This window comes from Hevea brasiliensis, chromosome 15 (assembly GCF_030052815.1).
Source record: "Hevea brasiliensis isolate MT/VB/25A 57/8 chromosome 15, ASM3005281v1, whole genome shotgun sequence".
Classification (NCBI taxonomy): Eukaryota; Viridiplantae; Streptophyta; class Magnoliopsida; order Malpighiales; family Euphorbiaceae; genus Hevea; species Hevea brasiliensis.
Window position 1 is genome coordinate 76,125,962 of NC_079507.1, and position 71,626 is coordinate 76,197,587.

Consider the following 71,626-nt stretch of genomic DNA (forward strand, 5'->3'; position numbering starts at 1 on the left):
ATTCCATCTTGATCAACACCTACCTCCATATATAACTAGTAGGAGCCAACACATGCCCATATACCCATACACAGTACAAGTGTGAAAGCAGTATCAAACTCAAACTACCTATATATAAGATAACTGTATACCTCGTGTCTAAAGATTATATGCATCGATATGATTTATGACAAAACATTGACAAGAGTAAACTCCATGTGTTTGTCATAAGTGTCACCTGTTCGCCTACTTATCATTTATAAGTGCCTATCATGTTTGTTATATGGCATGAGACTCACCATTCCATCTTATTTATATCTCATATAAATAACTTGGGAACAAACATGAATACAATCTTTCTGGATAAGTCATGTCCTTATTATGAAGTATCCTCGATTGTGAACCTATTTATGATACTTCGTGCTAGAAATATTGTCACTCATATTCTTAACAACTTAAGAATAATATTTCTAACAAAATATCAATGGACCTTTTCTATTATATATAAATATATTATGTAAACGGAAAAGTGAAAATGCCTTTTATTAATAAAAATATGTACAAGATACATACTAAATGATATGCTCTAGGGCATACTACTAATAGAACTCTCTCCCGATCTCTTGATGTATTTTTCTTAAGACTTTTAACTGGGAGATTTCGGATAAGAACTCTCCTCCGATCTCCACATATTTTATTAAGATTTTGGCTGAGAATCGAGTAAGAACTCTCCCCCGATCTCTTAAAGTATTCTGTTTAAAGTTTAAGTGAAGGATCTCGGATAAGAAGTCTCCTCTGATCTCCACGTATTTTTAAATTTTGACTGAGAATCGGATAAGAACTCTCTCCCGATCTCTTAAAATATTCTGTTAAAAATTTAAGTGAAGGATTTCGGATAAAAACTCTCCTCCGATTTCCACATATTTTTAAATTTTGGCTGAGAATCGGGTAAGAAGTCTCCTCCGATCTCTTAAAGTATTATGTTAAAAATTTAAGTGAAGGATCTCGGATAAGAACTCTCCTCCGATCTCCACATATTTTAAATTTTGGCTGAGAATTGGGTAAGAACTCTCCCCCGATCTCTTAAAGTATTCTGTTAAAAATTTAAGTGAAGGATCTCGGATAAGAACTCTCTTCCAATCTCCACATATTTTATTAAGGTTTTGGCCGAGAATACAGATAAGAACTCTCCTCCGATCTCTTTGATATGTTGCGTTTAAGAATCAAGCTGAGCTCGGGTAAGAACTATCCCCCCGATCTCTTAGTGTTGAAAATTTTAATTCAGAACTCGGGTAAAGACGCTCCCCCAGTCTCTTTATGTGTTGCGTTAAAAATTAGTTTGAGTCCGGGTAAGAACTCTCCCCCCAAACTCTTAATGTGTTTATTAGAATGGTATTCGTAGGAGCTTTGTAATTAAGGATTCAGATAAAAGGTCTCCTTTTGGAGTATTGAATATGAAGGAAACCCGTGCAAAGCTTTTCCTAGCCTACAGGACCTTATAACTAAGAGGAGGACGAAAGACCGAACTCCTTTCCGATCTTCTGCGTGATCGCTTTATCTGAACTCTTTTGTCCGATCTCTTTTAGTTGCTCGCTCGGGATCCAAGCTTATTTTGATTCCGATCTATTTCCTCATCCCCTGGGCTCGTTCCGTGGCCCGACCTCATGATTTATTTATTCAACATAATCCTATTCCCCATCCTATTCAACCTTTTTGCTATACCCCTTCTTATTCAGTCCCAAAAACTCTTGTTAAGATACTCTTACCTATACTCTTTAGAGTATTTATGAGCCGTTGAGGACTCGAACATCTTCTCTTGAAGGGATTGAAAATTAAATGGCGATAAATGGAATGAATGAAATAAAAGAAGATACTGGGAATAACTATTGACCTAAGTAATCTATTTTGAGATGTAGTGCGACTGAATATCAAAGAAATTTTAAAGGGAAATTGAAAAAAACAAAACGAAGATATTCGACAAAATAACGGTTTAGATGCTTACCTGTAGGAAGTTGAGGAGATAAATGAGTTAACTTTGGTGTCCACAAGTCATGCAGAGGTGAAAGTTGATGGCAGAAGGACTCGAACTTGCTTGATGTAATGGGAATAGATCGGAACCAAGTTGAGCTTAGAGAGTAATGTGCTGATAATAGAGCGGTGAAAATGAAACTGAACGAAAATGTCTTCACAGAGTAATGAACAAGCACTGAAAATGAAAATCTCAGGGTTCAAAGCTCCTTTTTGTGAAAATACTTAAGAAAACTGGTTTCTAAAGTTTTTCAACACTATGAAAGCTCAAAATGGTAAGTAGCAAGACTGAATCAAATTTCAGAGTCTTTCCACTATAATCACTACCTTCTCTTTTTTTTTTTTTTTTTTTTTTTTGTCCGTCCCTCTACAGTATTGCAAGCAGGTATTTATAGGGAACGGGTGCCTATAATGAAGGGTCAGGATCTCGCCAGGGGAGACGGAGGGTTCATATTCAAAAGGACATAATCTGATGTCTGGGAATTAAAGAGAATCAAGATGGAGGGCTGGGATCCCGTTCATAATATCCGTTCTTTATTCTTTTAATCCAACGGCTCAGGGTCCTGCCTTACAAGATGGATCCGAGGGCTGAGAATAAAAAGTGCCAAACCTGTCGTCTGCTTTTTGATCCAAGGGCTCTGGATCCATCCTTACGATTATGATCAATGGTGGAGATCAAGATGTACAGGACTTCCATAATTGTTTTGGCGTCTGTTAGCTAGGTGGGTGTTTTCTGCAGTTGAGGCGTGTGGTGAGGATCTGATCACGCCTGCAACGCTTTAACTAACTCGACTCTGATGATGAAGAGAGTTGATTGAAAGTTATTTAATCTTTCTATGCTTTCCAATCTCTATTTTCTTTTGATCTTCCTATTATGACCCTCTCCTTTTCTAATCTCTCTCTTGTATCGGGTCCCCTCTCATTTCCCGATCTCTCTCATTCTAGATCTTTCCTCTTTATCTGACTTGCCTCGATCAAAGTAATTAATTCTTCAGTTACCGATGCATCCGCTTTGGTTTCTGTATGCAATAAATGCCCAGGCCCTATATATATGCACCAACGAGAAATCCCCTTCACACTTCACTTTTCCTCTTTCAGTTTGTTTTCAATGCTCCATTTCTCCAATTTTAGCTTCTCCGGTGATAATTCTGATTATGGTGGCCATTTTTTATCTTTTTCCATCTGTTTTCTTCGCCCTTCACCTGAAAATTTATGACCCTGGTGATGAGAGAACTATGGGACATCATCTAATGACAGTGAGGGAACCGGACTAATTTACCGATCAAGATCGAAAGTGACGATCGTGCCGATCTCGAATCGGTCTACCGGTATAATCAGTAGACCTATCTCGGGCAAGAGGACTGCTAATTTCAATCTTAATGTCGGTGACCGCCTCTTGAAGTTCATTTGGCTTCCGACCACATCAGGCGTCCCGATTGTAGCTCGGTTCTGGTTGATGATGTCGGCGATGACTCCGCTCAATATCATGAGAGTCATAGTCACCCCATCTGAGCTGCACATCTATCCAATACTTGTGGCTAGCTTTCTGATCAAACACATCTTTTGATTCAGCCACAAGACTAGGCTTTGACATAGGCCAGCATTTGGAGTAGCTTTAAGCTAGGTAGAATGTAGTGCTGATCTTCAGAGATCGCCCAAATGATGTAATCTGATCTTTAAAGATTGCCCTAATGATGTAATCCGATCTTTTGAGATCACCCAAATGATGTAATCCGATCTTTTGAAAATGAAATGAAATTTTTATTTAAATGTTTTTGTTTTATTATTGTATTAGTTATTTTCTAATCTCTTATATGTGTATCCGATCTGATCCCTAAGCGAATCACCATTAGTCGATCTGTGGTTTTGGAAGTTTGTTTAATCCGAAGACCTCGGCTAATCGATCTCATTTATTCGATTTTTTATTATGTTTCTGGAACCTTTTTGCTATGTGTCAAGGAAGCGGGCGGTTCCGCTAATCGATGTGTCTCTTAGAACTTTGCGAGCATTTAATGCTCAAACGGGTATAAATAGGGGAGATGTGAGTCAGTTGTTTCCTTATGTCATTTTCAGAACTTCCCTAGCAATCTCAGCATTTTCTCTCATTTTCTCAAGTTTTCAGGCATTGATCATACTTCGGTAAGGGTTTTGATTTCCTTTCTTAGTTAATTTCTTTTTGTTTTTTCAAAAATGAGTGGTGCCGAGAGTCAGAGAGCTGCGAGCCCACCTTCCGTCCATATTTCATGGACCTCGGAAGAAGGCGATGCGACTGGGGCAAGCGGACGCCCGAGCATGGCCATTATTCCGATTACTGGTCCGGCTGCGAGACCGAAGCGAGGGACCTCTTCGAGAAGGGAAAACCTACTAATTGATGAGTTACTGTCTGTCCTGAGAGAAACCAATCTACAATCCATAAGTCAAGAGTACAATCTGCGGATCGACTCCTTTGAACTGATCAAATGCCACGGCGACCATCGGGCTGATCACTTCTTTGATGAAGGCGATCTCATCATGGTATATGAAGAGCAGCTGAAGGCCGGGCTTCGTTTTCCTTTGGACGAATTTTACAAGGCCGTTCTAAAGTTCCACCATGTCTCGGTAGCTCAAGTGCATCAGAACTCTTGGCGGACTTTAGTAGCCTTTCGGGGCCTTTGCCTAGCTAAGAGACTGGAGCCCACGGCTAAAGTCTTTGCCAAGCTGCATAGGCTTGCCCGAAGGAAGGATGACGAATTTTGGTTCTTTCAGGAAAAGCCGAACTGTGGGCTCTTCACCGATCTCCCCTCTTCGCTGAAAAACTAGAAGAACCAGTTTTTTAAATTGAGGAGCAAGATTCCGAACGGCTTTAAGGGTATCCCACAGAGTTGGCAACACCTGGTCGCTTTGATTTCGAAGAAGATCACCTTAAATAAAAATGAAGACGCCATGGTGAAAGAGTTAAAGTTTCAGGCGTCCACCCAAAAATTCTCGTGCTTAAACGCGGTTATGGCCAAACTGAAGTATTAGATGATGCAGCTGATCACCGATGAAGACTACGAGCTTCAGCTCTCTGACCTCGGTCCTGGTATAATCCATATCTCTAGCCTCTGAATCTTAGCGAACTCACTAACTTCTTTTCTGTGCAGGTATGGCGGGTGGCGACACTTCTAAGGAGAGCCGCAAGCGAAAGAGGGAGGTCTCCCGGAAGGAGAGTCGCAATGAAGGAGGCCACTGTTACCGCTGCTTAGACTCCTCGGCGAGAATTGGTAGAAGTACCGAGCTCCCCTCCTCGACCTCAGGAGCAGCCGATCCCAGAAGTAGAGGTTGTCGCTCCTCCTCCTCCTCAGCAGATTGAACTTCTACCTCCCCCGCCTCCTCCGATATCTTCCAATGTGAAAGGGGAGTCTTCTGGTCCTACAGTTAGGATGCTTTCCCGGGGCGCTCAACTCCTGATCCAATCGCTAGAAAGGAATTGCTCCACTTGAGGGAATCCTGGCCTAGCTAAAGTCATGGGTGCCTCCATCTGCTTCCAAGAAGATCGGAACACGTTGGTAGAGGAGAGCATCGATGATATCTTAACTCAGACAATGAGCTTGGGCTTGGAGGCCATTGCAAATCAGCATGTAATCAGAGAGAAAGCCCACGCCTTAAGGAGGGAGATTCTTAAAGCGATCCAGGATGCCTTAGCTGCACAGGCTCAACTCTCCTCTGCCAATGACTATATCGCCAGACTGGAAGATCGGATGAAGCATTATGAAGAGAAAATAGCCGAGGTGGAGCGGGAACTTGAAGTCACCCGAGTTGGTGGATCTGCAGATCTCGCTCGTTTCACTGAGGAACTTCGGGCGAAGGAGGATGAGCTCCGAGCTAAGGATGAGGAGCTCCGAGCCAAGGATGAGGAGCTCTAGGCCAAAGAAGAGGAAAGCACAACGAAAGAGGCTGGGGCATACGTGAATGCCCATAATGATCTCCTGGCTGAGCTGAGGAAGCGTTATCCTGAGGAGGACTTCTCCTGGATGAATCAGCTCATTCCAGAGGCCAAAGAAGAGAGTAACGAGGAACCCAAGAGAGAGGGGAGGGGATCATAGTGTCACGACCCAACCTATGAGCCAGACCGGCACTAGGACCTGGGCCAGCCTAAAGCCCCCGAGGCCCGTAGTAAGCCTAACTGTTCATTAACCCAACTCTAAGGCCCATTTGGGTCCAAATTCAAGAAAACAAACGGACAGAGTCCGGCCATAAAATGGACTTCCCAACGGGGAGTTTTCGACTCACCCGACCTGTAAACATAATAATACTCAATTGGGGAGCTCAGCTCACCCTCCACATACTCATAGCATCATAAAAGAAATGGGAGCTCAGCTCCCTCATCCAATCCATCAAACAGACATAGAATATTAAGTTTACAGGTCCAACATGATAATAATATTACAGACCAAATTCAAATAATTACTGCTAACACATGCGGAAATTCTAGGAGTAAATAAAATTACACAAATATTGATAAACAAGTCATAAGTAGAAAAGCGAGTTAACCTGAATAAAATATCCTCCTGTGGCTGTAAAAATTTTTGAACAGGAGTGAGCGTTCGACTCAGAGAGTAAAATATCAATTTTAACCATAATCTCTATAACTATCTAAAACTAATGCAACCTGTGGAATGAAATGCAACATCAGCAATAAATTCACATCGTAGCATCAAAAAGGTAATTTGGAGCACTCACACACCCTGTAGTATCAATCATAACATATGGGAGCTGATCCTATACGACTCTCTTAAATCCAACTCGTGCCAAGAAGAACTCATTTCGGACTTCCACTTAAATACCAAATCGGGTCCCAGCGAAGAACTCAAGCCGTGTCTACCCCGAAGGACCGGGTCCCAGCGAAGAACTCAAGCCGTGTCTACCCGTCCTATCCATAGTCCACACCACATCACACGCACGCCAACGCACGCACACTGCTCCAAATTACCACAACAACATACATGGCACTTTCACAGTTATGAATGCAACATAAATCGTGCCTAAGGTTTAACTACATAAATATATGCATATAAGTGATGCATGGGCATGCTTAAACATATAATAATAGTGAAATTATAATTAAAATTAATATTTTACTCACAGACTTGACGACAATCACTGTGGTGGCTGGGCGGAGGAAGAAGGCTGTCCCGGCTCACCTGACAATTTTATTACAATCATTTAATAAATTTAACTCAATACAAACAAAGAAAAAGACCAATACGTCCTAAGTCGTGCCGAAAATCCGGCAGAGTCTCCCCTATACCTAGGACCTACCCAACCTGCAAAAGGGCTCAAAACACACTTCTATATTCACAATCCACATGTCCACAACTCAATCACATCACACAGCCCCTCCTGGGCCCATCAAATCAATCATCCATCACAATATGTAAAATTTCAATTTAGTCCTTATAATTGATCATTTTTGCAAAAACTGCTCAAATAAGCTCTAAAAATTATAAAACTCTGCCCCGCGGTCCTTAGAAATATTACTAAGCTATTGCAAAAAGAATCGTAATTTTCTAAGCTACCACGAATATTTTATGGATTTAAGCACTAGAAAATTACGAAAAAGCAAGGTTCGGGTTTACCTTTGCCGATTTCGACTTCGGGAACGCGCTCGGGATGCATGACAATGGTAGGGTAGCCAAAACCTCGATCCAATTCGGAGACTTTTCCGGTAGCTGGTCTGTATGACCGGAAATTCACAGATCCGGACAACTGTCGAATTTCCGCGAATTGAGGATACCTACACGAAGCCCAATAATAATATATAAAAAAATCAGGGGTGTTACATTCTTCCCCCCTTACAGAAAATTCGTCCTCGAATTTTACACAAGGCAGAATAAAGTACATTATTACACATTGAACAGATAAGGGTACTTGCTACGCATGTCCCGTTCTGACTCCCAGGTGCACTCTTTTACTGACTGGCTCCTCCACAAAACCTTAACAACAGGGATCTGTTTTGATCTTAGCTGTCTCACTTGGTAGTCCACTATGGCTACAGGTTGCTCCTCAAATGTCAAGTTCTCCTTTAGTTCTATTACATCCGACTGTAGTACATGAGAAGGATCGGGAATGTATTTCCTGAGCATAGAGATGTGAAACACGGGATGAACGTGAGAAAGGTTGGGTGGTAGCTCCAACCGGTAGGCAACTGCTCCAACTCTATCAGTAACCTCAAAAGGTCCAATATACCGAGGTGCCAACTTGCCCTTCTTTCCAAATCTCATGACTCCCTTCATTGGAGAAATCTTCAGGAATACATAGTCGCCCACTGCAAACTCCACATCCCTCCGTCAGTGCGTGCATAACTCTTACGCCATCGAAAAGTTTTGATCGTTCCCTGATTAAAGGAACTATCTCTGAAGTGTACTGCACTAGGTCTACATCATGCACATTCGCTTCCCCCATTTCCGTCCAACACAGAGGAGACCTATACTTTCTTCCATATAGTGCCTCATAGGGTGGCATCCCTATGCTGGAGTGATAACTGTTGTTGTAGGCAAACTCCACCAAAGCTAGCTGCTCATCCTATTGACCTCCAAAATCCAAAACACTCATGCGAAGCATGTCTTCCAGTGTTTGGATTGTCCTTTCATTTGTCCGTCATGCGAGGGTGGAAAGCCGTACTGAAGTTCAACTGTGTGCCAAGTGCCTCCTGCAACTTTCTCCAAAACCGAGAAGTGAATTGGGGCCCTCTGTCAGATATTATGGAAGCCGGAACTCCATGCAATCTGACTATTTCTCGAATGTAGAGCCGAGCCTACTGTGCCATAGAATATGTAGTCTTCACAGGCAAGAAGTGAGCTGAATTGGTTAGGCGGTCCACAATTACCCATATCGAATCATATCCTCGCGTGGTACGAGGCAACCCAGTCACAAAATCCATAGAAATCATTTTCCACTTCCATTCTGGGATAGGGAGCTCTTGCAACTTCCCTGACGGTCTCTGGTGTTCAAACTTCACCTTCTGACAAGTCAAGCACTTGGACACAAAGTCTGCTATGCCTCTCTTCATGCCATTCCACCAATAGCTATCTCTCACATCATGGTACATCTTGGTGGAACCTGGGTGGACACTGTACAGTGTATAGTGTGCCTCTCATATGATTTCATTCCTGAGGTTGTCCACATTGGACACACATATCCTAGAACCTTGCACTAGGGCGCCATCATTGGCAAATCCAAACTCACCACCTTCACCCTGCTGTACTCTTTCTATGATCTTCATTAATTGTTGGTCTCTGTGTTGGGAAACTCTAACTCTATCTCGCAAGTCTGGCCTCACTGAAAAATGAGCCAACAAGACCCCCTCATCTGAAAGATCTAGGATTAAACCTTGATCCATCAACTCATGTACTTTCTGAATCAACGGTCTCTTTTCTGCTGAAATGTGCGCCAAATCGCGTAAGATTTTCTGCTTAAAGCATCTGCTACTACATTGGCCTTCCCAGGGTGGTACTGAATGGTGCAATCATAGTCTTCCAGAAGCTCCATCCATCTCCTCTGTCTCAAGTTTAAATCCCTCTGTTGGAAGATGTACTTCAAACTCTTATAGTCGGTGTATATCTCGCACACTTCACCATACAGGTAGTGTCTCCAGCTTTTTTAGTGCAAAGACTACAGCCGCCATTTCTAAATCATGGGTGGGATAGTTACGCTCATGCCTCTTGATTGCCTTGAAGCATAAGCCACTACTTTTCCATTCCGCATCAAAACACACCCTAGGCCAACTCAAGGCGTCCACAAGACACGGTGTATCCTTCACCGCTCATAGGTAGTGTTAACACAGGGGTTAGACACTCCTTATCCTCATCATTATAACTGACTCTATCGAGCTCTCTTCCTGTCCTTTGGATCTTATCCACTTCCCTTTTCCTATTTTTGGTATTGTTGGTATCTTTTCAACCTGCTGTTCTTATTCCTTAATTTTAGTCCTATCTCATCCTTACACCTTTTCCTTCAAAGATGTCTATCCCATCATCAACTTTAACTTTCTTTTTATTTCTTAGTCTTATCTTGATTACTAGTTTCATTACTTCGAGAATTCTAACCCTATGATTTACTCCTACCAGCACATTCTTCACCTTATGTAACACTTATAATTACCCATAGAGAATTTTTTTTTGTACCCCCTTTTTTCCAACTTAACTATTAGAACATTATCATTCCCTACCAGCCTTAGTAGGAAATTGCTTATCCTGGATGAATATGAGCCCCATAAATTATAAGTTTCATCTGAACTAACACGGCTGTAGGAAATATGTGTCATGCCTTAATTCCAAACAAGATACTTCACGTGTTCATTCTCCTTAATATAATCATATATACTGCCCATAGCTTTCTAAACTTCAACCTCAAATTACCCATCAGCAACAATTTCATCTATTGAAACTCATCCATAAATAGTACTTCATCTAGCTCATAGTTTAAAACAGTAGCAAGCCTTAGTAGCTAACTCAATTTAACTCCTGTCATTACTCTGATCGTCCTTTCATACTTAACACTAGGTATGCACTTACTGTCATTCTCATATCAGGAAATTGTATATGAATTGGTGCCTATCAAAATCTCAAATAACTAGGTCTCCTTGCCTCAGTCTCTGCTCCTTATATAACGCTCTGGAATAAAAAACACGAGCTAAACTTGAAAAGAAAGAAAAATATCCTCTATATTCAACTACGCCCGATTGTCCATATAATAATGTTTAACCTATGTTTCTTAGTTTTTCTCTTCAAATTTCATCATCTCCTAGCACAATTGTGCTCTACCTATAAGGTATCATCTGCATGAACCCTTTACTATACCATCGTCCTTCCTGACATAATATTTTATAATTTATTAACTTTACTTATACTCGACCTATGATTCATATCTATCATCGTTTATATTGTGCCCTTAACCCTTGTTGAATCCTGAAAGATTTCTCTCGCTAATAGATTCTTCAAACACTAATTCCACCCTTATCTATGGTCATTAATTTGATCCTTAAACTTTCTAGTGATTTATTACCATCCATACTTGTCACTTTTTATTCTACCCCTACTGTTGCTCTATCGTTATTGCGTCACTGCAAAGTGATTATGTTGATCACACTAAAAATGTTTGCCTGACATTCATAACGAACCTCTAACTACCTTCTCACTATCTCAAAAGTCTAACCTAAAACCTATGTGTCATTATCTATCATTCTTTTCCTCTCATCAAACCTATTTGATCCCTTAGACTGACTTTTATTCAACTTACTGCTTACTAACTTCTCTTTCTCTACCTATTTAGGTAGTCCGCAATACCATCGCACACCTTCTAACATTTACTCATTATTATTGTATTCCATACCTCCATCACTTTTCTCACTAATGTGGTCCCATTTTGGGTTTTCCATCCTTGTCATTCTCCTTGCCAAGAATAACACTTAGCCTATCCTATATCTTAACTTTGTTCCTTTTATTATGCGCTCTTTAGGTTGTCCTTTCATTTATTTCCTTTGTCTTACCCAAAATAGAACTTGACTATTCTATCCCTGGTTCCATTCTTCTTCCTAACATAACAGCTGTACTTGCTAACTATATCTTTCAGAGTCTCTATCGCGTTATCATATGTCTGTGCTACTCAGATTTGGTCCTTTGACCACTCTAGCTAGTACTCCCACTGGCACTTAGATTATATTGCATCTGTAATCAATTATCCCAATTTTCATTCTACACTTTCTCTATCTACTGGCCTTCTGTGATTTATCTTCGCTAATTTATTACTCTTAACACTATTATAATTAGATTATATTACTGTTTGAACAATATGAAGTCAGAAAGGAACTCAGGAAATTGCAGTCATACCTTTATCGTATGATTTCTATTCTTATCCTTTAGCTTACATAATACCCTTACCACCTCGAGAACTGATTCTGTAGTAATTTTATTTATTTGTTATTATTATTATTATTATCCATGTTTACTCAATTAGCCAAAACTTAAGGTTCCGGGCACCCAAACCCGTCATCCAATTCAAAGGATTTACATCCATCGTGATCTGATTATATATGATTCCTATAATAGAACTTGCATCCTCCGTAGGATACCTGAGCCAACTTCTCTCTACCACACTCTACAGTCCCATCTGGGGCACTATTTTAGTTGGTCACCATTATTAGTAATAACTTTCGATCCCTTCTGAAAAGATAGGAATATACCCTAACTTGCTGCAACAAAGATACTACATTTACCACCTTGCCCAAAACCATGTCAAATTAATGACTCTCCTATCATATTATAGCTCTGTGAATCATCAATTCATAGTTCCGACTTTCCCTAGGTAGTTGAGTTGTACTTTATTTCATATTGATACACACAAGGTATACTATTCTCACTAAGTTCTAACCAAATGTTTGTCATACTGCAAAAACCATCCAAAATTCCATACTGAATACTAGATAATCTCACTCTATAGGTGTCACCTTTACTTTACAACTCTTACTGTAACTCTAGCTCATGCTAGGGTAACTGGGTCACTGACTCTAGTTATCACCCCACTGTGACCTCTCAATATTCTAACTCTAGACCCCTAACTAGGAGTTCCCAACTCCTCTGCAGATATAGAACTCTGTTATGGTATTACTGTACCAAAACAGAGACTGCCTGCAACATCCTCATCATAAGCACTCTGAGGAAGTCGCAGCTCTACACAATAATCTCATGTCTGCATCAGTCTGCAGCTTACAGAGCAGACATCGAGAACATTGTATAGTTACTACGATACGTCCTGACCAACTAGGTCTCCTAATTTCTTATCTCTCTTGAATCTTCTATTATCATAAACTTATTCTGACTGGGTCACCCACTGATGACTGCCAGCAGTGGTATCCTCATCTTTATCTAGGGCAACTGTACTTTCAAGACTCACCTTTATGTACTCGTGCCTTGCACGAAATGGGCACACCATTTAAACCCATACAGACAGAAACATAGCATTTCTTGGAGTACGTATCCTCATGATAGACCTCAACATGTCTGCTAACTCTATTTCACATTTCTATGTACTCCACGAAAATCAAGACACTAACTGAGGTACTTTTATATTTCCCGAGGTATAACGCAGAATCTAGAAACAAAGAATTACAGAAAAGACAAAACAGAATCCTATGCTCCGCATGTAACATCCTAACAAGACTCTTTTTACACTCCCAAGTACATTCTTTCCCATGAATCTAGAGCCTATGCTCTGATACCAACTTTGTCACGACCCAACCTATGGGCCGGACCGGCACTAGGACCTGGGCCAGCCTAAAGCCCCCGAGGCCCGTAGTAAGCCTAACTGTTCATTAACCCAACTCTAAGGCCCATTTGGGTCCAAATTCAAGAAAACAAACGGACAGAGTCCGGCCATAAAATGGACTTCCCAACGGGGAGTTTTCGACTCACCCGACCTGTAAACATAATAATACTCAATTGGGGAGCTCAGCTCACCCTCCACATACTCATAGCATCATAAAAGAAATGGGAGCTCAGCTCCCTCATCCAATCCATCAAACAGACATAGAATATTAAGTTTACAGGTCCAACATGATAATAATATTACAGACCAAATTCAAATAATTACTGCTAACACATGCGGAAATTCTAGGAGTAAATAAAATTACACAAATATTGATAAACAAGCTGCGAAGTAGAAAAGCAGGTTAACCCAGAATAAAATATCCTCCTGTGGCCTGTAAAAATTTTTGAACAGGAGTGAGCGTTCGACTCAGAGAGTAAAATATCAATTTTAACCATAATCTCTATAACTATCTAAAACTAATGCAACCTGTGGAATGAAATGCAACATCAGCAATAAATTCACATCGTAGCATCAAAAAGGTAATTTGGAGCACTCACACACCCTGTAGTATCAATCATAACATATGGGAGCTGATCCCCTATACAGCTCTCTTAAATCCAACCTGGTGCCAGCGAAGAACTCAGCTCGGACTTCCACTTAAATACCAAATCGGGGTCCCAGCGAAGAACTCAAGCCGTGTCTACCCCGAAGGACCGGGTCCCAGCGAAGAACTCAAGCCGTGTCTACCCGTCCTATCCATAGTCCACACCACATCACACGCACGCCAACGCACGTACACTGCTCCAAATTACCACAACAACATACATGGCACTTTCACAGTTATGAATGCAACATAAATCGTGCCTAAGGTTTAACTACATAAATATATGCATATAAGTGATGCATGGGCATGCTTAAACATATAATAATAGTGAAATTATAATTAAAATTAATATTTTACTCACAGACTTGACGACAATCACTGTGGTGGCTGGGCGGAGGAAGAAGGCTGTCCCGGCTCACCTGACAATTTTATTACAATCATTTAATAAATTTAACTCAATACAAACAAAGAAAAAAGACCAATACGTCCTAAGTCGTGCCGAAAATCCGGCAGAGTCTCCCCTATACCTAGGACCTACCCAACCTGCAAAAGGGCTCAAAACACACTTCTATATTCACAATCCACATGTCCACAACTCAATCACATCACACAGCCCCTCCTGGGCCCATCAAATCAATCATCCATCACAATATGTAAAATTTCAATTTAGTCCTTATAATTGATCATTTTTGCAAAAACTACTCAAATAAGCTCTAAAAATTATAAAACTCTGCCCCGCGGTCCTTAGAAATATTACTAAGCTATTGCAAAAAGAATCGTAATTTTCTAAGCTACCACGAATATTTTATGGATTTAAGCACTAGAAAATTACGAAAAAGCAAGGTTCGGGTTTACCTTTGCCGATTCCGACTTCGGGAACGCGCTCGGGATGCATGACAATGGTAGGGTAGCCAAAACCTCGATCCAATTCGGAGACTTTTCCGGTAGCTGGTCTGTCTGGCCGGAAATTCACAGATCCGGACAACTGTCGAATTTCCGCGAATAGAGGATACCTACATGAAACCCAATAATAATATATAAAAAAATCAGGGGTGTTACACATAGAGTTGATAATGTACCTGGGGAGCAGGCTGGGGGAGATCCACCTACTGAATGACTTGTATATATTTTTTATTTTGAAATGAATAGAAATCCTTTTTTTGTTCAATTCCTTGATGAGATCGGAAAGCATCCAAATTGTCTGAGTACTTAATTGATTGAACTTATTTGAACATTAAACTTGAAAGTGATTATTAATCAGAGTATAAGAGATCGGAAAAATATTACACGTAAGCATGAAAAACACAAAAAAGGTCAAATTAATGCAAATGCTGAAAATTTCTTCATTTAACACAATTATTCCAACAACTATCTAAAAATATGCCTAATTGATAATTATACTTTAATTATCTGAATTAGGCATAAAAATACACTAGAAGCACTAAATGTGATGAGAGTAAAATTAATAAATTATGCACTTATCAAATTCCCCCACACTTATTCCATGCTTGTTCTTAAGCATGACTTAAACTCTCAATCAACTCCACTTAGAAGTTCACTTAGCTTTACCCTATCACAATATTCTCTAACAAAAGATTGAAAGTTTGAAAGAAGAGGCAAGTAAGGTAATAAACATCACAATAAATTCTATCAACACCATACCAATATATATATAATTCTCCAACATAAAACAAAAGGCTTGAAATCAATTAAGCTCACAAAATTAAAGTTTCATAAAATTTTAAATCAATACAAACCAAAACACAAGGCTAATTTTTCAAGGCACAATAATTATAGCTCTTTGTAAATCTTAGGGGAGATAGAAATAACCTTTTTTTTATTTGAAATTGGTACTTCTCTCTCGTCACAGTTACTTTTTTTTTTTATTTTAACCGTCACATTCAGAAAAGTACCTTACTCATATCCTAACTAGCTTTTGGCCTAAGAATCGACATGGGGTTCATGAAGACCCCTGGTTATTTTGCTTAACTAAAATAGCAGAGCAATTTTCAAGTTCAACCTTTTATTTCCCTAAATTTATGCATCTACATATTATAAAGTGCCCTGATAGATTAAACAAAGTTCTGAAATATGTATGACACTAGTTTAAAGCATACATAACTAATCATTTTACCATTAAATCAAGCCTAAATAATTTATGTAGGAAAAAAAATTGCTCTATGGTATGGAAAAGAGGAAAAATCCATCATTAAAGTTACTATTACTTTGCCTAAAATCTCAAAAATTCAACCTAAAATAGAAAAGTCATTTCAAGGACAAAGCACTTCTCTCCGAGAGTTAATATAGAATCATGAATCAAGCTTATGAGAATATTTTTTTTTATTAAAAAAAATTACAGGAATAAATTTCTCGTCCTCCACACTTAAAACTTACATTGTCCCCAATGTAAAGCACAAATGCAAAAGAAAAGAAAAGAAAAAATGCTAGAAAATAAAATAAAATAAGATAAGTGAAAGAAAACAAATCTGATTGTGGCTAACAAGCCACCCATGGGTTGTCTCCCAAGAAGCGCTTTTGTTTATCGTCGTTAGCTCGACATGGTAACGCTCTTTAATCCACATAAATTGGGTTACTCAATTTGAGCTCCTCCACTAAATGCTCCTGAAACCCCTCATAAAATAGCTTGAGTCTATGACCGATGACCTTGAACACTTTGTTAGTTCCTAAACTTTGAATTTCAACTGCACCATAAGGAAACACATTAGTAACAACAAAGGGTCCAATCCAACGAGAACGCAACTTACCAGGCATCAACTTCAATATGGAATTATACAATAAAACTTTTTGCCGAACCACAAACTGCTTCCTTAGAATTAGTTTGTCATGGAATGCCTTGGTCTTTTCTTTATAGATCTTAGAATTCTCATAAGTGTCAAGTCGAATTTCCTCTAATTCCTACAATTGTAATTTTCTTTCCACACCAGCAGTATCCAAATCCAAATTACAATGTCTAACAACCCAATAAGCCTTATGTTCTAACTCAACAGGAAGGTGACACAACTTACCAAATACCAATCTGTAGGAGAACATACATATGGGTGTCTTATAAGCAGTCCTGTAAGCCCACAAAGTATCATCAAGTCTAAGGCTCCAATCTTTTCTATTTGGCTTCACTAGTTTTTCCAAAATAGACTTGATCTCTTGGTTAGACACCTCTGTTTACCCACTTGTTTGAGGATGATAAGCTATAGATACTCTATGGAAAACACCACATCTCCTCAACAATGCGTCAACAGTTCTATTACAAAAATGCATGCCCCGGTCACTAATCAAAGCTCTAAGAACTCCAAACCTGCTAAAAATGTTTGACTTGATAAAACCTACAACAGCTTTAGAATCATTAGTCCTGGTGGCTTTGGCTTCCACCCATTTCGAAACATAATCAATACAAGTAATATATAAACAAAGCCAAAAGGAGAAGGAAATGGACCAAAAAAATCAATACCCCACACATAAAAAATCTGACAAACAAGTATTGGATTCTGAATCATCTCATTCCTACAGGTTAAACTTCATGTTCTTTGACATTGTTCACAATTTTTGCAAATCAAATATGAATCACAAAATATAGTGGGCCAGTAAAAACTACAGTCTAATATTTTTCTACCTATTCTCTTGGGTTCAAAATGACCTCCACATGCATAGGCATGACAAAAAGCAAGAACAGATTGAATCTCATTATCAGGAACACATCTCCTAATAATTTAATCTGAACAAAATTTCCACAAATACGGGTCATCTCACACATAGTACTTAGCCTCACTTTTCAATTTCTCTTTCTTAGCTCTACTCAAATCAAAAGGCACAATCTTAGTAACCAAATAATTCACCAAATCAGCATACCAAAAGATCATACCTTGCAATTTAAATAACTGCTCATCAGGAAAAAGCTCATGCAAAGGAACTGGCTCTTCTTGTGTCACTAACCTGCTCAAATGATCTGCTACCAAGTTCTCAGCTCCTTTCTTATCTTTGATTTGAAGATCAAATTCTTGCAGCAGAAGGATCTATCTAATCAACCTTGGTTTTGCTTTCTTCTTTGCCAAGAGATACTTCAATGCTGCATGATCGGAAAAGACAATTATTTTAGAACCAAGCAAATATGACCGAAATTTATCTAAATCAAAAACTATAGCTAAAAACTCTTTTTTGGTCGTAGAATAATTGCACTGAGCTGAATTGAGTGTTCTGGATGCATAATAAATCACATGAAAGAGCCTCCCAACACACTGCCCTAAAACTACTCCCAATGCATAATTACTCGCATCACACATAATTTCAAATTGTATAGTCCAATTAGGAGCCTGGATAATAGGGGGTGATATCAATGCAGACTTCAACTTATCAAAAGCCTCCTTGCACTCTTCACTAAACTCAAAATAAACATCTTTTTGCAAGAGTCTAGACAAAGGCAATGCTATCTTAGAAAAGTCCTTAATGAACCTACGATAGAAACCTGCATGACCAAGAAAAGAGCGTACTTCCCTCATAGTTGTGGGGTAGGGTAAATTCACAATTAAATCAATTTTAGACTTTTCCACCTCAATACCCCTATTAAAGACAACATGACCCAAAACCATAAAATGACACTTCTCATAATTCAAAATGAGATTTTTCTCAATGCATCTCTCAAGAACAGAAGTCAAATGATGTAAACATGCATCAAATGAATCAACATACACAGTAAAATCATCCATGAACACCTCAATGCAATTATTAATATAATCTGAAAATATGCTCATCATGCATCTCTGAGACGTGGCAGGTGCATTACAAAGCTCGAAGGGTATCCTTCTAAAACCAAAAGTTCCAAAAGGGCAAGTGAAGGTAGTCTTCTCTTGATCCTCTGGTGCAATTACAATTTGATTATATCTAGAAAAGCCATCAAGAAAGCAGAAATAAGACTTACCTGCTAACCGTTCAACCATCTGATCAATGAATGGTAGTGGGAAGTGGTCCTTTCTTATTGTTGAATTCAGCTTGTGGTAGTCTATGCACATTCGCCATCCACTCTGAATCCTTGTTGGAACAAGCTCATTATCTTGATTTGCTACCACAGTGACTCCTGATCTTTTTGGCATTACTTGGACTGGACTTATCCATTTACTGTCTGAAATTGGGTAAATAACTCCTGCATCCAGTAGCTTTAAAATCTCCTTCTTAACAACCTCCATCATTTGTGGGTTCAACCTCCTTTGAGCTTCTCTACTTGGTTTAGCATTATCTTCCAGTAAAATCCTATGCATGCACACTGATGGACATATACCTTTTGTAACACCCCTATTGGTATAGCCTGGTATATTTCATTGTTCCGGTGACCGGTGTCGGTCCGGACAATTAAGGGGATTAGAACCATACTTAAGACAACTTGAGAAGCCATAAACACAAATAATTAGTAATGTTTAATTAGTTAACTATAAAAAAGAAAAACAGAACATAAGAAGTTAAACGAGCCGAGAGTCACAGCGATGAGTGACCTCCTCGGGAACGACTGCGAAGTCGTTTTAAACTCAAATTTCGAACCGTAAAAAGTGACGTTGCGGTCCTTAGGACCCTTATAAACACAGTGAAAAAGAGAAAATCACGAAAAAGAACTATTAAGCCAGTCAAATAATTAGGTCAGGGAGCCGAAAGAAATATTGGATTATTTGCAAACCGGGTTAAACCGGCGAAGGGCAATTTGGTCAATTGACCCTGAGAGCTGACTCCTGACCTAACTGTCAAATAAAATCAGAGAAAAAAAAATTTCGGAATCGAGAATTAAATTAAAGAACTAATAGAAAAAAATAAATAGAAAAAAAAAGAAAAGAAAGAAGTTAGAAAAGTCAAAGGTGATGACATCATGAATGATGTCATAAAAGATTAATTAAATTATTTTATTAATTTGGGAATTTTGGTCTTCAAAAAGGGATAAAAACATAAAAGAAAAGAAAAAAAAATCATTCTTCTTCTTCAAAAACGTGTATCTCTCCTCTCTCTCTCTTTTCTCCTTAGTTTTCTCCATAACCATGAAATTCAAGCTTTCAAAGCTTGAATCAACCCCATAAATTCCCCAAAAATTCTACTAAATTATGATTAAGCTTTGGTTAGGCTACTAGAAAAGGAGATTGAAGAAGCAAAAAAGAAGAAAAAAGAGAAGAAAATTAGTGATTGAAAAATCAAACAAAGGTTAGTATATAAATTTGAATTCTTTTACTAAATTTCTATGTTCTTAGTTTAATTAACTTAGAAAGTAACTTAAAATGAAACAAAAATAATTGTGAGGGATCAAAGCTGAATTTAGGCTAGCTAGGGTTTGATGTGTGTGCATGAATTTGATGGACTTTAAGGTGTATATGAGCTTGATAGAGTTAAAGAAGCATGTATATAGGCATTGAATTGGTTAAATGAAACAATTAAGTGAGATTAGGGTTAGGAGGCTAGGGTTTGTGAATCAAATTTTGGAGAAATGCTTAAATGATGACTTTGGTCTATTATGAGATGAAAAATGGTCAATAATGACCAAAAGAGATGTGTGGGAATTGTTGGAATGAAAACCAAATTCGTAGGTCAAATGGTCATCTTCTTTGTGAGATGACCAAACCTATTTTGAAGGACCAAAACGGGAATTTTACAAGCCCAATTGATATGCCACCAATTGGGGATGAAATAGACATAAAAGGGAACAATTTTCATTAAGGAATCATGCCCAAAAACTGACCAAAACTGGGTGAACCAATTGACCAAAGTGAAATGAGAGCAGGCTGCGACTGCACCAAACTGACCACATGAATAGTAACTGTTCATTTGGTCATAACTCGAGTTAGGAAGGTCAAAATGACCTGAAATTTTACCAGCAATTAGATATGATATAGATCTAAAACTTTCGTGAAGAACACCAACCCAAATTATGACATTAATCCATTCAAATCATTGAACAAAGTTGAGTTACTGTACCTGTGATTCTGCAGAATTGCCATTGAGCAGTAATGTTTGAAGGGCTATAACTCTCTCTAGGAAACTCGGATTTAGGTGATTCTTAAACCGATGGAAACCTAAGACATAGTAGAACATTTCATATGGAGAAAGTTAGACCAAATTATGAACTTAACTTGATCAAATTACTGAACAAACTTGGACCAAAAATCTGCCAGAATCAAAATACCAGTATGAACAGTGCACGTGAACAGTAAATGTATTTTGGCTATAACTTGAGTTACAAAACTCCGATTGGGGTGATCAAAAAATGAGAATACTCTTAAGACAATAAGGAACATTTCCTATGAAGGAAGTTTTGCCAAATTCTAACAGTAGATTGACCAATGGAATAGTGCAACTTCGGAGCACCAAAATTGAAAATTGGCAATTTTGCCTAAATGACCTAAGCTTTGGGAAAATGACCAAAACCAACAAGTTTGGTGACCAAAATGTGGTATGTGGGTGAAGTTGGAGTTCCCATACCTATTAAGCCTTAGAAAGTCAACAATTTGACTTAAATAGTACAGTGAATAGTAACCCGAAACACAAAATTTAAAGAACGTCGAATTTAGCACGTTAGAGCTAGGTAATTGTGAAGCTAAATTTATTTTGGATTTATGTTAAGTTCTAGTACTGAAACATTGTAAAATTGTGTGTTTCAGTTAAAAAGAATATCGGGAAGGAACCCGAGGAACCGAGTCGAGGCTAAGGGACGACTCGTTTGAGGTTTGTGCACAACTAACTCTTTTGTTGTTTTTCAATTCCAAATTGATTTGAAATAAATTATTATATGATTCATGATTTTTGTTGTGTTGAGAATTTTAACTTATTGAATGAAATTGTATAATTTGAATATAAATTTTCTTATGCATTTAAGGATTTATTGCATTGCTTTGATGATTGTAAATATTAAGTTTGATGTGTTGCCAACCTTGAACATGAATTTATGATGATTAAATATGCTGATGATTTGTAAACACTTTGTAAATAAAAATTGTTTTGAATATGATTTGAAACCACAGTTGACATGACAAAATATGTTGTGAATTCTCATTAGCTTGTCTAGTGAGATAACTCCTCCACTTGATGGGGCGAGTTTCTTCCTCTCTGGCTTACCAGTAGGGGAATGATGTGAATGAGTACTCATATATACTTGCTAGTCTTTGTTTCTCCCTTTTAGCCTCGGTTATTGGGAGTATGTGAAATGTCGTGGTGTACAACACGGCATCTATTCGAATTTTGGGTCATGGGTTCGACTGTGTGTATTGTTGGCAACGCCCTTTAAATTATGCATGATTTGATAAATTGTGATTGAAATAAATAATATGTCAATGATTCAAAAATTTTTGCATTGTCTCGAAATTTAAAAGAAATGTAAATAAATAGTTACTATTTGATCAAAATGTTATTCGAATGAATAATTTGCATGAATGAAAATGTTGATTTCTGAAGGTCATGGATTTTGAAGAATTTAGAAATTTTAAAATTCTATTTGTTATGAATTGTCAAGCATAAATTGTATTAAGTTTTAAATTGTTAGTTTGTGTACCACTGAGTTCACTACTCAGCGATAGCTTGTTATCTTTATGTCATGAGATATAGAGACTAGAGGAGCGTGATTGAGTCATTGAGGACAAGGAAGCTACCTGCTAGAAGTTATTGGGTATAATTTTATACCCTGACTGTAAATATTCATTTTGATGTATGTATTGCACGTAATTGTATGGACATATAAAATCGGTCTTGAGCAGCTTGTATAAAGTTATAATAAATTTTAGTTTGGATTTTCTTAATGTAAATTTCTTGTAATGATGTATCTAAATTGTTTTGTTTCTAAGGAAATATGAATGATATTGATTGACAGTATTTTGAGAATTATTGAACTTGTGAATTTGAGAAATTGGTTGAGATTGAGTATGAATTTGAAGCAGTGGTTAGAAAATTATTGGAAGTGCTTTTATTTCAGGTATTTGAAGAACTGGTTTCTCAAAATACAGAGGGAACTCTGTCAAAATTTTTATAAAATTTGCGTAAAAACAAAATGGACCAAAAATATTAACTAGATTTACTTTTAATCATATGTTTTAAATACCTATTGGAAAATACTCACCACTTATAAAAAATAAGAAAATTGTTTTAAAATCCCTTGTAGGGTACTTAATGAGTTATCGGTAGGTGAAGTTCGGTAGTTCATTAGGTATTCTACGGGATCATGTTATACCTTACAGAGGGGTAAGGTGTAACACCTTTGATGTCAACTATTGTCCATCCAATTGCTTCCTTGTGTACCCTCAGAACCCTAGTCAATCTTTCTTTTTGAATATTTGTCAAATTGCTTGAGATGATAACTAGAAGTGTCTCATTGTCTCCTAAATAAACATACTTCAAATGCTCAGGTAAAGGCTTGAGTTCAAGAACTGGTGCCTGCACCACAGAAGGTAATAATTTTGTGTGAGATATAAGTAAGTCAATCTTTGATACTCCATACCTTTTTGGAACAAGAGGTAATGACTGCAATGCCATTACTGCATCTTGAACCTGTACACTTAATGGCTGATTGGTATTGACTTCTTGAATTCCTTGACTAATCACCACTTCTAACTCATCCTCCATACTTAATTCAAAAGCATCCTGCATAAATGTATCAACAACATCAATAGAAAAAATAGAATGGTCATCAACAGGATACTTCATGGCATCAAAGATATTAAATTTGACAGTCTCTCCATCAAACTTCATAGTTAAGGTACCTTCATTTACATCAATTTTTGTCTTGACAGTTTTTAGGAAAGGTCTTCCAAACAAAATCAAAGCTGACTTTAATGTGGGAGCATTATCCTCCATATCCAGAATGTAAAAATCTGCAAGAAAAATTAATTCTCTAACCTGCACCAACACATCCTCAACTACTTCCAATGAGTAAGCATTAGAATGATTAGCTAACTGAATAATGACACTGGTTACTTTCAAAGGAACCAAATTCAAAGTTTGGAAAACTAAATTTGACATAACATTAATAGATGCTTCTAAATCTTCCATTGCACGTTCAAATTTAGAATCACCTATTTTGCAAAGAATAGAAAACAAACCTGGATCCTTACACTTAGGGGGTAATTTTTGCTGAATTAATGCCGACACATTTTCCCCTACACTGATCTTCTCATTGTTCCTCAACTTGCGCCTTGTAATGTATAATTCCTTAAAGAATTTAGCATACCTAGGAACTTGTTTGATTGCATCAAGTAAAGGTATATTAACCTCTACCTTCCTGAAAGTCTCCAAAATTTCTTTGTCTTGTTCTTCTTTCTTAATCTTAGCCAACCTGCAGGGGAATGGAGCAAGAGCAGAATTATTGACCTTATTCAGTTTAGGTTCAGTATTTACCTCAACTTCAGGAACTTCAGACTCTTTTGCTCCTTGCTTCTTCTTTTTCATTGACTCATGTGGAGTCTAGTTATCAACTTCTTTCCCACTCCGCAACACTATAGCACACGCACTTACTCACAGATGAAGCCAATTGACCAATTTGCCTCTCTGTGTTTTGAATGCTATTTCTGGTCTCCTGTTGAAACTGTTGTGTATTATTAGCCAAAGCCTTAACAATTTCATCAAGTGACATACCTTGATTTGAGGGAAGTGGGGGTGGTTGATTCACTTGTGGTCTCTGCTGCTGGTATCAGTTTTGCATCGGTTGATTCCCATAACTCAGATTGGGATGATCTCGCTATCTTGGATTATAAGTATTAGAAAAGGGATCATATATGCGTTGTGGCTGTCCATAATTTCCTACTGCATTAACATGTTGCATTGATTCATCCTCTTGTAATACAAGACACATGTTAGTAGCATGACCCAAACTCGAACAAATTTCACATACCTTAACAGTTTGCATATTCCCTACAGCCAATTGCCTTACCAAAGAAGTTAAATCAGAAATCTGTTTCTCAAGGTTAGATGTACTTACCTCATTAACCTTCATAGGTGTGTGATCCATTCTCATTCAAAATAGCTGAGAGTTTGCTGCCATGTTAGCAATCAGCCTCCTTGCCTCTTCTGGTGTCTTGTCAACCAAAGCTCCTCCACTAGTAGCATCTATCATACTGCGGTCCATTGGTAGAAGTTCCTCATAGAAATACTAAATCAGAAGCTGCTCACTTATTTGATGATGGGGATATCTTGCACACAGCTTCTTAAATCGCTCCCAATACTCATACAAACTCTCTCCATTGTACTGCCGGATGCCACAAATTTCTTTCTTATGTTAGCAGCACGGGAAGCAAGAAAATACTTCTCCAAAAATATCCGTTTCATCTCATTCCATGAGTTGATAGATCCAGAAGGAAGGTAATACAACCAATCCTTAGCTGTGCCTTCCAGTGAGAAAGGAAAAGCCCGAAGCTTGATCTGGCTCTCTGAAACTCCTTGAGGTTTCATGCTGGAACACACAATATGAAATTCCTTTAAATGCTTATGTGGATCCTCGCCTGCAAGACCATGAAACTTAGGCAACAAATGGATTAGTCCAGATTTTAACTCAAAAGCAACATTTAAAGCGGGGTATTGAATACACAAAGGTTGTTGGTTTAGATCAGGAGCGGCCAACTCTTTCAAAGTTCTAGTAGCCATGGTTTCATTTTCAGAATCTGAATGCGAATCTGAATTTAATTCCCTTGGAGATTGGACTCCTTCATATGTACTCGGAATCTGCCTAGCTTACTTAGCCAATTTTCTCAACTGTTTAGCTATTTTTTCTACTTTTGGATCAAAGATCAACTCACCAGATTGAAAAGTTCTTGTCATAAACAAAAAGAAATCAAAGTAAAAATAGAAAAATGCCTCAAAACCCTAGCAAACGATGGAATTTGGCCTCAAGAGGGTGGGGCTAATGAATCTTGATCAGAACATCATTTCCTTCAAAAAAAGTATGGAGCGCCCTTTTAATTCAACCAAAAATCTATTGATGAATAGTAACCGTAATTTTTGCCGAAAACTTGAAAACAACAACACTTCACAAACAGAGTTAATAACAGAATGTCCTAACACTAAAAATACGAAATCCAATAAACTTCAGTCCCCAGCAACGGCACCAAAATTTCTTGATGGTTGTCGAATCCATCAAAAATTAAATTAACTGAAATTACCAGTAATAAAATATTTTTTACAGTAAGTGGTAATCCAGGTCGAACCCTAGATACTGTGTTACTAAATTTTGTACACTTGTGTAAGAGGAAAAGAAAAGGTGGGGGGGGGGGGGGTTGTAACACTAAATCAGAAGAAAGAAATCACGTTCAGAAATTAAAGAACTAAATTTAAATATAAAACTCTCAATATAAACAAATTTCAGTCCAAGGTAATTCACATTCCAATACATGACTTGATCATAAACAAAAGAAATACAATTATCTCTTATTGAATATTTAACATAGATTTATCAAATAGCGAGGTAAAACCCTTAACTTCCCTATACTCAACAATTCGAGCCCAACACTCTTGTTGACTCTAATTATTAACTGAATTGGTATTAAACAATCCTCATTAAATTAATAACTGCTTTAAGAACAAGAAGTAGTTAAGCTGAACAACGATTTATAAAGCATAAATCATTTAATTCACCATATTATTTCCTTAGGTTATTATCGAAAATTTGAATCATAATCAATAAAACATAATTGCTACTCACATTTAATCTTATATAACAATTACGGATTAAAATATAAAATGAAAGCTGAGTAGCGTCCAGCTTAGTTTTAATTTTTTAATTATTTTATTTTATATTTTAAATAAAATATAAATATTATTTTAATAAAAATATTATAATAATTACTATAGTATATTATAATATTTTTATTATAAAAATTATTTTTTAATTTAAAATTAAATTAAATTTTAATTGAATGAAAAAATTAAAATATAAAATGAAAGTTATAAAATGTTATAACATTTTATATTTTAATTTTTTATTTAATTTTAAATTAAAAAATAATTTCTTATAATAAAAATATTATAATATATAATATTAATTATTATAATATTATTTATTAAAATAATATTTATATTTTATTTAAAATATAAAATAAAATAATTAAAAATATTTTATAATAAAAATATTATAATGTATAATATTGTTTATTATAATATTATTTATTATTTATTAAAATAATATTTATATTTTATTTAAAATATAAAAATAAAATAATTAAAAATTAAAATGAAAGCTGAACTGTATTATAAGCGTCCAGCTTTCCTTTTAATTTTTAAAATTTAAATCCTATTTATAATAGGGTTCGAACCCTTAGCGTTCTGTCTTCATATTTTTTCACTTGAACATAATTTATTCCCTTTGAGTAATTAAATTTAAATTCACCCCTTTTATTTATTTTTTTTTTTTTTTATTTCACCCCTTTAGTAAAAAACCCCAAAAGTTGTGATAAGGACAATTTCTTCATAATCAGCTGCAATAAATAAGGGAATCAAGGATTTTGTCCGGATTTGAGAAACAGATTATGACAACTTCTAAGTAACTAACAGCACAGAGTTTTTGGTCAAATGGTAATTGGGAATTGGTATACAGCCAATTTGGAAGAAAAATTAAAATGTGAAAAGAGATAATCTAATTGGACTAAGCATAACTCTCCAGGATCTTAGGCATCAAACCTGAGAAAGAAAATTAAAGAATTCCCGACATTTCCAAAAACAAGACCACGAAATTCTGAAGTACTCTTCCTCACGCTTCCTTTTGAAGTGAACCATTAGTCCCATTAATGTAGGCTATCCAAGGAGATGATATTAATGTGCTGTGAAGAGTTTACAACAAATACTTGAGGATTGGGTCTCTGGTGCTTTGATGCTGCTGATTAAGCAGCTATACATTATCAATTTGTACAAGCAAACACCTAAGTTCCTTGAGGTAGAAGTCTCTGAGTCTCCCGTACTCTTAAAGGCTAATAACTCACTAAGCTACTATACTCTCTAGACATCTAGCTTACAAGTAAAACTTTGGTTTCTTAATTTTGAAGTATTCTTAGGACGGAGTGTCCACTATTCTCAGGCCCTACAAAGTTATATGAATAAAGGTGTGGGAATGAGAATGGAAAGTCATTCTCATTTCTAAAATTTAATACCTGACATGGCCTCAACTGTTTTTAATCCCTGGCCACCATGGGAATGAAACCAGATAATAGAGGCCTTTTCGTTCTTATTTTCTCATGGCCATAACCTAACACTCGTGGATGGGAGTAAAGGCTTGATTCTCATTTCTGGTTTCCCATTTCCAGTAACCTCTTGGGACCTAAAGCTGCAGCTGGCAAAGCTGTTATATTTTCTAGAGAGCTTCAAAACTGCATATTAAGTCCTTGTATCTAACAAAAGAATAGCTACCATTTGCTTTGACCTTTCTTTTTCTTTTTTTTTTTCTTCTAGTACGACTAAACTTTGTCCTAATTATTTTACTTTTCCTTAATTCATTGAGGTTCATTTAGTTCTATATCAATCACACTGATGTTCTCCATATAAATGTATTCACTGTTCACATGTTCTTCATATAACATGTAATTCTTGTATTTGTTGTAAGTAATGTAACTTGAAAAATTGAAAGGCTCATGCTATAGTTGCTAAAAGAAATTTGATGGATTCATTATCTATGGTGCCAATATGAACATTGTCACTAATTGTGTACCACCAATCTAACAACATTGGTGGGATGAGCTTTGATATAAGACAGCAAAAAAAAAAAAAAAAGTTTGAAATTGATGGCTTATTGATCTTTGATAGCTTATTTTATCACTGAAATTTAAAAAATGCAGGTGAAGAAGATAAGAATGTAGAGATAAAAATGAGGACATTTGGCACTGAACATCAAAAGAAGGCTGTTTTTCTGGTGGTGAATGCTTGTTCTAGCAAAGATTACATGAACAATATAGTTGGAGTGTGCTTTGTCGGTCAGGATATTACTGGTCAAAAAGTGGTAATGGACAAATTCATCCATATCCAAAGTGATTATAGGGCTATTGTTCATAGTCCAAATCCTTTGATCCCTCCAATATTTGCTTCAGATGAAAACGCATGCTGCTTGGAGTGGAACACTGCAATGGAAAAGCTCACAGGGTGGAACCGAGGGGAAGTTATTGAGAAGATGTTGGTTGGGGAGGTTTTTGACAGTTGCTGTCAGCTCGAGGGTCCAGATGCATTGACAAAATTCATGATTGTCCTGCACAATGCAATTGGAGGACAGTACACAGACAAGTTTCCATTTTCCTTCTTTGACCGGAATGGAAAATTTGTGCAAGCTCTTTTGACAGCAAACAAAAGGATAAATATGGGTGGCCAGATTATTGGAGACTTCTGCTTCTTGCAGATTGTGAGTCCTGAGTTGCAGCAAGCTTTAAATTTCCAGAGGCAACAGGAAAAGAAATGCTTTGCAAGGATGAAAGAGCTGGCTTACATTTACCAGGAAATAAAGAATCCTCTTAGTGGTATACGGTTTACAAACTTGCTGTTGGAGGCTACAGACTTGACCGAAGATCAAAAGCAGTTTCTTGAAACAAATGCTGCTTGTGAGAAGCAGATGATGAAGATCATTCGAGATGTTGATCTGGAAAGTATTGAAGATGGGTAAGTTTTTCCCTCAACAAGTTATTGCAATTTGTGGATTGCCAAAAGAAATATGATGCAAGCAATATTTCTGTCCAGCTGCCACTTCAGTTCTAGAAATATATATTCATCAAGAAAAATTTTACATTAGAATTATGTACATACTCATTTTGGCACTGAGCAAATGTCAATGTGATAGTGTTTGCACCTCTTAGGTTTCTTTTAAAGTGTTTCCTGATGATAAATTCTATAGTCTTGAAATCTGGCTCTCAACTATTGTGAGTCAGGAAGCAAAATATTAATATAGCAGCTCAAATCGAAATAAGGTGAAAAAAAAATATATGTTTTATAGATGAATACAACCCTTGGATTGATGTCTGACTATAGTACTCAAAAGCTGTAGTAATACTATGCTGTTTAATTCATCAGGCATATTTGGTTTTGAGAATAGATGCAAGTTCTCTGAACTTCGGGTTCAGTGCATTCCTTTTATTTATTTTTGCGTCTGAGCCTCCAGTGTAGATATTACTAATCAGAGGAAATTTTCCATTTGCTTTTGAACTAGTTCACTGGAGCTTGAGAAGGCTGAATTCTTACTTGGGAGTGTCAAAGATGCTGTAGTTAGCCAAGTATTGTTATTGCTGAGGGAAAGAAATCTACAATTGATTCGTGATATTCCAGAGGAAATAAAATCTCTGGCTGTATATGGCGATCAGGTAAGAATTCAACAGGTGGTGGCTGATTTCTTGTTGAATATGGTACTTTGTGCACCATCTTCAGAAGGCTGGGTAGAGATTCATGTTTATCCAACACTGAAGCAAATCTCTAACGGACTTACTGTTGTGCATACAGAATTCAGGTATGTCATCCTTTTAGCATATTATTTTAATGATATTTTATATTGATAAGTAATAGAGCCCAAAAAATTTGATGGATGGCTATTCTCTCTACCTCTCCCTTTCTCTGTTTTCATTTTAAATCCCTTTCCACATTATTGTCATAGTCCAAGTAAGTTTTACTTGAAATACATTTATTACAAGTCCAAGCTTTATTCAATTAATTTATGTTGTGAAACTGTGGTGACTTGCCATAAACTTTCTTAAACTGGCCACTCTTTTATAAAACCTTTTATTCTTGACCACTCCTAATGATTAGTAATGGAGTCTAATCGATCTCCAAGTTGTGAACTTTGACACTAAAGTAGGTTTGGGTTAATCAATGGAAATAAAACTAGAGTCCATTACCAAAAAAAAAAAAAATCCTCCCTAGGTTTTGACACAATACACGCTTCGGTTCACATTATACTCTTTTACAGTTTATTTTTAGTCAATAAAGTACTGATGTGCCGAATTCTAGAAAGGAGTGGATCAAAGTGTGTGATAGGACCAAAGAGTGGACCGAATTTGGATTTGACCAGACCTGTCTGAGTTTCAAGCCTAAGATACGGTCATAAGAGAAACTATGGAAATCATTTGGTGAAGATCTGTAGTGTCAATTGTGTACTTGGGCTTTTTCATTAACTTATATGGGTGCTCAACGATGCTGTAGCTGAGTTATCTATACTTACCATTTGCTGTCTTCTTGAAAATTTGTGTTTTACTTATATGTACTTTCAGTTGGATGCTTCAAGCTTTTTCTACACCGTACACCAACACAAAAAAATATTTGATCACTTGCAAACAGCAATATAGCATGTACTTGTTTTCTTTGTGTTGTTAGTCTTTGGTATTAAATTGACTATTGGGATGTTTTTATAAAGGATGGTTTGCGCTGGTGAAGGTCTTGCTCCAGAATTAGTTCAAGACATGTTCCACAACAGTCACTGGACAACTGAAGAAGGCCTAGGGCTCAGCATGTGCAGGATGATTTTGAAGCTTGTGCAAGGTGAAGTCCAATACATCAGGGAGTCAGAAAGATGCTATTTCTTAGTTATCCTTGATCTTCCCTTGCCTCGGAGAGGTGCGAAAAGTGTTCACTAGCATGTGTAGCCCTGAAGGTTTGCTGAAGAGCTTTCACAATTTTGACTCTGATATTGGTGATGCAAGTCATGAGGACCATTTTCAAATCCTAGTTACGAGGTTTAAGTTTGTACCATGGCGCCTATTTTGGCTAATCTTTAGGTAATACAACTGTTTCATTCCATCTCTTTCAAGCATGCTTGATACTTTGTTCATTGACACTAGCCTGTGCTGGGTAGCTGATAAATGTTGCCTTGGAGTGCAATGATCTCATTGATATGGTTATCCAATGTCTAAATGGGGTAGTGGTCTGTCATGTAATTAGGAAATAATGCATGGACCTCAGTACGATTTTTGTGGAGGCTTGCATGATAAAGAGTCAAGCACATGGACTAATTTGCTGCTCTCTCCTGCTGCTAAGTAAATATTTATATTATATTTTCTCAAGTTCCCAAGGTTAAAAAAACAAATAGTCAGGCTACCTCTACTCTTCCTCCAGGTTTAGTGTTCTAATATTTTTCATTTTCTTCTGTGTAATTAATAAAGTGAAATCTGCAGCTCTGGTATTTTAAATAAGAATTCTGACTACATTTTGTGTATGTGCTTTTCCCCGTCATCGGTAATGTAATTTTTATGTTGCTGGTGTATTTTAGCTGGCAGGTTATATTGGATTTATGGTTAATATTTGATTAATTTCTTTATTTAATTTATTCATTTATATGTGTGCATACGTTAAATGATAAAGCTACAAGATTTTGGAAATTTAATATGTAAATGCTTAATCCACATAACAGCTCTAGTGAGAGAGGCTTCAAGGTCAACATTTTAAAAATGGTCGCAAGCACATGGACGTGGTTGGGTATAAGGAGCGACCCATCTTCAAGCTTTTGCAACTTTTCTATTTTATGGTAATTTTTATTTGCTGCAATTAATCAATTTGAACTATCACTTGCTTCCCTTATTATTATTATCTTTTTTTTTTTTTTTAATTGAAGTGCTTTATTATCCCTCAGTTAGGAAGAGAAGAAGAAGATTTGGATGTTGCCTCTTGTCTCTATCACTCGTCCACTGTGTGCGTGCACGCTTTTAATCATGCTGTGCACTCAAACAAAAGTTGTTGGGGTGAAAAACAAGGCTCTATCAAGAGAGAGACCAACTTGCCTCTAACTTCCAAAACTGGAACTACCCTCCAAGAAAAATTAATAATAAGAACATAGCAAAATACGCATAGAAATGCATGTGCATCATTGGCATATGCCTCAAAAGAGAGAAACAACCCCAAGACTTAAAAATAGAGCTACAGCCATTTGCTTCCTCATGCATTAATCCATCCATGAAGATCAAACTAAACACCCCGTTCAGACCGGAAATAAAGCTATAATGAATGATTTGCAATAAACATTTTATAATCTTTGTACAGATTCTGGCAGGTCAATCCCTAAAAGCTTGATGATCCAGACAGGCTTACTTTTGACAAGAAGTTTGCATTTTATCAAATCTAATTTCTATTGGGTTTTTGTTTTTTTCACTCCTCAACAAACTTTCACAAATAGAGCAATGCCAATTTTTGTACTCTCAAAATTATATTGTGGATTTTTTTAAAAAATTGTTTATTTTTTATTAAGATATAAAATATTGAAAATTTAATTTAATATGTTTTAATAATAAAAATTTCAAATAATTTGTTTAAAATTATTTTTTTGATATTTAAAATAATATATATTTATATATATTTAAAAAATACTCTTTTAGATTGATCAATGCTTAAACATCAAGCAGGCGACGATAAGTAAAGAGAATAAGGAAATAATGATAAACCATTCCCTAAGTTTGTCCAATGAAAAGCTGACATTTGCAAATGAAGTAATACAAATCCTCAAGTTAAACTTAACTCTGTTAAATTTTAAATGAGTTTCAAGGCCAGAGGCAAGAAGGGGCTTTGTTTTTCTAGCCACCAATTTTGGACATGGAAGGAACTTTAGAGGATATGGAGTGGAAGGATGAGAAAGTGGAGTGGAAGTGAACTCCCGATCTATTGGGTCCTTTTAGCGGAAAAGGAACAGAGAGAACTCAAAAGAAACCATTGTCACTCTGCGTGTACAAAACGTGCGTTCAAAATTGGATAGGTATGTTAAAAATTAGACCAGAACAATCCACGGACTCACATAGCGCCTGAAAAAAAAAATAAAACCGCTTTTCTTTTTGTATGAATAATGTCTGGTCTAAATGGTTGGATTCAGATGATAATGATGCGATGGAAAGCGAAAACCACCATAAACTAGCAGGCAACCGCCTAAGACAAAAGAGTTTTTAGAGAGAGTGAGAACGAAAGAGAGAGAAAATCAAAGGTTGTTTTCTCTTTTTTTTATAATTTTATAATAGCAGCCTAATTAAAAGAGAAGAGAAAAGAAGCTGATGATGATAGAATAAATTTTAGAGAACAAAAAGTTTCCATCTCTGTATAATTCTTCAAAAGAAATGATGAAAGAGAAGAAAGATCAAGTCAGAGAAAGAAGAGAAGAGAGTACTTCTGGTGTGTGTGAATTGTGATATCAATTTCAAATCCATATTTAGCTCTTTCTTTTTCTTTGCTTGACATTAATAAGACTAGACTGAATCTCTATATCCTTATCCATTTCAACTTCAAAAACCATTATCATATCAGCTATATAGAGAGAGGTAGTGGGTTTGTGTTTGATTTTGGATTCTGGAAATGGAGACTCCGCCAGCGGAGGAGCTGCTGAGGAAGATCCAGAAGCTGGAAGCAGAGCAAGCACGCCTAAAGCAGGAGATGTCTAAGCTTAAGCTCACTAGCGATTCAAAATCGGAGCAGTACTTGCCGCACCGGCAGCAGCAGTCGCACCAGCGCTCCCATTCCATATCGCCGCAGAGGACGGGACCTAGGAGAAGGTGCGGCGTCGGGGCGGGGTCGGGTTTCGAGACGGTTGCATCTTGGAAGAAGGGTTCGACGTCTTTTAGGCATTCGTCGCCGTTGCGGAGAGAAAGCCGGAGTACGAGTAGTACTGATAGTACTAATGCCGCTAAAGGAGCAAACTGCGGGCCATCGGCTGTCAAGTTTACTGATAAGCAATATTTGAATATGTTGCAGTCTATGGGGCAGTCTATTCATATTTTTGATCTTAGTGGTCGTATCATTTATTGGTGAGTTTCTGATTTATATGATTTTTTTTTCTTGTTTTGCAGGTTTTGTTGGTATTAATCATTTTTCAATTTTTGTTTGATTGGTTGGGAAAGGGAGATGTTATTATGGAATGTTTGGATGGGTATTTGTTATTAATGTTGGATGAAACTGTAGATTGCTGGTGGTTGACTGCTAGGGTACTGGGATTATAAATTTTCTTGGTATAAATGAGAAAGACAAAAGCTTTGACTTGGAGTTTTATTGTCAATTTAGTGTTGACTGAATGGTTTTTGGCTTTAATTATGTGTAGAGGTTGGTTTCAATATCATTGATGTGTCGAATTTGGTGTATTAGTTGTTATCTGATACTGCAGGAACCGAACGGCTGAAATCCTTTATGGCTATTCTGCGGCAGAGGCTCTTGGACAGGATGCCATTGAGCTACTTGTAGATCCTCAGGAATTTCCGGTGGCAAATAATATAGTGCATCGTGTCACCATGGGGGAGAGGTGGACAGGGCAGTTTCCAGTCAAGAACAAGATGGGAGAGAGATTTGCAGCTGTTGCCACCAATACTCCATTCTTTGATGATGATGGTACTGTGGTCGGGATTATCTGTGTGTCAAATGATTCAAGGCCGTTTCAAGAAATGAGGGTTGCAATGGCAGATTCAAAGAATTCAGAAGCAGATTCAAGCTTTAGTCGGCCTAGAAGTATGGTCACAACAAAACTTGGTCTTGATTCTCAACAGCCTCTTCAAGCAGCAATTGCATCTAAGATATCAAATTTGGTTAGTCTGTTTGGTTCTTATGTTAAAGTGAACTTAATCAAGTAGTGCGGCATGTCTTGATTTTTGGAATCACTGAAATAGGCATCCAAGGTGAGCAACAAGGTGAAGTCGAAAATGCGGACGGGAGATAATAGCCTGGATCGTGAAGGTGAGAGTGGCGATAGTCATCAATCTGACCGTGGCTTCTCAGATGCAGCTTTCTCTGACCTTAGGGAGGATGCTAACTCAAGTGGAGCTAGCACACCCAGAGGAGATCTGCATCTGTCTCATTTTGGTACATTTTCTCATGTTGAGGACAGGTCCCCAACAAAACTCTCTAGAGATTCTGGTGATGATAGCGAAGGAAAATCTGCAGTTCACAAGATTATATCCTCAAAAGCTGAGGCTTGGATAGGCAAGAAAGGATTGTCATGGCCCTGGAGAGGAAATGAAAGCGAAGGCTCAGATACAAGGAGCACCCGCGTTATGTGGCCCTGGTTGCAAAATGATCAAGAGAGTGAAACAGTTCATCTGAGGAGCCCTGCTTCAGGTGCAAAACCTGAAAGCCAGGCAAATGAAAGTAATCGGCCTACCAATAATGAGGCCTCTGGGTCCTGGTCCTCAGTTAATGTTAACAGCACAAGCAGTGCAAGCAGCTGTGGAAGTACCAGCAGTAGTGCTATTAATAAGATAGACATTGACTCTGACTGCTTGGATTATGAAATTTTGTGGGAAGACTTGAAAATTGGAGAACAAATTGGGCAAGGTAATAATATTTGGTTAAAAATTGTGCTTTTGGAGCATAAACTTTACTTTTTTTCAAGTTATTAACTTAAAGGTGCCCTTAATTGAAGCTATTTACCTGCATTTGATCTTTCCTGAACTTTAAGTTTTTCACCTGCCCTGAAAATTTCAATCTTAATGGACTTTTAAGAATTACAAGTGAACATCTAATGGTGATTTCAATTTTTTGTCATCAAGGTTCCTCATTTCTGAATTCAGGTTGTGGTATTTTGCTTGGTCGTTCACCATTCTGATTTTCTTTTGCTGTTTATACCCTCTATTTATGCAGGTTCTTGTGGGACTGTATATCATGCCCTGTGGTATGGATCAGTATGTGTGCTCTTCCTTTTAACAACTTTATTCCTAAGAGAATGCTTAGACATTGTGTATGTGAGACCAGATTAAGTAGTTTGAGATCAAATGGTTTTTCATCTGTAGATTATGGATATTATGAACTGAATGAAAATTGAATTGCACCCTGCTTATGTTCTAATACTAAGTTGCCAAATCAACTTTCCTGGCATGCTCACAACATCTAGACTGCTTTTGCATGTGAATGGTACATGTGGACTCTGTTTTATTATTTTTTTTTTTTAAATATGATATAGCATTACTGGCTTGGATTGTAATCAGCCTGTAATTGTCTTTTGTATTAGATGGTAAGGGAAAGAATCACAAAAATATTGTGATGATGATAATCAGTTGCATTGGTTGAGTGATATCCATTTTATTTTCAGGATGTTGCTGTCAAGGTATTCTCCAAGCAAGAATATTCAGAAGATTTTGTTCTATCTTTTAGACAAGAGGTGCATATCATTGTTAACTTAGTGTCCTTAAGTTTCTTGCTGTTTGGGTACACTTTATTTGGATAGTGTCTAGCATCATTCAAGTATCTTTGATGCGCACTATATCTTAGCTAATTTCCCTGCTTATCCAATCAAATCTAATACTTGGGTACGCAAAAACACAAATATAGTAATTGATGCTGTAAAATCTTAAATACAACTATTTCATTTTTATTGGATGATGAAACTAGTAATTGTTTATATTTAGATTTGAAAAAAAAAAAAAAAGAAGCGCTATTTCTTCTCTTCTACTAGTTAGCAATTACCTGACATTACTGTTTTATTTCTGAAGGTGTCTCTTATGAAAAGACTTCGACATCCAAATGTATTGCTTTTCATGGGAGCTGTCACTTCATCTCAACGTCTCTGCATTGTTACAGAGTTCCTTCCACGGTATTCCAAACTGTATTTTCAAATATTGCAATAGCCAGCAATCTTTTTTTATCTTTTCTTTTTCTCACCTATAAAAAAATATGATTATCGGCCATTATATCACTGAATTAGTGTGGTTGATTGTAATGCAGTGGAAGTTTGTTTCGCTTACTCCAGAGGAACACAACCAAACTGGATTGGAGGCGGCGTGTCCATATGGCATTGGATATAGTGAGTGTTAACTAACTTTATTGGAGAAATTATTTATTTTATTTAAGAGGATTATTGTGGGTTTGGTGTCGTTGCACCTTATGTAGGTTTGCATAATTATTGCCTCACTGCTTCCACTTTCTGTAATTTCTTCTTGAGGTGCTCTGGCTAATGTATTGTAACCCACACATTATTTTATTATTTAACCTGCTACAGACACGGGGTATGAATTATCTTCATCATTGCAATCCACCTATCATTCATCGTGATTTGAAGTCTTCAAACCTTCTGGTTGATAAGAACTGGAGTGTAAAGGTCTGTCATTAATTATGAGTAAAGTTTTTCCTCTTTTTTTTTTCTTCGATTTTAACTTCTTTGCTTTGGAAATTTCCGTTGAGATAAAATAATTATAATTGTCCAAATATTGTTTCACAGGTTGGTGATTTTGGTCTATCACGTCTAAAGCATGAAACTTACCTGACAACTAAGACTGGGAAGGGAACGGTATTTTAACTAGCAATGATACCTTCTTTTTCAGTTCTATCAATCTTGTTGGTCTAAATAATTTCTGTTGTTCCTGTATAAAAATTTAATGTCAAATCTTTGGCCAACCAAATTCTTGTCTTGCAGCCTCAATGGATGGCACCAGAAGTTCTACGTAATGAACCCTCAGATGAAAAGTTTGTACTCTTTGGACTATAAAAATGTTAAAATTTAGGAATTCCCTAACAAAAGCGTCTTTCTAGGCCCCCAATTTAAAACGTAATGCGCCTTTCCTGCTGTCTGGTTGATTTAGGTCCGATGTATACAGCTTTGGAGTGATACTGTGGGAAATTGCAACTGAGAAGATCCCTTGGGATAATCTCAACTCAATGCAGGTATACTTTTCATTTGAACAGTTTAGGATGATATTTGTTTAGGAAAGTAAAAAAACCAAACTGTTGTGATCAGACATAATCTTTCAATATTTTGAGAGTATTTTGGTTTTGTGGCAAAAACTGGAGTGGATACTACAAATGCATTTCCTGTTTGCCAATTCCTTTAAACAATAGGTGATATCGCTTGTCACACACCGCACTACACTTATGAACAATAGTTTGTTTAATACTTACAGGTGATTGGAGCTGTAGGGTTCATGAACCAAAGGTTAGAGATCCCCAAAGATGTGGATCCACAATGGGCTTCTATAATTGAGAGTTGCTGGCACAGGTGCTTACTCTCCTCACAATGGTTGCTTTTTTTTTTTTTTTTGGCATTTTCTATAGTAACAGACTGACTTAAAGTATTGATGACACCTAGTTATTATAAAAAAAAAAAAAATAGTGCTTAATGGTTGGTCAGGTTGCTTATTAGGCATCCATTACATTAAATTACTCAAGGTACATATGCACAACATTTTCTGGGCTATAGGGGTGTTGTTTTTATATTGTTTGATAGTTCTAATTCCTTCTCTCTCTCTCTCTCTCTCTGTTCCTTTTAGTTTTATTCCTTCCTGACATTGGTATTTGAAGATTTTTCTAAATCACCATAAATGGGTAAGCCTAAATGTGAGTAGTGGCTCTAAGCCTTAAAATGGAAGATTCATCTAACCCATACTAAGTAGCTCAATTGGATGGGTTGAGTTGTAAATTTTGTTTATGGCTTGCATAACATTATAAATTTGAAGATGTAGACCAATTGCACAAGTTGACTTTGGCCATGGAGATAATTTCTTTATATTGAGTGGTGTCTGAGGTTGATTTGTGAAATTTATTTTATTGGTAATGCATAGGTTAGGTCAGTGTAGGTATTGATTGAGACATAATTATATTCAAAGGTGAAATTAGTTGTTTTATCTGTCTATTTCTTTTATAGTTCTAACAGTGAATCTGTATATTTTTTGAAACCAGTGATCCTCAGTGCCGTCCAACATTCCAGGAACTACTGGAAAAGCTTAAAGATATGCAAAGACAATGCAACATTCAAATCCAGGCAGCCCGTTCTGCAGCTGGAGATAACACACAAAAGGAATTATAGACCAAAATTCTTTTCCTTCAGATTTAGTTTCATTGACATGGCCACAGAAAGCAGCAGCATTTTCTTTTACGGCTATCAATCCCTGGTTACAACAATTGCCCACAGATTGCCTCTCAAGGTTCGTGGTATTGGCCCATAAGCGGGCAGAAAAGGAAAGGAAGAAAGAAAATGAGGTAGTAGTTGGCATACATGTGAGCTGTCAAATTTTAATGGTGACTGGATGATTTTGATGTTTGTTTATTTGCTGACATCATTAAAATCTTCAAAATCCATTATCAGTGCAGCAGTGCAGTGTCATTGGAGTTATGCTGGTTGGCTTCATGTAACCATTGGTAATTTTGCGAGAGATGCTTAGGACCACTTGGAGAAGTTGTTCAGAAAACACAATTTTCAATTTGATAAAATAGAGTGGGATAAATATCTTGATTTATTGATATGTTCCATTGTCGTACTCGTTGGGTATGCATGTTTACTTATCATGCCTGTCATAATCTGATTAAAAAACATGGGAAATAATAAGTTGACTATTTGGCCATTGACCATGAGAGGAAGGTGATTGATTATCAATAGTTTAAAACCCGTTACAGAAACTTAAAATGTTTGGCCTATTCGATCATAATTTCAATAGCTACAATAAAATTCATTAAAACTTTACAAGGAGTATGATCATGAGGCTGTCGGTACATAAATAGATCTGGATATCACCCTTGCAGAGGCACAAACCACTGGCCATTCAATTGGGGGACCTAAGGCTTAGATTGCAAGTCCGCAACCATGCAACATAAACATATTGATGTTATTAAGTGCCCCAGGTACCCTTGTTAACAAGCATTTTATGTCTAATTTGATATATTTAGTAATACGAAGATTGCTAAATTTATATGATATAGTTTAGATGAAGTATTAATTATGTCGACTTAATTTTTAAAAAATAGCAAGCCCAACTTTAACAGAAAAAATCTATTCATATTAATTTCAAAATTATGAGAAATATATATATATATATATAAAGTTTAGTTGGGTAGATTCCAATAGTTTTCTCAGGAAAATAATCTAACTTTCTTGTTCACATTCCAAAAGTGTCCTGATCATTCTCAACAAAATTTGAAACACAATGTTTTGATTCATCACCATGGTTTTCTAGCGAAGAAGATGTTGAATAGCAGCAACGGCATCACCTTTATGCTCCCTTAGGGTTCTCTCTGCTACCTTCTTGTCCAACTATTTTGCACCTCAAAGAAAGAAAACTGTTAGCAGCCACAGGATGCAAACTGACACAAGCTCCTAAGCATTGAAAAGTTATAGAAAAGTAACCTCTAGTTCATTGGCAATTATGTCAACATCAGCAGCATTGATTTTAACAGCAGCCAATTCTTTCTCCCTGTGAAGAACAGCATTTGCATGAAAAATATGTATACACATAGGTAACTATCAAAAAATAATGAGATAAACCAAACTATGGGAATGGATTTCAGCGAAAATGTTCAAGCTGCAGTCCCTCTCTGACATATAGTCCCATAATTAAACTCACCATAATTAAACTTGACAAAGTTATATATATATATATACACATCATTGAAATTCACATCAATGCCAGAAAATTCTGTGCTACTTAAAGAGATCTTCAATGACAAAGCAAAGAGTGAACAAAAGCAATGGAAGTCTATTTCTAGAAAAATGTACAAAATAAAAGAGTATTTATTCACAGGCTATATCAAAAAAGTGTTGCAAAGCAGAGTTGAACATTAAACATAAAATATGTTTCTGGATTTTATCTGGCATTGTCAAGTTATGACTTATAACAAGCTTATCAAAAGGCCAGTTGCGTTCACCCACTTCAACGACCTATATGTCACTATCTATTGAAAATTGCCAGAATTATAAGTTTTGATCCATCTCTTCTGTTTCATTTAAAACTGTTCTTTGAAACATGAATTATTATCAAATTCAACAGAATATGCCAACTGCAAAGAACAAGAATGCCCTGACCCAAATAAAATTCTATGTTAGTATTCATTAGGCATTTAATAAATCAGGCCATGTTACCTAGTTAAAACATATTGAATTATGCAAGCCTTAGAGAATGAGTAATTTAACAAATCTGTGATGTTTGAGGAATAACCAAGGACCCAAAATTCTTTAGGCAGAAACTAGGACACCTTCATATCTGATGATAATTATATAGAACAAGTCCAAAACAGATGCACCAATTAAAAATCGATTTTCTCACCACAATTATATAAAGGGGAAAAAAAGAGGCAATTAGTACCTCATTCTCATAGCATTCCAATCGGCTTCTGCAGATGCAGCAATCGATGCCATAGCCTATTCAAATCAAGCAAAAGGCTACAAAAAAAAATCCTAATTCTCATAAAATGAACTGTGTTTCGATCAAATGAATATGGAATTTCAATTTCATTAGGAAAATCCATTCATGTTTCGCATCTTTCTTTATTAAACATAAAATTTATTTAAATTTGTTGGATTGTTGGTTTAAAATTCATTTGCAAATTCTAAAATTTCTGTAGCAATTCTATATAACTAAAAATATATAATTCCAAATGAATTATTATTGGCATGAAAAATGTTAATCCAAATTCCTTTGTTTCCCAACATACATTGCCTATTATACCTTAGAAATCTAAAACTTAGCAAATGAGAATGAGAAAAAGGAGAAAATAAAAGAGAAACCTCTTGAACCCGAGTGGAATCGAGCTGGCGATCTTCGACACGATCAGTGAGCTTATCAAGGGCTTTGCTTTGTTGCTGTAAGTCCTTAGAGTCAACAACTCTTTCTATCCCTCCTTCATCTGCACCCTCCATTTTCTCGCTTGAATTATGCTTTGCTTCTAAACCCAAAACCCTAACTTATATTTCCTCGCTGGTCGCTGCACCTTCTTTACTTCAACAGTAGATAAGCGGCTATTTTTGGACCGTCATGAAAATTACTTTTTTTAATATATTAATTTGAGGGTTTTAAAAAATAATTTAAAATTAAATTTAATAAAATTTAATTATAAAAGTATTAAAATAATAATAATATTATTAAAATAATAATATATTAAAATTTTTATTAAATTATTTTTTTAATAATATTTAAAATTATATTTTTATTTAAAAAAATAATTTAAATTCTTTAAATTTAATGTCAAATAAATACTTACTTAGCCACCTTCCTTCTGTACCCGAATCCCAAACCGGTGGTGGTGAGGAGTTTGATTTGACTATTTCTTTTTAATTTTTAATCTAAAATATGCTTTTTAATTTATAAATTAAAAATAATTAATTAATTATTTAATAAATTTATTTTAAAATAATTTTTAAATATTTAAATATTTAAAAGTAATTCAATTAATTAAAATTATCTAAAATGATATATAATTAAATATTATAGTTGTTGAAATTAGAATAATATTGATATTTTTAAAATTTATGAGAATAATATTATCTTTTAATTAATTAAAAAATAATTTTAAAATAAATATAAAAATTATAAATAAAGTATTTTTACTTATAACCTTTTGATTAATTTTAAGTAAATTTTTTAAGTTATAAACCAAACTAAATATTAATTGACTTATGACTTTATATTTATATTTATAAGTAAGTTTAACTTTTTTAAGTGATTATTTAATATTAAATTTGAGACTAAAATTATTATTTTTTAATTATTTTAAATATCATTGAGAAACAACTAAAAGAAGTTATTTTATTATTTTAATATTTATAAAATTAAAATTATTAAATTTAAAATTAAATTATTTTTTAAAATTTTCTAACTAATCTATATTATATGTAAATGTGACTCTCCTTCAAATTAATTATGATTATATTTTTAATATTTAAATTGATTTTAATGTTTGAGTAAGTTTAAAATTCTTAATTTTAGAATTTATATAAATTTAAAATTTTTAGTTATATTATAATTTCAATTAAATATAAAAAATTTATAAGAAATAATTAAATAAAAAATTAATAAGTAAAAATAAAAAATATAATTAATTTATAATCAATTTATAATAATATCTTTAGATCTGCATCTATATAAACTAATTTATTATTTAAAATAATTTAAAGTTTGTATAAATTTAAAATTCTGTCACGACCCAACCTATGGGCCGGACCAGCACTAGGACCCAGGCCAATCTAAAGCCCCCGAGGCCCGTAGTAAGCCTAACTATTCATTAACCCAACTCTAAAGCCCATTTGGGCCCAATTTCAAGAAAACAAACGGACAGAGTCCGGCCATAAAATGGACTTACCAACGGGGAGTTTTCGACTCACCCGACCTGTAAACACAATATATAGTCAATTGGGGAGCTCAGCTCACCCTTCACATACTCATCAACATAATAATAAATGGGAGCTCAGCTCCCTCATCCAATCCATCAAACATGCATAGCATATTAAGTTTACAGGTCCCAAAATAATAATTTAGTTTACAGACCCAAATCAAATAAACATTTCTAACACATGCGGAAATTCTAAGATTTAACAAGTTTATACAAACAGTAATAATTGACCTGCGAGGGAGAAAAGCAGGTTAACCAAAATAAAATCCTCCTGTAGCCTGAAAAAAATATTGAACAGGAGTGAGCGTTAGACTCAGAGAGTAAAATATCAATTTTAACCATAATCTCTATAACTATCTAGAACTAATGCACCCTATAGAGTGAAATGCAACATCAACAATATTTTCACATCATAACATCAAAAAGGTAATTTGGAGCACTCACACACCCTGTAGTATCAATCATAACATATGGGAGCTGATCCCCTATACAACTCTCTTAAATCCAACCTGGTGCCAGCGAATTACTCAAGCTCGGACTTCCACTTAATAACCAAATCGAGGGTCCCAGCGAATTACTCAAGCCGTGACTACCCCTCGAAGGATCGGGTCCCAGCGAATTACTCAAGCCGTGACTGCCCTGTCCTATCCATAGTCCACACCACATCACACGCACGCCAACGCACGCACACTGCTCCAAATTACCACAACAACAACCATGGCACATCAACAGTTATGAATGTAACATAAATCGTGCCTAGAGTTTAACTACATAAATATATGCATATAAGTGATGCATGGGCATGCTGAACATATAATAATATCGAAATTACAATTAAAATTAATATTCTACTCACAGACTTGACGATGGTCACTGAGGCGGCTGGGCGGAGGAAGAAGGCTGTCCCGGCTCACCTGACAATTTTTATTACAATCATTTAATAAATCTGACTCAATACAAATAAAGAAAAAGACCAATACGTCCTAAGTCTTGCCGAAAATCCGGCAGAGTCTCCCCTATACCTAGGACCTACCCAACCTGCAAAAGGGTTCAAAACACACTTCTACACTCACAATACATATATCCACAACTCAATCATATCACACAGCCCCTCCTGGGCCCATCAAATCAATCATCCATCACAATATGTAAAATTTCATTTTAGTCCTTATAATTGATCATTTTTGCAAAAATTGCCCAAACAAGCTCTAAAAATTATAAAACTTTGGCCCGCGGTCCTTAGCAATATTACTAAGCTATTACAAAAAGAATCGTAATTTTCTAAGCTACCACGAATATTTTATGGATTTTTAATCCTATTTAAGCACTAGAAAATTACGAAAAAGTAAGGTTCGGGTTTACCTTTGCCGATTCCGACTTCGGGAACGCGCTCGGGACGTCTGACAATGGGGGGCTAGCCAAAACCTCGGTCCAATTCGGAGACTTTTCCGGTAACGGGTCTGTCTGGCTGGAATTTCACAGACCCGATCAACTGTTGAATTTCCGCGAATCGAGGATACCTACACGAAGCCCATAACACGGGGGTTAGTACATAAATTTTTCAGAATTTTCTAAGCTCATTTAATGCTAGAAAATACACTGCGAAGTTCCGTGGGACCCACCGAAAAACGGTATCGGAAAAATTCAAAATTTATGTCTTTGCGAAGCTCTCGACGAATGGAGCGTGCTGGTGGCCTCGGTTTTCTCGTGGGATTCACGGTTTTCGAGAAATCTAGCCCAAAAGTCGAAATGGGCTAAAATCTTCCCGAGCAAAAATCGGACAATCCGCTCAATGGATTTCGGCGTTCTTGGTGTCTATGGAAAGCTCACGAGTAGATGATTTTGGACACAAGACCCGGTCCAATTGGTGGCGGATCGGATTTGGGCTGTACAAGAAGCTACGCCTACCGGGCCGCGGCGTTCGCGCGTGGCCACGGCCGTGGTGTGGCGTCACTGGTGGTGGTTGGCCATTGGGGTTGGGGAGGAGAGAGAAACAAGAGAGAAAAGGGAGAGGGACGACGCGTGCGGGGAAGAAAAAGGGAAGAAGGAAAAAGGCCGGTCCGATTCGACTGGTCTGATCCGGTCCGGTTCGATTCGGCCGGTTCGATTCAGAATACAAAATTTTGAATTTTTACTCTGCCTCGGGACAGAAAACGAGGTCCAAAAATTCTGAAAAAATTCCATAAAACTCAGAAAAATACGTAGACTCCAAATATATTTTTAGTTTTGCCACGTGGTCTTTAAATTAATTTTTAAAAATCATCAAAGTTTATATTTTCGGAAAATCGAACCCGATTTTTAAAATCCGAAAAATCTTAAAAAAATTTCTAAAATTTAAATAAAATTAAAATACCAAAAATACTCATAAATAATAAAATTTAAAATCTTGGGGTGTTACATTCTTCCCCCCTTATAGAAAATTCGTCCTCGAATTTTTACACAAGGCAGAATAAAGCACATGATTATACATTGAACAGATAAGGGTACTTGCTGCGCATGTCCCGTTCTGACTCCCAGGTGCACTCTTCCACTGACTGACTCCTCCACAAAACCTTAACCATAGGGATCTGTTTTGATCTCAGCTGTCTCACTTGGTAGTCCACTATGGCTACAGGCTGCTCCTCAAATGTCAAGTTCTCTTTTAGCTCTATCACATCCGGCTGCAGTACATGAGAAGGATCGGGAATGTATTTCCTGAGCATGGAGATGTGAAACACGGGATGAACGTGAGAGAGGTTGGGTGGTAGCTCCAACCGGTAGGCAACTGCTCCTACTCTATCCGTAACCTCAAAAGGTCCAATATACCGAGGTGCCAACTTGCCCTTCTTTCCAAATCTCATGACTCCCTTCATTGGAGAAACCTTCAGAAATACATAGTCGCCCACTGCAAACTCCACATCCCTCCGTCTGGGGTCTGCATAACTCTTCTGCCTACTGAAAGCTGATTAAGGGAACCATCTCTGAAGTGTACTGCACCAGGTCTACATCATGCACCTTCGCTTCCCCCATTTCTGTCCAACACAGAGGAGACCTACATTTTCTTCCATATAATGCCTCATAGGGTGCCATCCCTATGCTGGAGTGATAACTGTTGTTGTAGGCAAACTCCACCAAAGCTAGCTGCTCATCCCATTGACCTCCAAAATCCAAGACACTCATGCGAAGCATGTCTTCCAGTGTTTGGATTGTCCTTTCGGACTGTCCGTCTGTCTGAGGGTGGAAAGTCAGATCTTGAGTTCAATTGTGTGCCAAGTGCCTCCTGCAACTTTCTCCAAAACCGAGAAGTGAACTGGGGCCCTCTGTCAGATATTATGGAAGCTGGAACTCCATTCAATCTGACTATTTCTCGAATGTAGAGCCGGGCATACTGTGCCACAGAGTATGTAGTCTTTACAGGCAAGAAATGAGCTGATTTGGTCAAGCGGTCTACAATTACCCATATGGAATCATATCCTTGCGTGGTACGAGGCAACCCAGTCACAAAATCCATAGTGATCATTTCTCACTTCCATTCTGGGATAGGGAGCTCTTGCAGCTTCCCTGACGGTCTCTGGTGTTCAAACTTCACCTTCTGACAAGTCAAGCACTTGGACACAAAGTCCGCTATGTCTCTCTTCATGCCATTCCACCAATAGCTATCTTTCACATCATGGTACATCTTGGTGGAACCTGGGTGGATACTGTACAGTGTGTAGTGTGCCTCTCACATGATTTCATTCCTGAGGTTGTCCACATCGGGCACACATATCCTATAACCTTGTACTAGGGCGCCATCATTGGCAAATCCAAACTCACCACCTTCACCTTGCTGTACTCTTTCTATGATCTTCATCAATTGTTGGTCTCTGTGCTGGGAAACTCTAACTCTGTCCCTCAAGTCTGGCCTCACTGAAAAGTGAGCCAACAATACCCCCTCATCTGAAAGATCTAGGATTAAACCTTGATCCATCAACTCATGTACCTCCTGAATCAATGGTCTCTTCTCTACTGAAATGTGCGCCAAACTGCCAGAAGATTTTCTGCTCAAGGCATCTGCTACAACATTGGCCTTCCTGTGGTGGTACCGATGGTGCAATCATAGTCTTTCAGAAGCTCCATCCATCTCCTCTGTCTCAAGTTCAAGTCCCTCTGTTGGAAGATGTACTTCAAACTCTTATGGTCGGTGTATATCTCGCACACTTCACCATACAGGTAGTGTCTCCAGATTTTTAGTGCAAAGACTACAGCCGCCATTTCCAAATCATGGGTGGGGTAGTTCTGCTCATGCCTCTTGGTGCCTTGAAGCATAAGCCACTACCTTTCCATTCTCGCATCAAGACACACCCTAGGCCAACTCGAGGCGCTACAATACACGGTGTATCCTTCACCACTCACGTAGTGTCAACACGAGGCGTGGTTAGACACTCCTTAAGCTTCGAAACTCACCTCACAAATATCCGTCCAAATGAATGGAACATTCTTCCTGGTCAACTTAGTTAGGGAGCCGCTATCCTGGAGAAATCTTGTACAAAACGCCTATAGTAACCAAACTAAACCTAAAACTTCGCACCTCGGATCGTTGTAGGCCTAAGCCAATCAGTTACAGCTTCAATTTTCTTGGGATCCACTTGAATGCCGTCACTAGAAACCACGTGTCCCAAGAATGAGATGCTTTCTAGCCAAAATTCACATTTTGAAAATTTGGCATATAGCTGGTGCTCCCTCAACGTTTGCAACACCATCCTCAAGTGCCACACGTGTTCTTCCTCGGTCCGAGAGTACACCAAAATGTCATCTATGAATACGATGACAAAACGGTCCAAAAATGGCTTGAACACCCTGTTCATCAAGTCCATGAAGGCTGCTGGTGCATTAGTGAGTCCAAAAGACATCACCAAGAACTCATAATGACCATATCTTGTCCTGAAAGCCATTTTGGACACGTCCTCATTCCTGATTCTCAACTGATGGTAGCCTGATCGCAGGTCTATCTTGGAAAAGAATCTAGCTCCTTGGAGCTGATCAAACAAATCATCGATCCGAGGAAGTGGATACTTGTTCTTCACAGTGACCTTGTTCAGCTGTCTGTAGTCGATACACAACCTCAATGACCCATCCTTCTTTCTCACAAATAAAACAGGAGCACCCCAGGGTGAAGTGCTCGGACGTATGAAACCCTTGTCCAAAAGCTCCTGTAGTTGCTCCTTCAGCTCTTTCAATTCTGCTGGTGCCATCCTGTAAGGTGGCATGGATATGGGGTTTGTACCCAGACAACATCAATACAAAACTCTATTTCCTTCCCGGTGGCAACCCCGAAGCTCCTGCAGGAAGACATCCATAAATTCTCTGACAACAGGAACATTTTCCATGCTGACACCTTCTACAGATGTATCTCTCACCAATGCCAAATACCCTTGGCATCCACGCCTCAACATTTTTCTAGCACTAATTGCTGACACCAAATTATATGGAGCCACGCTCCTGTCACCATCAAAGCTAAACTCTTCCACACCAGGTATGTGGAAATACACCTTTTTGTTCCTGCAGTCTAAAGTGGCATAGTGAGTTGCCAACCAATCCATCCCCAAGATTACATCGAAATCCATTACTGGTAGAGGAACCAAGTCTGCTGGGAGGATCTTTCCATCCACTACTACTGGGCTACCCGGAAAAACCATATCTACATCTATGTTGTCACTAAGTGGGGTAGCTACCGACAAAGGGCATTCTAAGGTTGTAGGGTTTCTACCCAACCTCAGGGAAAACACCGGGGAGACATATGAGTGCGTAGCAGCCGGATCTATCAAAACACGAGCCTCATAAGAATGCACGTAAGAATACCGCCACAATCGTATTTGAAGCTTGAGCATCCCGGTGGGTCGGGGTGAAAACTCGAGCTTGACCCTACCCCGAGTGGCGTAACTCGACATCGACTTCTACCTCCCGACCGCCTCCAAATCCACGCCCCTTGTCCTCGGCCTGTTATCGAATCGATCGCCGCCATGTTGGAAGCACCGAATACAATTGTCGAGGAACATTCGCAATGTAACCCTGTGACCCCATCTCGTGGCTCATGAACATGGGGCATTCCCAGCAAAGTGACACGATTGGCCACACACAAGCATACTCTGATCCCATCAAACAAGGTCTGAATGTCCTCTTCCACACTGTGCACAAGGTGCCAAGGAGGATCTGAACTAACCAGGCTGCTTTCGAATCGTGACCACCGCTGGATCCGCACTGGTGCAATCCTCGTGGTCCGTGTCTAAAACCACTTCTCTTGCTCCTACCCTTTCCTCTGTAATTACCACGCCACCACCGTCAGGAGTACCCATGGAAGGGACACCGAGGAACCCTCGCTCTGTTTTTCTTTGCTCTTCATTTGTCATCCACAAAGATAGCTAATCTCAACTGTCTGCTCGATCAACCACCACATCAAAAGATCGATCCGACATCATGGCCAGTTCGCATACCTCTGTCAAGCCCCTTTAGGAACCTCTTCACCTTCATAGTTTATGTAGCTGCTGTAGGGGCATATCTGCTCAATTCCGTAAATTCTCAGAGCATATTCATCTCTGCACTGCCATTCTCGCCTTAGGGCCTCAAAGGCCCACTGCTTTTGATCTCTCAAGCTTTACGCACAAACCGATTGATAAAAGTTCCACAACCGAGCCCATGTCAAACCCTCCATCCGGTAACACGTAGTCATTCATCCATTGTCTAGGCATAGGCCCCATGACATCGTGCATACACTCTATCGCCTCCGCTACCAATCAGACTGCTCTCGCCGTCTGCGAGAATCCGTAAACCGATATGCATCGTCGACACATCATAAGTACCGTGCACCAACTTTTTAAAATTTATGATCTGCTTGTAAGATTCCTCTCTTGGTGCGGTGGATCTGCCACTGTGGAGGGTGGACCATATACTGCGCCATCATGTCGATGGTTCTCTGCAGACCAGCTAGAGTAGCTGCCATGGGGTCCATGGGACCCTGTGCCATAAAGGACTGATCCTATACTGGGGGTGGCTGCTCCTCTACTTGAGCAGCTCTAGGCCTCCTACCCCGCCTCCTGGCAAAGGCGCCTCATCTGTCTGGACACCTCGTCGGGCACATCTCGTTACGTGCGATGGCAGCTCTCCTGCTTCTACGCATTTTCCTGAAATTCAGCAGCATTAGCCCACAAAAATTCAAAACTGCTCATTGTACAGCTCTATAGACTCATATTTACACACAATATATGAAGCAGAAACTAGAAGCAAAGACGACAATGCAAGACGAATATGGACCCTATTTTTTCGCATGTGACTCCTAGTAGACTCTTCCCAACACTTTAGACAAACATTCCCTAAGAATCTGGAGCCTAAGCTCTGATACCACCTCTGTCACGACCCAACCTATGGGCCGGACCGGCACTAGGACCTGGGCTAGCCTAAAGCCCCCGAGGCCCGTAGTAAGCCTAACTATTCATTAACCCAACTCTAAGACCCATTTGGGCCCAATTTCAAGAAAACAAACGGACAGAGTCCGGCCATAAAATGGACTTACCAACGGGGAGTTTTCGACTCACCCGACCTGTAAACACAATATATAGTCAATTGGGGAGCTCAGCTCACCCTCCACATACTCATCAACATAATAATAAATGGGAGCTCAGCTCCCTCATCCAATCCATCAAACATGCATAGCATATTAAGTTTACAGGTCCCAAAATAATAATTTAGTTTACAGACCCAAATCAAATAAACATTTCTAACACATGCGGAAATTCTAAGATTTAACAAGTTTATACAAACAGTAATAATTGACCTGCGAGGGAGAAAAGCAGGTTAACCAAAATAAAATCCTCCTGTAGCCTGAAAAAATATTGAACAGGAGTGAGCGTTCGACTCAGAGAGTAAAATATCAATTTTAACCATAATCTCTATAACTATCTAGAACTAATGCACCCTGTAGAGTGAAATGCAACATCAACAACATTTTCACATCATAACATCAAAAAGGTAATTTGGAGCACTCACACACCCTGTAGTATCAATCATAACATATGGGAGCTGATCCCCTATACAGCTCTCTTAAATCCAACTGGTGCGGCCAATTACTCAAGCTCGGACTTCCACTTAATAACCAAATCGAGGGTCCCAGGAATTACTCAAGCCGTGACTACCCCTCGAAGGATCGGGTCCCGGCCAATTACTCAAGCGTGGATCGCCCGCCCTATCCATAGTCCACACCACATCACACGCACGCCAACGCACGCACCGCTCCAAATTACCACAACAACAACGATGGCTCATCAACAGTTATAAATGTAACATAAATCGTGCCTAGATTTTAACTACATAAATATATTCATATAAGTGATGCATGTGCATGATGAACATATAATAATATAGAAATTACAATTTAAATTAATATTCTACTCACGGACTTGGACGATGGTCACCGAGGCGGTGGGCGGAGGAAGAAGGTCATCGCTCACTGACAATTTTTATTACAATCATTTAATAAATCTGACTCAATACAAATAAAGAAAAAGACCAATACGTCCTAAGTCGTGCCGAAAATCCGGCAGAGTCTCCCCTATACCTAGGACCTACCCAACCTGCAAAAGGGTTCAAAACACACTTCTACACTCACAATCCATATATCCACAACTCAATCATATCACACAGCCCCTCCTGGGCCCATCAAATCAATCATCCATCACAATATGTAAAATTTCATTTTAGTCCTTATAATTGATCATTTTTGCAAAAACTGCCCAAACAAGCTCTAAAAATTATAAAACTTTGGCCCGCGGTCCTTAGCAATATTACTAAGCTATTGCAAAAAGAATCGTAATTTTCTAAGCTACCACGAATATTTTATGGATTTTTAATCCTATTTAAGCACTAGAAAATTACGAAAAAGCAAGGTTCGGGTTTACCTTTGCCGATTCCGACTTCGGGAACGCGCTTGGGACGTCTGACAATGGGGGGCTAGCCAAAACCTCGGTCCAATTCGGAGACTTTTCCGGTAACGGGTCTGTCTAGCCGGAATTTCGCAGACCCGATCAACTGTCGAATTTCCGCGAATCGAGGATACCTACACGAAGCCCATAACACGGGGGTTAGTACATAAATTTTTCAGAATTTTCTAAGCTCATTTAATGCTCGAAAATACACTGCGAAGTTCCGTGGGACCCACCGAAAAACGGTGTCGGAAAAATTCGAAATTTATGTCGTTGCGAAGCTCTCGACGAATGGAGCGTGCTGGTGGCCTCGGTTTTCTCGTGGGATTCACGGTTTTCGAGAAATCTAGCCCAAAAGTCGAAATGGGCTAAAATCTTCCCGAGCAAAAATCGGACAATCCGCTCGATGGATTTCGGCGTTCTTAGTGTCTATGGAAAGCTCTCGCCGAGTAGATGATTTTGGACACAAGACTCGGTCCAATTGGTGGCCGGATCGGCCGGATTTGGCCAGGGAAGTCGAAGCGGCCGCAGAGGGCATTCGCGCGTTTTCCATTGTTTAGGCGGCCATTGGCCGGGCGGTGGCGTGGCCTCTGGGGCTGGTGGTGGTTGGCCGTGGTGGGGAGGAGAGAGAAACGAGAGAGAAAAGGGAGAGGGACGACGCGCGCGGGGAAGAAAAAGGGAAGAAGGAAAAAGGCCGGTCCGGTTCGATTCGGCCGGTTCGATTCATAATACAAAATTTTAAATTTTTACTCTGCCTCGGGACCGAAAACGAGGTCCAAAAATTCCGAAAAAATTCCATAAAACTCAGAAAAATACGTAGACTCCAAATATATTTTTAGTTTTGCCACGTGGTCTTTAAATTAATTTTTAAAAATCATCAAAGTTTATATTTTCGGAAAATCGAACCCGATTTTTAAAATCCGAAAAATCTCAAAAAAATTCCTAAAATTTAAATAAAATTAAAATATCAAAATTACTCATAAATAATAAAATTTAAAATCTTGGGGTGTTACAAATTCTTAATCAATAAATTTTATCTAAATACAATTAAATTAATAATTAAAAAAAATATAACTTAAAACAACAGAAAAAAACATATTACCATAACTTAATTATAATATAAATCCTTAATTACGTTGAATTCTATTTAACAACTAACTTTTATATATTGAAAAAATTTATAAATGATATTAATTAATTAATTGAATATAAATTTTTAATTAAGTTGAATTCTATTTAATAATTATTTTTATATATAAATAATGAAAAATTTTACAAATGATATTAATTAATTAAAATGTAAATTTAACTAATAAAAACTTTAAAAACAAGTATAGGAATTTGTCGCTAATAATATATATTAGCGTCAAATAACTGATGCCATTCACATTATGGTGTCACTAATAACTTTGGTGAAATACATTTGTCGCTAATGCATTATTTTTAATATTATTTTAATAAAAAATCATATTATAACCAAAAGTAATATTATAATTTCTAATATAATAATTCTATCATCTCAAACCTATGAGTATTAAAACATTAAAAATTATTTAATTTAATATAATAAAATAAAAATATAAATACTTTAAACAATGAATCTCACTTCCACTAATTTATTATTTTAAATATTTACAAATTTATAATAAAAAATAAATAAATTTTATTTTAATTATATAAATATAGAAATAAGGGAAAACCTTGGAATTACTAAAAATATCCATAATAATTTAATATTATGAAATAAAGGAAAATTTTTAATTGGTCATTAAAATTAATTAATTAATTTTTTTTTATTAAGAATGTCAATTTACTTTAAAATGAAATGTAAGTAAAGCACAACTTGAACTCTTGAAAGTACAACAAAGATCAACCCTTTAGATATTATATAAGAGTACTCCTATTTATTAATTCATAATTTTATTAATTTATTAAAAACTTTCATAACTTAAAGTCCTACTATTATTTTTTTTTTAAGCAAAATCATACTATTATTAAATCTTAATGCTTACTGCATAATTTTTATTCTTTTTATAATATTATTCTTCTAATTATTTTTAATTATAACTCTATTAATTATAAGAGTTTTAATTTGATAAATAAATTAATATATTTTAAGTGAATTAAACTAATCAAAATAGAAAATATACAATAAAAACATACTAATAAATCTTAATTTAAGTACAATTAAACTAATAATTATAATTTAAAAAAAAAACATAGCTTTATGTTAAAACTGTCATGACCCAACCTATAGACCGGATTGGCACTAGAACCTTGGCCAGCCTAAAGCCCTCGAGGCCCATAGTAAGCCTAATTATTCATCAACCCAACTCTAAGGTCCATTTGGGCCCAATTTCAAGAATTCAACCGAACAAAGTCTGGCCATAAAATAGATCATTTAACGGGGAGTTTTTTACTCGTCCGACCTGTAAATACAATATATAATAAATTGGGGAGCTCAGCTCACCCTCCACATAATAAAAAGGTAATAACTCAAATGGGAGCTTAGCTCCCTCATCCAATCCCATCATGCATACAGTTAATAATCTTACAGGTCCAACATAACTTTTATAATACAGGCCCAAATAAAAAAAAAGTGCTTCTAACACATGTGGAGTCTAAAATTTAACTCAATTGTACAAATTACATTAAATACTATTAATGGACCTGCGAAAAAGAAAAGCAGGTTAGCCACAACAATAATCCTCTTGTAGCCTAAATAAATAGATGAACATGAGTGAGCGTTCGACTCAGAGAGCAAAATATCAATTTTAACCATGATCTTTATAGCTATCTAAAGCTAATGCATCATGTGGAGTGAAATGCAACATCGTCATAATTTTCATATCATAACAGCTAAAAAGTAATTTGGAGCACTCACACACCCAACACTGTCAAACAATACATATATGGGAACTGATCCCCTATACAGCCCTCTTAATCCAACCTCTGCCAGCGAGTGTCTCTCAAGCCGAACTTTCGCTTAATAAACCAAATACGGGGTCCCAGCGAGTGTCTCTTAAGCTGCGTCTACCCCGAAGGACCGGGTCCCAGTGAGTGTCTCTCAAGCCGTGTCTACCTGTCCTGACCATATCTAATACCATACCACACGCACGCCACGCACACACACTGCTCCAAATTACCACAAACAACATCCATAGCACTTCAACAATTATGAATGCAATATAAAATGTGCTTAGTATTTAACTACATAGATACATATTTATAAGTGATATATGGGTATGCTTGAACATATAATAATATCGAAATTATAATTAAAATTAATATTTTATTCACAGACTTAATAGAAGTCACTATGGCGGCTGGGCGGAGGAGGAAGGTTGTTCTAGCTCACCTGACAATTTTATTACAATTATTTAATACATTTGACTCAATACAAACTAAGAAAAGACTAAAGATGTCCTAAGTCATGTCAAAAATCGGGCAGAGTCTCCCCTATACCTAGGACCTACCCAACCTGCAAAAGGATTTAAAACGCACTTCTATATCTACAAACCGCATACCCACAACTCAATCATATCATATAGCCCTTCCTAGGCCCATCCAAACAGTCAAGGATCATAATATAAAAAATTACAGTTTAGTCTTTATAATTAACCTTTTTGTAAAAACTACCCAAATGAGCTCTAAAAATTCTAAAACTTTGCCCCGCGGTCCTTAGCATTATTACTAATCTAATGCAAAAGGAATTATAATTTTCTAAGCTACTACGAATATTTTATGGATTTTTAATCTAATTAAAGCACTAGATAATTAAAAAAAAGTAAGGTTCGGGTTTACCTATGCTGATTCCGACCTAAAGGAACGTACTCGGGACGTCTGACAATGGTGGGGTAGCCAAAATCTCGACCCAATTCTAAGACTTTTTCGGTAGCCTGTCTGCCTAGCCCGAAATTTACAGACTCGGGCAACCACTGAATTTCTGGGAATTGAAGATACCTACACGAAGCCCACAGTACGGGGGTTAGTATATAATTTTGACGGAATTTTCTAAGCTCATTTAGTGCTCGGAAAAATACTATGAAGTTTAACAAGACCCACCGAAAAATGGTGTCAGAAGATTTTGAAATTGGTATTGTCGCAAAGCTCTCGACGAGTGGAGCACTCTGGTACTCTCGGTTTTCTTGTGAGGTTCACAGTTTGCAAGAAATTTAGCCCAAAAATCGAAATGGGCTAAAACTTTTCGGACAAAAATTGGGCAAACCGCTAGATAGATTTTGGTGTTCTTAGTGTCTATGGAAAGCTCTCGAGGTATAGATGAGGTTTGACACAAGGCCCAGTCCGATTGGTGGCCGGATCAGCCGGATTTCGATCGGGAAGGCGAAATAGCACGCTAAGCGAAGGGGAGGTTTCGCGTGACTTTTGCGGTAGCCTGGAGCATCTGCCGGCGGCGAGAAGGGGCTGGGGTGGCGCGCCGACGAGCTGGAAAGGCTAGGGTGGCGGCAGCGCGGCAAGAGGAGGAGGGAGGAGAGAGAAAATGGGAGAGAAAGAGGGAGTGTCGAGCGCGCGCGGAGGAAAAAGAAAAAGAAATGGCCAGTCCGATTCGACCAATCCGATCCAGTTCGGTTCGATTCGGTCAGTCCGATTCAAGATACAAAATTTTAAATTTTTATTCTGCCTTGGAACCGAAAACGAGGCTCAAAAATTTTGAAAAAAATTCTAGAAAACTCAGAAAAATTCATAAAGTCTAAATATATTTTTAGTTTTGTTACACGGTCTTTAAATTAATTTTTAAAAATCATCAAAGTTTTATATTTTTAGAAAAGCGAACTCGATTTTTAAAATCCGAAAAATTTCAAATAATTTCCTAAAATTCAAATAAAATAAAATATTAATATTTACCTACAAAATAATAAATTTAAAAATTAGGTGTGTTATATTCTTCCCCCCTTACAGAAAATTCGTTTTCAAATTTTTACACAAGGCAGAATAAAGTACAGAATTATATATTGAATATATAAGGTTACTTGTTACGCATGTCCCACTCTGACTCCCAGGTGCACTCTTCCACTGACTGGCTCCTCCACAAAACCTTAACCATAGAGATCTGTTTTGATCTTAGTTACCTCACTTGGTATTCCACTGTGGCTACATGTTGCTCCTCAAGCGTCAAGTTTTCCTTCAGCTCTACTATATCCGGCTGTAGCACATGAGAAGTATCAAGAATGTATTTCCTAAGCATGGAGATGTGAAATATAGGGTAAACATGAGAAAGGTTGGGTGGTAACTCCAACCGATAGGCAACTGCTCCAACTCTATCAGTAACCTCAAAAGGCCCAATATATCGAGGTGCCAACTTGCCCCTCTTTCCAAATCTCATGACTCCCTTCATCAGAGAAACCTTCAGGAATATGTAATCGCCTACTGCAAACTCCACATCCCTCTGTCTGGGATCTGCATAACTATTCTTCCTACTGAAAGCTATTTTCAATCGTTCCCTAATTAAAGGAACTATCTCTGAAGTATACTGCACTAGGTCTATATCATGCACCTTCGCTTCTCCCGTTTCCGTCCAACACAGAGGAGACCTACACTTTTTGCCATATAGTGCCTCATAGGGTGTCATCCCTATGCTGGAATGATATTGTTTTTATAGGCAAACTCCACCAAGGATAGCTGATCATCCCATTAACCTCCAAAATCTAAAACACACATGCGAAGCATGTCTTCTAGTGCTTGGATTGTCCTTTCGGACTGCCCATCCGTTTGAGGGTGGAAAGCGGTACTAAAGTTCAACTGTGTGCCAAGTGCCTCCTGCAACTTCCTCCAAAATTGAGAAGTGAACTGGGGCCCTCTGTCAGATATTATGGAAGCAGAAACTCCATGCAATCTGACTATTTCTCGAATATAGAGCCGGGCATACTATGCAACAGAATATGTGGTCTTCACAGGCAAGAAAGAGCTGATTTAGTCAGACGGTCTACAATTACTCATATCGAATCATATCCTTGCGTGGTATAAGGCAACCCAGTCACAAAATCCATAGTAATCATTTCCCACTTTCATTCTGGGATAGGAAGCTCTTGCAGCTTCCCTAATGGCCTCTAGTGTTCAAACTTCACCTTCTGACAAGTCAAGCACTTGGACACAAAGTCTGCTATGTTTCTCTTCATGCCATTCTACCAATAACTATCTTTCACATCATGGTACATTTTAGTGGAGCCTGGGTGGACGTTGTACAGTATATAGTGTGCCTCTCGCATGATTTCATTTCTAAGATTGTCCACGTCGGGCACACATATCTTGGAACCTTGCATAAGGGCGCCATCATTGGCAAATCCAAACTCACCACCTTCACCCTGCTGTACTCTTTCTATAATCTTCATCAATTGTTGGTCTCTGTGCTGGAAAACTCTGACTCTATTTCGCAGGTTTGGTCTCACTGAAAAATGGGCCAATAATACCCCCAAATCAGAAAAATCTAAAATCAGACCTTGATCCATCAACTCATGTACTTTCTGAATCAATGGTCTCTTCTCTATTGATATGTGCGCCAAGCTGCCAGAAGATTTTCTACTCAAAGCATCTGCTACTACATTGGCCTTCCCAGGGTGGTACTAGATGGTACAATCATAGTCCTTCAGAAGCTCCATCCATCTCCTCTGTTTCAAATTTAAATCTCTCTGTTGCAAGATGTACTTCAAACTCTTGTGGTCAGTATATATCTCGCACACTTTACCATACAGGTAGTGTCTCCAGATCTTTAATGCAAATACTACAATCGCCATTTCCAAATCATGGGTGGGGTAGTTTTGCTCATGCCTCTTTAGCTACCTTGAAGCATAAGCCACTACTTTTCCATTCTGCATCAAAACACACCCTAAGCCAACTCTGGAGGCATCACAGTACACGGTATATCCTTCACCACTCATCGGTAATGTCAACACAGGGGTAGTGATTAGACACTCCTTAAGCTTTTGGAAACTCTCCTCACAATCATCTGTCCAAATGAATGGAATATTTTTCCGAGTTAACTTAGTTAGGGGAGCTACTATCTTGGAAAAATCTTGCACAAAACGCCTATGGTAGCCAGCTAGGCCCAGAAAACTTTGCACCTCAGTAACTGTTGTAGGCCTAAGCCAATCAGTTACAGCCTCAATTTTCTTGGGATTCACTTGAATGCCTTCAATAGAAACCACGTGTCCCAAGAATGAGATGCTTTCTAGCCAAAATTCACATTTTGAAAATTTGGCATATAGCTGGTGCTCCCTCAAAGTCTGCAACACCATCCTCAAATGCCACACATGTTCTTCCTCGGTCTGAGAGTATACCAAAATTTCATTTATGAATACAATGACAAAATGGTCCAAGAATGGCCTGAACACCCTGTTCATCAAGTCCATGAAGGCCGCTGGTGCATTAGTGAGTCCAAAAGACATCACCAAGAACTCATAATGACCATATCTTGTCCTGAATGTTGTCTTGGACACATCCTCATTCCTGATTCTCAACTGATGGTAGCCTGATTATAGGTCTATCTTAGAAAAGAATCTAGCCCCTTGGAGCTGATCAAATAGATCATCAATTCGAGGAAGTGGATACTTGTTCTTCATAGTCACCTTGTTCAGCTGTCTATAGTCAATACACAACCTCAACGACCCATCTTTCTTTCTCATAAATAGAACAGAAGTGCCCTAGGGTGAAGTGCTCAAACGTATGAAACCATTGTCCAAAAACTCATGTAGTTACTCCTTTAACTCTTTTAATTCTGCTGGTGTCATCCTACAAGGAGGCATTGATATGGGGTTTGTACACGATACAACATCAATGCAGAACTCTATTTCCCTTCCTAGTGGCAACCCTGGAAGCTCCTCAGGGAAGACATCCATGAATTCTTTGACAACAGGAACATTTTTCATGTTGACACCTTCTACAGATGTATCTCTCACCAATGCCAAATACCCTTAACATCCACTCCTCAACATTTTTCTAGCACTAATTGCTGACACCAAATTATATGGATCCACGCTCTTGTCACCATCAAAGCTAAACTCTTCCACACCAGGTATGTGGAAATACACCTTTTTATTCTTGCAGTCTAAAGTAGCATAATGAGTTACCAACCAATCCATTCCCAAAATTACATCGAAATCCATTACTGGTAAAGGAACCAAGTCTGCTGGGAGGATTCTTCCATCCACTACTACTAGGCTACCCGGAAAAACCATATCCACATCTATGTTGTCACTAAGCAAGGTAGCTATAGACAAAGGGCATTCTAAAGTTGTAGGGTTCCTACCCAATCTCATGGCAAAAACTAGGAAGACAAATGAGTGCGTAGCAACCAGATCTATCAAAACACGAGCCTCATGGGAACAGACTAGAAGAATACCTACCACAACTGCATTGGAAGCCTGAGCATCCTGGTGCGTCAAGGTGAAAACCCGAGCTTGACCCCTACCCTGCGTTGTAAAACCCTGATATTGACTTCTACCTCCTGACCTGCCTCCAAATCCACGTCTTCCTTGTCTTCGGCCCTATTGGCCACTGAACTGACTGCCTACCATGCTGGAAGCACCAAGATACAACTGACGAGGAACATTTGCAATAGAACCCTATGACCCCATCTGTGCCTCGCTGAATACTAGACATTCTCTAGCAAAGTGACCCTGCTGGCCACATCAGAAACATACTCCTGAACCCATCATACAAGGTCTTGAATATCCTCTTCCACACTGTGTGCAAGGTGCAAAGGAGGATCCTGAACCAGACCTAGAACTGCTATAACCCAAACTGTGACCACTGCTGGATCCGTATCCTGGTTTGAATCCTTGAGATTTGTGTTTAAAACCACCCTTCTTGTTGCTTCTACCTCTTCCTCTGTAGTGACTTTGGCTGCCACTATCCGTGGTACCTGTGTAGGGAACACCTGAAGAACCTTCTGCTCTATTCTTCTTTGCTCTTTCACTGTCATCTCCTGTATAGCTAATCTCAATCTGTCGGGCTCAATCAACTACCATATCAAAAGACTGATCATACATCATGGCCAAGTTTGCATGCCTCTTGTCCAGCCCCTTTAGGAACCTTTTTACCTTCATGCTTTCTATAGCCATAGTTATAGGGGCATACTTGCTCAGTTCTAGAAATTCTGTAACATATTCATCTACAGATCTATCATTCTGCCTTAAGGCCTCAAAAGCCCACTGCTTTTGATCTCTAAAACTTGCTAGCATAAATATGTTGATAAACAGTTCCGCAAACTGGGTCCAAGATAATCTCTCAATACGAGGTAGTACGTAGTCTGTCATCCACTGTCTTGGCACTGGCCCCAATACATGTTGCACACATTCTATAAGCCTCCTATCAATCAACTATAACTCCATCCCTGCCTATTTTCAGGAATTCAAAAACCGATAAGCATCGTCTGACACATCATAAGTACCAGGCACCAACTTCTTGAAATTAATTATTTGTTTGTAAGGTTCCTCTCTTGGTGCGGTAGGCTGCTGCTGTTGGGAAGGGTGGACCATATACTGTGCCATCATATCGATGGTTCTCTGCAATTCGGCTAAGGTAGCTGCCATTGGGTCTACGGGACCCTGAGCCATAAAAGACTAATCCTGAACTGGTGGCAGCTGCTCTTCTACTTGAGCAGCTCTAGGCCTCCTACCCCGCCTCCTCGGAGCAGGCGCCTCATCCTGTGCCGATACCTCGTCAAGCACATTCGGTTCTGATGCAGTGGTAGCTCTTCTGCTTCTACACGTTTTTCTAAAATTCAGTAGCATTAGCCCACAAAATTTCAAAACGGCATATTACACAGCTATATAGACTTATATTTATACACAATTATATAAAGCAGAAACTAGAAGCAAAGATGACAATGCAAGACGAATGTGGACCCTATTCTCTGCATGTGACTCCTATTAGACTCTTCCCAACACTTTAGATAAATATTCCCTATGAATCTTGAGCCTAAGCTCTAATACCACATTTCTCACGACCCAATCTATGGGCCGGACCGACACTAGGACCTGAGCCAGCCTAAAGCCCCTGAGGCCCGTAGTAAGCCTAACTATTCCTAAACCCAACTCTGAAGCCCATTTGGGCCCAATTTCAAGAATTCAACCGAATAGAGTCGGGCCATAAAATGGACCATTTAACAGAGAGTTTTCAACTCTCACGACCTGTAAATACAATATATAACAAATTGGGGAGCTCAACTCACCCTCCACATAATAAAAAGGTCATAACTCAAATGGAAGCTCAGCTTCCTTATCCAATCCCATCGTGTATATAGTTAATAATTTTACAAGTCCAACATAACTTTTATAATACAGGCCCAAATAAAATAAGTGCTTCTAACACATGTGGATTCTAAAATTTAACTCAATTGTACAAATTACATTAAATACTATCAATGGACCTACGGAGAAGAAGAGCAGGTTAGCCACAACAATAACCCTCCTGTAGCCTGAAAAAATAGATGAACAGGAGTGAGCGTTTGACTCAGAGAGTAAAATATCAATTTTAACCATAATCTCTATAACTATCTAAAGCTAATGCACCCTGTGGAGTGAAATGCAACATCATCATAATTTTCATATCATAACAGTAAAAAGGCAATTTGGAGCACTCACACACCCAACACTATCAAACAATACATATATGGGAGCTGATCCCCTATACAGCCCTCTTAATCCAACCTCTGCCAGCGAGTGTCTTTCAAGCCAGACTTTCGCTTAATAAACCAAATGCGGGGTCCCAGTTAGTGTCTCTCAAGCCGTGTCTACCCTGAAAGATCGGGTCCCAGCGAGTGTCTCTCAAGCCGTGCCTACCCGTTCTGTCCATATCCAATACCATACCAGACGCACGCCACGCGCACACACTGCTCTAAATTACCACAAATAACATCCATGACACTTAAACAATTATGAATGCAATATAAAACGTGCCTAGTGTTTAACTACATAGATACATATTTGTCAGTGATGCATGGGCATGCTTGAACATATAGTAATATCGAAATTACAATTAAAATTAATATTTTACTCACAGACTTAACCGAAGTCAATATGGCGGCTGGGCGAAGGAAGAAGGCTGTCCCGACTCACCTAATAATTTTATTACAATTATTTAATACATTTGACTCAATACAAACTAAGAAAATATCAAAGATGTCCTAAGTCGTGCAGAAAATCCGGCAGAGTCTCCCCTATACCTAGGACCTACCAAACCTACAAAAGGGCTTAAAACGCACTTCTATATCCATAAACCGCACACCCACAACTCAATCATATCATATAGCCCCTCGTGGGCCCATCCAAACAGTCAACGATCATAATATGAAAAATTATAGTTTAGTCCTTATAATTAACCCTTTTGCAAAAACTACCTACATGAGTTTTAAAAATTCTAAAACTTTGCCCCGCGGTCCTTAGCATTATTACTAATCTAATGCAAAAGGAATTATAATATTCTAAGCTACCATGAATATTTTATGGATTTTTAATCCAATTAAAGCACTAGATAATTAAGAAAAAATAAGGTTCGGGTTTACCTATGCCGATTCCGACCTCAGGAACGTGCTCGGGACATTTGACAATGGTAGGATAGCTAAAATCTCGACCCAATTCTAAGACTTTTTCGATAACCTGTCTGCCTGGCCTAAAATTTAGAAACTTGGGCAACCACTGAATTTTCGCGAATTGAAGGTACCAACACGAAGCCCACATCACGGGGGTTAGTATATAAATTTTACAGAATTTTCTAAGCTCATTTAATGCTCGAAAAAACATTACGAAGTTTCGCAGGACCCACCGAAAAATGGTATCGAAAAATTTTGAAATTGGTATTTTCCTGAAGCTCTCGACGAGTGGAGCACTCCGGTAATCTCGGTTTTCTCGTGGGGTTCACGGTTTGTGAGAAATTTAGCCCAAAAATTGAAATGGCTAAAACTTTCTGGACAAAAATTAAGCAAACCGCTCGATGGATTTTGGTGTTCTGGGTGTCTATGGAAAGCTCTCGAGGTGTAGATGAGGTTTGACACAAGATCCGGTTCGATTGGTGGCCGAATAGGCCAAACTTTGGCCGGGAAGGCAAAATGGCGCGTTGCACAAAGGGGAGGTTTCACGCGACTTTTTCGGCTGCCTGGAGCATCGGCCGACGACGGGGAGGGGTTAGGGTGACGCGCCGGCGAGCTAGGAAGGCTGGGGTGGTGGCGGCGGCGCGGCAAGAGGAGGAGGGAGGAGAGAGAAAACGGGAGAGAAAAAGGGAGTGTTGGGCGCGCGCGAGGAGGAAGAAGAAAAAGAAATGGCCGGTCCGATCCAGTCCGGTTCGATTTGGCCGGTCCGATTCAGGATATAAAATTTTAAATTTTTACTCTCCTTGGGCCTGAAAACGAGGCCCAAAAATTTCTAAAAAAATTCTAGAAAACTCAGAAAAATTTGTAGAGTTCAAATATATTTTTAGTTTTGCCACGTGGTCTTTAAATTAATTTTTAAAAATCATCAAAGTTTTATATTTTCTAAAAATCAAACTCCATTTCTAAAATCTGAAAAATTTTAAATAATTTTCTAAAATTTAAATAAAATAAAATATTGATATTTACCCATAAAATAATAAATTTTAAAATTAGGGATGTTAAGGAAAAAATAATTCTTTTATAAAAAAAAGAAAATAAAAATAAAATATTATATTTTTAAAAAAATTATTTATATATAATACTATGCGTTTAATAGCATACAATATATTTAAATTATAGAAAATATTACAATCTTTGTAATAAAAGGAAAATAAAATATAGAAGTTTTCTTTATAGAGTAATTCTATTATAACTTGGAAAGTAATGTAAATATACTTTAAAAAATAATAATTAAAAAAAAATACAATGAGACTTATATTCAATATAAAATATTATATACAAAATTAAGAATCTATTTATATTTATAATTTATAGTATATAAAAGTGGAAAGAGGGAATAATAAGGTGGATAAAAGTAATAATGACAGTTTGGTATTATAACAATAAGTGACTAAAGTTAATCGGTTATTGAAAATTAATACATTTTAAATAAAATAAAATATTATAAAATTAAGAAAATAAAGAAATTTTAAATTAGTTAAAGTTAATTTGTATTTTTATGTTAATAGTAATGTGAAAGTTTAAAAATTTATTGACATTAATCCTCCAATAAATTACATTATTTTTTTAAGGAAAATGTCTAGAGATAAAATAGTTAAAATTTTATTAATTATATATATATATAATAAATGATATTATATATTAATTTAATAATTATATATTTAATTTAATAATAAAATAAATAATATAATATAATAAATTTATAATTTTATATTTATTTTAATAATAAAATAAATTATATGATATATACCCTTATTGTCATTTCACATATCAACAGTAATAATTAAATACAACTCAACTCAACTCAATTAAGCCTTTATCTCAAAAATTTGAGATCGACTATATGAATTCGCTTTCTTTCACTTTAAACGATTCTGTATTTAATAGTCAAACGAAACAAGCTCTTACTCAACCCGATTGACATTTCCGGACTTCGTGGGCTGTGACCCAAAAGATCAAGTACTGATAATCTGAAATCTAGTTTGATCTAGCTAGGCCATTAACAAATGCCCCAAAGCCCAAAGAATAAAAATTCCAAGTGGGGACCATAACAGCTTAATACGCACTTGGATCATTAATTGAAGTTTGAGGATTATAACCTAATTAGTTATATTTAATTTATATATTACCCAGAAACAAAATCAACAATTTGATGTCTTACAGATCGATTTGCCTCCCTTGCTCTTAACTTCTTTTGTGAGAATTTATCGGCTCAAGTAGACTTTGATGGCAACAAAAGCACACCACTATTGCACATTAGAAGCTGGTTTCCACTTATATTTTGTGTGAATTAATTTGGTCTGATTAACTACAACTAATTAAACAGCACTTTTTATGATGAACTAAAGTATATACCTCATCAGAGTTACTGCTGGCTTTTAATTACTTGACAGGGGAAGGTAAGAGGTTTTATAGATAGGCTAGTGCTTCCAGTAGTTAAAAGTAATTAAACAACGAAGGGAAAATATAACAAAAATGAATTATGCCAATTTTCATCAGCATTCTTTGAGTAGAAGAAGAAATAGCAGTGTATACATTGGAATAACAGATTAAGTTCTGCAGAAGATGTTTTGAGAAAATTGAATAAAACTTAATTTTAGAACAATTAAATGGTGCATGGTACAAATGGCATCCAAAAATATTTGCTAATTTCACAGCCAAACTGGCAGCCATTCCTGGCCATCTATGAAATCAATGGACAAGAATTGTTGGGCTTCTTCATCTGTGAGTTGTTTCGCCCACTTAGCACGATTGGCTGGATAGGCTCCTGGTCCCTGGCATTTGTATTCTGCTTGGAAAATATTCCTGTTCAATTCGAAAGCGTCATTTTTGGTGATCTAAAGAAGGATGATAAACAATGACTCGATTATATATCTAAACATAATATTAAATCAGGGTTTTGCTTTCTTACTCTGTGCTGCCAATGTAGCTCCAATTGGTCCAGCCTTGTGGTGCAATGGCATTTGAAAGGTAGGTATTTGCAAAAACAGTCCTAGAATAGGCACCTTTAGCTCTTCCCAAAAAAACATGACCGACACCGTAAACCTTCCCTTTAACAAAAACAAATCCACTATCATCGTCTGATTCCCTGTTATGGGCGGTGATGGACCCAAGAATTTTTACCCTCATGTCTGCAATCACAAAGAGCTCGCAGCTCTGCACACATAACCACATTCTTAACACAGCTAGAGTAAACATGAATCTGAAGATGAAGTCATTAGTTGAGCTAAGCGAGTACTTACATGGAAAATGGACCTTGCACGTCCAAAGATGAAATCAATTGAACCCTGTACGTAGCAGCTGTCATAGTAGTGTCTGCCTTTATAATCAAATAAAGTGTTGTGAGTGCTGTAGAATGCACAGTGGTAGAATGCAACCTTGTCTGCACCCACAAATGCCGCCACCGACTGGTTCTGCGAGGTAAAAGCTTCCCCAGTGGGAGCCTCGTTCTGCAATTAGTTAATCATCAAAAAAGATTGAAACAAACCATAATAATTATAATGTTCTGAGCGATGCAAATGCATAAGAAAAATGTGCACCTTGAAACTGATACCAAAAGCAATGAAGTGGGGGGATTCTACGATAAATGTGGCAGACGCATAATTATCAACAGAGCTCATGGACCAGAGAAGGTGTGTCCTTCCTTTTCCATTCCCTCTCATGAATATATAAGGTTTCTCCTTTGGAATGCGCACCTTTTCTCTGCCACCCAAAATTCAGAAAAATAAAATAAAATAAAGTTATACTTCACACCTGTGAAACTCATTGCTCACAATCTAACAAAGAGAACGTACGTAATTGCTAATTAATTACCTGTACACTCCTTTCCTTACATGGATGATAATCCAATTAGAATTGTTGTCAGGAACCGCATTAACGGCTTCTTGGATAGAGGTGAAATCTCCCTGGCCATTAATATCGACCTTGATGGTGTGATTTGTGCCAATTTTTTGCGTCAATAAAGGAGCATCTATTACGTTCTGCGCCAACAAGCCATTGGGTTTGCCTGAAACGGAGATGGCTATGGCTAAAACGGTTGCCAACCCAACGTTGATTGCCTGAAGGAACATAAAAGGAGACGCATAGGACACAGGCATCATTAAGAGCTTTTGGTGAATTCTGCGTTGATGCTCATGAAGAAATAAAAAAATAAAATAGAATTGATGTTTAAATTGGGAATTCTTATGATGTTTTTGTGAGGTTGTGGTTTGCTTTGTAAGGGACGTAGAATTGGATGACACTGAATTAGAGCGGGAAAGTTGGTTAGGAATCGCCTCTCTTTTTTTGGAGGCTTTAACGGAAACTTGTGTGGCTCATGACTTCATGTCCTCTTTTAGTCGTTTTTGTTTTTGTACAAATGCGTATTGGGCTAATTGGGCCACTTCCTTTTTGTGAGTCCATTAGTTCAATTGGGCCTATTTTCATTGTTTAAATGAAGTCAATATGAAATTAAGGGACTTTTGGTCTAAACTCTAGGTGATTCTTTTTGTACTCTCCCTCTTTCTTAATGGTTTTCATAAATTCTGGCCTGCTGCTTGGTTCACAATCCTGTACTCATTTCATCCCTCAAAACTGTGATGTAATAAATGGCTTATTCCTACACCTATTTTCTTGGGTTGCAGTGACTGTCAAATGAAAGGAAATTTCGGCGGCAGTAACAAAAAACAAAAACAAAAAGGATCATGATCGAATGATCAAATATACCCACAATTAATATAAATTAAAAAAATTTTAATAATATAAAATATTTTATTTATTTTATATATTTTTTAAATAAAATTTTCCTTTATTATTTACTTTTTCCTTCATCGATACTTTTTCAAGAATTTTAAATATATATTTAATAATTAAATTTTAATTTTGAAAATTTATTTTAATTTTACTTTATTAAAGCTTTAAAGAGTATAATCCACATGTATATTTTCCTTTAGCCAATATTTATGATGAAATAATTTTCTTTTAGCTAATATTTATTGTTTGGAGGCTTTTTTTTCTTAACTCTGTACCAATTGATAAAAATTATATATATTATATAAAATGTATAAAGTACAATATGCCATATTTTCTACCATTTAATCTGACTAGTTTAGTTAAAAAAAAAATAATGGCCGGTTAATGTTAGGATTAATTTTAATTAAATTAAATTATTCATCTCACTTTTAATTTTAATTTCTTACTTTAATTAAATTTAATTATTTGATTTTAAAAAAAATATTTTAATTTAAATCAAATTAAATAATTATTATTCAATTTAAATTTAATTTAAATTTGATATACGATACGAAATTGAATTAGACATTAACAAGTAAATTAATATATTTGTTTGATTTGAGTAAATAGGATGAATCTATATGAATTCAATTCAATATATATTTTAATCAATTAAATAAACTGAGCATGTGACATGTCACATTAATTATATCAATTGTAAAAATTATAATTTAATTAATTTAATATATATATATGAGTCAACTGAATCAATTTGAGTATTTGACATATCATATTGATTATATATTTTAGTCAATTAAGCTTTTAATTGGGTCAATTACATTAATTAATTATGTACAATGTCACATTAATTGTATATATTTAAGTCAATTGCGAAATTATAATTCCGTTGATTCAATTGAACGTATATATTTGAGTCAACTTAATTAATTTTAGCATGTTGCATGTCACATTAATTATATATTTTAGTCAATTAAGTTTTTAATTGAGTCAATTGAATCAAATTGATTACGTGTAATGTCACACTAATTATATGCTTTTGAGTCAATTGCAAAAATTATAATTTAATTAAATATATATTTGAGTCAATTGAATCAATTTGAGTATATAATAGGTCACATTGATTATATATATTTAAGTCAATTATGAAAAATACTATTTAACTGATTCGATTGAATATATATTTAAATCAATTGAATCAATTTGAGTATGTAACATGTCACTTCAATAATTTATTTTAGCTAATTGAGCTTTTAATTGAGTTAATTGAATAAATTGATTATGTATAATATCATATTGATCATATATATTTGAGCCAATTATAATAATTATCATTTAATTGATTCAATTGAATATATATTTAAATCAATTGAATCATTTTGAGTATATGACATATCACATTAATCATATACTTTAATTAATTGAACATTTAATTGAGTAAATTGAATCAACTAATTATGTACAATGTCACATTAATCATATATATTTTAGGTTAATTGTGACAATTATCATTTATATGATTCAATGAAATATATATTTTAGTTAATTGAATCAATTAAATATGTGATATATTACATTGATCATATATTTTAGTTAATTGAATCAATTGAGTATGTGACATGTTACATTAATTATATATTTTTGTCAATTGAGCCCTTAATTGAATAAATTGAATGAATTAATTATGTAACATGTTATATTATGTCAATTGACCAATATATTTTGAGTCAATTGAATCAACTGACCATATATATTTTGAGTCAATTGTAACGATTATTATTTAAATGATTCAATTAAATATATATTTTAATTAATTGAATCAATTAAGTATGCGACATATCATATTATATCATATTATTCATATATATTTGGATTAACTATAACAATTATCATTTAAATGATTCAATGGAATATATATTTCAATCAATTGAATTATTTAAATATGTGACATATTATATTGAACATATATTTTAGTAAATTAATCATTTAATTGATTCAATTGAGTAAATATATATAATTTTATTTATATGAAATATATTTTCTTTAATTAAGTCAATTGAATTCATTTAAAATTATAATATTAATTAATTATTTATTATCATATATACATTAATCGAATCAATTTCATCAATTTAAATTTAGATTGATCATTTGTTTAATTATAATAAAGTAATATATATTATACTTTTTAATATTAATTTACACATTAAAATAAAAATAAATAAATAAAATATATTTTTTATTTTTATTTTTAATTTACATAAATAATTTTTTTTTTAAATGTGTAAACCTAATTTAAAAAAAAAATTATTGATTAAAGAAAAGAGGAGTGAAAAAGTAAATGAAAATTTTAATTTATTTTAAAATTTATAGCTGTAATAAATATAATATATATAATTTAAAATATAAATTTTAAATCTAAATATCCTCTTATAAAAATAATTTAAAAAATATTTTAATAAAATAACTTAA

At 36.8% G+C, this 71,626-nt stretch overlaps 4 protein-coding genes, 1 long non-coding RNA gene and 1 other non-coding gene across 9 annotated transcripts; 3 read left to right on the top strand and 3 right to left on the bottom strand.

Moving 5' to 3' along the window:
• The first annotated feature begins 25,071 nt into the window (after positions 1-25,071).
• On the top strand, positions 25,072-25,177 carry LOC131174321 (small nucleolar RNA R71). The gene has a single exon (XR_009144569.1). It is a non-coding gene; the product is annotated as a small nucleolar RNA R71 (small nucleolar RNA).
• Positions 25,178-28,079: 2,902 nt separating this feature from the next.
• On the top strand, positions 28,080-32,013 carry LOC110644901 (phytochrome B-like). Its single transcript, XM_058137262.1, has 3 exons — positions 28,080-29,524; positions 30,069-30,362; positions 31,263-32,013. The coding sequence occupies exons 1-3, from the start codon at positions 28,746-28,748 to the stop codon at positions 31,480-31,482; spliced, it is 1,293 nt and encodes a 430-aa protein (XP_057993245.1). The 5' UTR covers positions 28,080-28,745; the 3' UTR covers positions 31,483-32,013.
• Positions 32,014-33,463: 1,450 nt separating this feature from the next.
• On the top strand, positions 33,464-40,032 carry LOC110644902 (serine/threonine-protein kinase EDR1). Of its 4 annotated transcripts, none has more exons than XM_021797867.2 (14): positions 33,478-33,994; positions 34,127-34,623; positions 34,977-35,391; positions 35,473-36,136; positions 36,443-36,483; positions 36,891-36,959; positions 37,291-37,391; positions 37,523-37,601; positions 37,797-37,895; positions 38,016-38,084; positions 38,211-38,260; positions 38,377-38,458; positions 38,695-38,789; positions 39,470-40,032. In XM_021797867.2, the coding sequence occupies exons 2-14, from the start codon at positions 34,175-34,177 to the stop codon at positions 39,594-39,596; spliced, it is 2,340 nt and encodes a 779-aa protein (XP_021653559.2). In that variant the 5' UTR covers positions 33,478-33,994; positions 34,127-34,174; the 3' UTR covers positions 39,597-40,032. The 4 variants fall into 4 exon arrangements, 2 of the variants coding, with proteins under 2 accessions (XP_021653559.2, XP_021653561.2); XR_002492913.2 differs by having other exon boundaries at positions 33,479-34,623; positions 39,470-39,769; positions 39,876-40,032; XR_009144391.1 differs by having other exon boundaries at positions 33,464-34,623; positions 38,677-38,789; positions 39,470-39,488.
• A 599-nt stretch (positions 40,033-40,631) lies between these two features.
• On the bottom strand, positions 40,632-42,508 carry LOC110644903 (uncharacterized). The gene is made up of 4 exons (XM_021797871.2): positions 42,288-42,508; positions 41,866-41,921; positions 40,911-40,977; positions 40,632-40,817 (listed from the first exon to the last, which is right to left on the bottom strand). The coding sequence occupies exons 1-4, from the start codon at positions 42,417-42,419 to the stop codon at positions 40,737-40,739; spliced, it is 336 nt and encodes a 111-aa protein (XP_021653563.2). The 5' UTR covers positions 42,420-42,508; the 3' UTR covers positions 40,632-40,736.
• Positions 42,509-43,952: 1,444 nt separating this feature from the next.
• Positions 43,953-45,504, bottom strand: LOC131174154 (uncharacterized). The gene is made up of 2 exons (XR_009144393.1): positions 45,251-45,504; positions 43,953-44,802 (listed from the first exon to the last, which is right to left on the bottom strand). It is a non-coding gene; the product is annotated as an uncharacterized LOC131174154 (long non-coding RNA).
• A 21,366-nt stretch (positions 45,505-66,870) lies between these two features.
• Positions 66,871-68,543, bottom strand: LOC110644908 (probable pectinesterase 67). The gene is made up of 5 exons (XM_021797876.2): positions 68,240-68,543; positions 67,966-68,128; positions 67,669-67,875; positions 67,338-67,582; positions 66,871-67,231 (listed from the first exon to the last, which is right to left on the bottom strand). The coding sequence occupies exons 1-5, from the start codon at positions 68,524-68,526 to the stop codon at positions 67,078-67,080; spliced, it is 1,056 nt and encodes a 351-aa protein (XP_021653568.2). The 5' UTR covers positions 68,527-68,543; the 3' UTR covers positions 66,871-67,077.
• Between the last annotated feature and the right edge of the window lie 3,083 nt (positions 68,544-71,626).

Coding starts and splice junctions, on each gene's coding strand:
- LOC110644901 (XM_058137262.1), top strand. CDS start 28,746: ATGAGGACATTTGGCACTGAACATCAAAAGAAGGCTGTTTTTCTGGTG. Junction 29,525..30,068: donor CTGGAAAGTATTGAAGATGG/GTAAGTTTTTCC, acceptor CTTTTGAACTAG/TTCACTGGAGCTTGAGAAGG. Junction 30,363..31,262: donor GTTGTGCATACAGAATTCAG/GTATGTCATCCT, acceptor GTTTTTATAAAG/GATGGTTTGCGCTGGTGAAG.
- LOC110644903 (XM_021797871.2), bottom strand. CDS start 42,419: ATGGAGGGTGCAGATGAAGGAGGGATAGAAAGAGTTGTTGACTCTAAG. Junction 41,922..42,287: donor ATTCCACTCGGGTTCAAGAG/GTTTCTCTTTTA, acceptor TGATTTGAATAG/GCTATGGCATCGATTGCTGC. Junction 40,818..40,910: donor TAATTGCCAATGAACTAGAG/GTTACTTTTCTA, acceptor GGTGCAAAATAG/TTGGACAAGAAGGTAGCAGA.
- LOC110644902 (XM_021797867.2), top strand. CDS start 34,175: ATGGAGACTCCGCCAGCGGAGGAGCTGCTGAGGAAGATCCAGAAGCTG. Junction 37,392..37,522: donor GTTACAGAGTTCCTTCCACG/GTATTCCAAACT, acceptor ATTGTAATGCAG/TGGAAGTTTGTTTCGCTTAC. Junction 38,261..38,376: donor AATGAACCCTCAGATGAAAA/GTTTGTACTCTT, acceptor TGGTTGATTTAG/GTCCGATGTATACAGCTTTG.
- LOC110644908 (XM_021797876.2), bottom strand. CDS start 68,526: ATGATGCCTGTGTCCTATGCGTCTCCTTTTATGTTCCTTCAGGCAATC. Junction 68,129..68,239: donor GTAAGGAAAGGAGTGTACAG/GTAATTAATTAG, acceptor TTTGGGTGGCAG/AGAAAAGGTGCGCATTCCAA. Junction 67,583..67,668: donor GTGCAAGGTCCATTTTCCAT/GTAAGTACTCGC, acceptor TTATGTGTGCAG/AGCTGCGAGCTCTTTGTGAT.